This window comes from Cervus canadensis, chromosome 6, assembly GCF_019320065.1.
Source record: "Cervus canadensis isolate Bull #8, Minnesota chromosome 6, ASM1932006v1, whole genome shotgun sequence".
Taxonomy (NCBI): Eukaryota; Metazoa; Chordata; class Mammalia; order Artiodactyla; family Cervidae; genus Cervus; species Cervus canadensis.
In genome coordinates, this window is record NC_057391.1 from 55,064,713 (window position 1) to 55,136,801 (window position 72,089).

General features: G+C 41.6%; 1 pseudogene; it reads left to right on the forward strand.

The window, feature by feature from the left end:
• Positions 1-15,953: 15,953 nt before the first annotated feature.
• LOC122443609 lies at positions 15,954-39,486 on the forward strand (annotated as a pseudogene).
• The last annotated feature ends 32,603 nt before the right edge of the window (positions 39,487-72,089 follow it).

A 72,089-nucleotide genomic window follows, 5' to 3' on the forward strand; every position in this document is an offset into this window, starting at 1 on the left:
ATCCAGTGGATTTTGGCAATTTGATCTCTGGTTCCTCTGACTTTTCTAAATTGAGCTTGTACATCTGGAAGTTCTCAGTTCATGTACTGTGCAAGCCTAGCTTGAAGGATTTTGAGCATAATCTTGCTACTATGTGAAATGAATGCAATTGTATGGCAGTTTGAACATTCTTTGGCAATGTCTTTCTTTGGGAATGGAATGAAAACTGACCCTTTCCAGTCACTGGCCACTGATGAGTTTTCTGAATTTGCTAGCATATTGAGCACAGCACTTTAACAGCATTATCTTTTAAGATTTTAAATAGCTCAGCTGGAATTCCATCACCTTCATTAACTTTGTTCATAGTAATGCTTCCATATGGCCCACTTGACTTCACAGTCCAGGATGTCTGGCTCCAGGTGAGTGACCACATTATTGTGGTAATCTGGCTCATTAAGATTTTTTTTTTACAGCTCTTCTGTGTAGCCTTGCCACCTCTTCCTAATCTCTTCTACTTCTGTAGGTCCATACCATCTCTGTCCTTTATTGTGCAAATCATCCCCAAACTCACCACCATTATTATTTATTATGCTCATGGATTCTGGGGTTTAGGAATTTAGACAGAGTACATCAAGAATGGCTTGCCTCTGCTCCATGATGTTGTTGGTGGTAGCTGGAAAACTTGAAGTCCAAAGGCTGGAATCTTCTGAAGGCTCCTTTACTCACATACATCACATACATCTGCCACTGGGAGCCTCAGATCCCATACATGTGGCCAGTTGGGCTTCCTTACAGGATGGTGGCTGCCTGGATTAAGTACCGTACTTCTCACTTTGTTCTTACTAAGTAGCTTGTAGGGAGATAGTATGAGACTAAATAAAAACTCTGTATCTCAATCATAACTTTTCACTACTTTTAGCATCTACTGATGATTTTTGCCTACAGCAATTCATGTAGTATTCTTGGAAACTCTATTTTTAAATACCAGTTTACTTCACAGACAACTACATTTCTTCAAGAAGTTCAAAATCCAAACAGACTACAGGTTAAATCGCAGAGACATAGAATCCCTCTTGCTCACAAAACTTCGTCATTGATAAAGCCTCTTGTTTTTCTAGTTTGACAATCTTTGTCAATCCAATAGGCTACCAAAAATGATACCTCATTATACATTTAATTATACTTCTATTATTATACACTGAAGTTGAGCATCTTTTCATGTTTGAACCATTTTTATTTCCTTTTTGATAACTGCTCATATCACTTTTCCATTTCATGTTTACTTGCAGGACGCTTTTTATATATGGGCTTCCCTGATAGCTCCGTTGGTAAAGAATTCACCTGCAATGCAGGAGACCCCAGTTCGATAGCTGGATCAGGAAGATCCGCTGGAGAAGGAATAGGTTACCCACTCTAGTAATCTTGGGCTTCTGTTGTGGCTCAGGTAATAAAGAATCTGCCTGCAAAAACACTCTCCGACATAAATCACAGCAAGATCCTCTATGACCCACCTCCCAGAATATTGGAAAGAAAAGCAAAAATAAACAAATGGGACCTAATAAAACTTAAAAGCTTTTGCACTACAAAGGAAACTATAAGTAAGGTGAAAAGACAGCCCTCAGATTGGGAGAAAATAATAGCAAATGAAGAAACAGACAAAGGATTAATCTCGAAAATATACAAGCAACTCCTGCAGCTCAATTCCAGAAAAATAAATGACCCAATCAAAAAATGGGCCAAAGAACTAAACAGACATTTCTCCAAAGAAGACATACAGATGGCTAACAAACACATGAAAAGATGCTCAACATCACTCATTATTAGAGAAATGCAAATCAAAACCACAATGAGGTACCATTACACACCAGTCAGGATGGCTGCTATCCAAAAGTCTACAAGCAATAAATGCTGGAGAGGGTCTGGAGAAAAGGGAACCCTCTTACACTGTTGGTGGGAATGCAAACTAGTACAGCCACTATGGAAAACAGTGTGGAGATTTCTTAAAAAACTGGAAATAGAACTGCCATATGACCCAGCAATCCCACTTCTGGGCATACACACTGAGGAAACCAGATCTGAAAGAGACACGTGCACCCCAATGTTCATCGCAGCACTGTTTATAATAGCCAGGACATGGAAGCAACCTAGATGCCCATCAGCAGATGAATGGATAAGGAAGCCGTGGTACATATACACCATGGAATATTACTCAGCCGTTAAAAAGAATTCATTTGAATCAGTTCTAATGAGATGGATGAAACTGGAGCCCATTATACAGAGTGAAGTAAGCCAGAAAGATAAAGAACATTACAGCATACTAACACATATATATGGAATTTAGAAAGATGGTAACGATAACCCTATATGCAAAACAGAAAAAGAGACACAGAAGTACAGAAGAGACTTTTGAACTCTGTGGGAGAAGGTGAGGGTGGGATGTTTCGAAAGAACAGCATGTATATTATCTATGGTGAAACAGATCACCAGCCCAGGTGGGATGCATGAGACAAGTGCTCGGGCCTGGTGCACTGGGAAGACCCAGAGGAATCGGGTGGAGAGGGAGGTGGGAGGGGGGATCGGGATGGGGAATATGTGTAAATCTATGGCTGATTCATATCAATGTATGACAAAACCCACTGAAATGTTGTGAAGTAATTAGCCTCCAACTAATAAAAAAAAAAAAAAAAGAATCTGCCTGCAATGTGGGAGACCTGGGTTTGATCCCTGGGTTGGGAAGATCCCCTGGAGAAGGGAAAGGCTACCCACTCCAGTATTCTGGCCTGAAGAATTCCATGAACTGTACAGTCCATGGGGTTGCAAAGAGTCAGTCACAACTGAGTGACTTTCACTCACCTTTATATATGCAGAAGTAATTATTGTATAAAGAAATATATTACGGAAGATAGCTCTTTATCAGTTACACAGGTGGCAAGCATTTTTCTCAGCTTTGTATTTGCCCTTTTTCTTTTAATTTTGCTTGAAAATTCTTTCTCATGCACGCTTGTTTTTGTTATTTCTATGTAGTGGAACTTACTAATTTGTATGTGGTTTTTTAAAAGATTATTTCACATTCTGCTATTATTAGTCAAATCATTCATATTTTCACATATTACATTTATTATTTTATTCTTTATGAAGTTTTCTTTTTTTGTCTATCTGGAATTTGTCGTTAAAAGTGAGTTAGAGATGCAATTTTTCTTTTCATATAATGATGTATTTAATAGTTGTCTGAACATCATTTAATGAATAATTTACCTTTTCCCTACCTGATACAACTTTTATAATGTAATAAATTCCAGCATGTATTTGCCTTACTTTTTAGTCTATATTAGTGACACAGTCATGTTTTAATTCTCATAGCTTTATAATATTATAATATTTGGTTTGACCAGTATGTTTTCATTATAATTTTTCTAAGAATATGCCTCTTTTTCATGTGAACTTAGATTCAGGTTATATGCAGAAAAATGTGACTTTAATCATATAAATAGATATACATCAAAAACACACTTAGAATGCTATGTTAAGCCACACCAAAGAGGATACCATAAAAGTGTTGAGCAGTGGAAAGGTCTGATACGTTTGAACTTCTATGGATTTGAAAATACTTTGCTACTGATACAGCTATATGAAAGATGTAAAGTCTCCCTAAATTAATCTAGAAATATATTACTTTCATGATAACATTTATTTGGGGAATATTTTATCTGCTTCTCACTATTGTAAATGAATTATTTTTTCCCACCCTATCTTCTAATTACAGCTTCTACATAGTTAAGTTTTTATAAGTACTTCAAGAGTTTATAAGTTCCATAAGTTTATATCACTTAATGGAAGAGAATATTCTTTCAACATCAGTCACCAACACGCTTAGTAGGAAATGAATCTAGGGCTCCACACAAAAGCAAAAGACCACTTTTTGTCCTCTTCCTATCCATTCTTCAAACAACCTCGTGAGGGAGATGTTATGATAACTCTAATTTTTCAAGAAATATAAAATCAGCACAGTTGTATGGCTTTCTTGACCTCTACAAAGTCAATGCTTCTGCTCAGCCAGCTTCAACAACTTTCTCTGTGTCTCCAGCCAGTTCATCAAGTGACCCCTATCCCAAGGCTTTGTCCCTGCTGTTTGTGGAAACCTATATAGGAAGAAAAGGAAAAAAAGTAGTTCCTTTCAAGTCTTAGAAGAGGCAGAGATAAACTTCATAAAATCCTAGAAAAGAAGCTGAGACAGATGGACAGAACTCAGGGAAAGAGCCACCTAGAACTCCTAGACGAATGAGTTCCTCAGGAAAGTCAAGCAGGATAGTGGATAATGCCTGGTTAGAGAAGAATGGTCATTACATTTGTTTGTATGTTTATTCTGAATGGTTTTACAATCCTTAAATACATCTTTGGTAAATTTTAAACTGTTGTGTATAATGAAGCTTGGAGTGGTGTTTTATAAAGAGAAATTTGTTTTTATGGAGCTGAAATACCATGAAGCTAATTTTGTAGTTTATCAAAAAGCAACTGTTCTGCAGGGAGTCCCTTGGACAGCAAGGAGATCAGGATCACTCCCAAAGGAAATCAACCCTGACTATTCATTGGAAGGACTGATGCTTAAGCTGAAGCTCCAATACTTTGGCCACCTGACGTGAAGAGCTAACTCATTGGAAAAGACCCTGATGCTGGGGAAGATTGAGGGCAGGAGGAAAAGCGGATGACAGAGGATGAGATGGTAGAATGGCATCGCTGACTCAATGGATGTGAGTCTGAGCAAACTCCAGAAGATGGTGAAGAACAGGGAAGCCTGGTGTGCTGTAGTCCACGGGGTCACAAAGAGTTGGACATGACTGAGGGACTCAAGAACAACTGCAGGGAGGCAAGTGAGTCTCTCTTGTGACTTAGCAAACATTTCTGAATGGGACACAGAAAAGGAAGCTTCCATTTGACAGCCACTGAGAGGATAGAGAAGTCTAGACAGGAAACCCAGAGTTGTCATTTCTGAATGGAAAAATCTTGAAAAATGACTCAAAGTATTTAAAGTGAAGCATCACGAATGGAACAGGAGCTCTGACCTGACATATGTACTACCATGCTTCTATTCTGCTATACAATATAATTTTCACATTTTCTCTTACCCAGAGTCCTGCTTTGTTGACTTAAGCATTCACATTCAGTGTATGGACCACATGAGCTGACTATAACTCAACGTTCAAACCTGACTGACTTGACTCTTCCACCTTCAAAACTGCTTTCTCCTGTGGCACGAGCTCTCCTTGTTCTCCAGATGCTACAGCCTGTCATCCGAGGCTATGATTTCTACATTCAAACTATTTTTAAATTAACCCTTCCCTCCTACTGCAACATCCCGATCCTGGCCTTTATCCTTGAATTCTGGATTCTCTCATGTATTTGACACATTTTGACTGGGCACTGACCGCTGGTATATTCAGCCACACACTGGGCAGGGGGTAGAGACACGAGGCAGCAGCACCCGCGGACTGGGGAGAGGGCTTATTCACAGAGGGTTTCAGGTGAAACCCTGCAAGTCAAGTCGAGAAGGATGAGAAGCTTCCCTGCTGGGCTTCTTGACACGAACTCTTTCTAATTCAATCCACCATAACTTCTCTTCAGCCTGACTGCTCTCTTTCATTCTTGGGTCAAAGTTTTCAAGTTCCCTCCTTCATCCAGGCAGCTCATCCACCGAATCTGTCTCGCTCTGTGCTCAGAGATACAGATGGGGTGAGATCCAGTCCCTGGCTTTAAGGACTTCAGAAGGAGAAAGACCCACAGACCCACAAGTACAGAGCTGCCTGAGGCAGGGATAACAGGTGCTCTAGGGACCCAGAGAGGGCATAAGGAGTGCTGCTAGGCACTGGAAAGAGCTGGACTGGGGTGGGGCGGGGGGAGGGAGCATTTCCAAGCAAACGTGACATTCACACTGACCCTGAAAGATGAGGAGGTTATCAGCTGGACATGGGGGAAGGCTAGGCAGAGAGCATCCCAGGCAAAGGGAGCTACAAATGGAAACACACAGAACAAACGGAGAGGTCTGTAACTGCAGTCCCTCTCCATGGTGGGAGAGGAGGTGCACAGTTAGTGGGGTAATGACCCAGATTCTGACCACCTCAGAATGGTCGTGATGGTCATATGTTCCCTCCACCAGGTAGATTTATCATTCCTGAGGATGCCTGAGGCAATAACAACTAATAATGAGGTTTCAAATGAATGAAATCCCATGCAGCCACTTCTGACTCATTTCACACGCCACTGCACTGATATGGCTGGGCTTGTATGGGGCTCAGCAGTCACTGAGAATCAGGCTCTGGGATCAAGGCTCATAGTCACAAGTCACAGTGTGGACTGAGGTGGTGTACGTACTAGACTGAGGCATCGGTGACCCCAGCGGCGGCAGTGCTGTCATCTGACAGCTCAGATGAGTTTTCCTCTAGGATTTGCTCTCAGTTGAAGAGAACAGCCTCATTCAAAGTCATGACCCCTTCCCACAGATAACCCACATCCAGTAATAGAGGCAGGGAACAAGCCTGGGCCTCCTACCTTTATACAGAACAACTTGAAGGGACCATTCCAGCTCCAGGGCCTCCCGTGGGATTGGCTGACCTCTGTCACATCTGCATGGCACTTCAACTCCCTCTTCCCACCCTGCTGTCTTCATACCACCATAGGTGTTCATCCCAAGAGTACTCCCAATGCACACACATCCCTGCCCGGGAGTCTGCTTTCCAGAGAACCTGACCACAACAGATACCCTAGGTGACTTGGTCCCAATTCAAACAAACCAGATGGTATTAAAATAGATTCAGAACGACTGTACCAATCTGAAGGAAGTTGGTCAGCCATGGAAAGCCTGGAGAGGTTCACCCAAGCTCTATGCTTGGAAAAGGAGCCTTGTTAAGGCCTCACCAGCTCTGTTCCACCTGGAAGGATGCTTCCCTCCTGGGGACAGAGGCTTGCTGAGATCTGGTGCCGTTAAATGAACCCACATCCTGTAATTAAATCCTCTCTCTCCATTCTCATGCTCAGCAATAGATACTGTGATTCTCATCTGCCTTTCTGTGTACCTGCAGAGACAGTGCCTGAATGTGCAGTCCATCTGGCAGTTACAATTTCTTACTGTCATCAGCACTTTGACCTTCAGGCTTGGAGCTTGTCTCCACAAACTCCATCAGCCTGGGTGGATTTATTGGTGCTGAGACAGTGAGGGAGACATATGTGCAAGCCCATAAAGCAGAGCTTAAAACTGGGATGATGATCAGTTCACCATGGCAAAGACCTTCTGGGGGTGTCTCAGTGGACAGAAAATCCACTGCTTCTTATGATATGTCAGCTAGACTTTCAAATGTCTATAGACTTAGTTCAGAGGTAACATAGAAACAGTTCTGCTTTCCCAATGTAGCCCCTTCTCAGACCAAACTCACTAGGAAACAGACCTCTTTTACCTCAGATGTCAGGGGAGCTGACTGATGGGAGGCTGAAGAGATTTTTCACAAGCAAAGGAAAAGAAATGAGAATTTCTCAAGGAATGAAAAATGACTAAGGCCCTCCTGTAAGGACATGTAGTTGGTATATTAAAGCAAGATTTGTATAAGTAATTTTCTTGGAACAAAGGAGATAGTTTCACTGGTAACTGCTTTCTGAGTTCACTTTGAAATCTCAACAGTAAACTGATTGATGCTGATAAAAGTAAAAATTCAATTTTTAAGGAAACACCAGAAAAATGTAAACATAAAGCTTTTTCTCTTTGGCCCCTTTTCTCCTGTGTAGTGTGCACTGTGCATCTGTATTTGTATTAACCAAACCACCCCTCAATGGCAGAAATACCTGCTTAGCCAGAAAGATCAATTTTTCTCCTTCTGACACCAATCAGGTAGCTCCTTAGAAGATAACATTCTTTCTTAGCCCTATAATGGACACAAAGACCCATGACTCACCAGGTAGATGTAGACATCTTTGGTGATCTTTATATACAATGCCAACATATAATTTCCCTTAATCATAGTGTTTGGTGCAGGTCAGACTGGTCAGATAACCTTTGGAGATAATGGACCAAACCTAATGGAAATTCTTAGTTTAAATAATTATTTATGATTTCACCAACGTTATTAGCTATATTACTTGTATCTGCCTATTTCCAAGATTGGGCTTCCCGGGTTGCGCGAGAGGTAAAGAATCCAACTGCCAATGCAAGAGATGTAAGAGACTTGGCTTGGATCCCTGGGTCAGGAAGATCCCCTGGAGGAGGGCATGGCAACCCACTCAAGTATTGTTGCCTGAAGAATCCCATGGACAGAGAAGCCTGGTGGGCTACAGTTCATGGGGTCACAATGAGTTGGACACAACTAAAGTGACTGTGCACACATGTATTTACAAGATTATTGTTCCTGGTATTACTAGATGTGTATCTGAGCCTCAGAGAAAATGAATGATGATTAGGCAACCTGAAACTATTATCAAATATATAGTCTTATAAGATCAACCATCTTAACAATGTAACTCTGGATATGGGAAGAAGCAACAAGAGGAAACTATCTCCTGGACCATAACAGGCTAGTAAAACAGGCAGTCCAAAGGCCTACTCCAGTAACAAGTAATAATAAAATCCACCCTTGACATGGGAATAAAGCTTCCTGGCACCTTGGAACAAACTGGTCATGAAATGCCTACCAAACTTGGTTGAAATAAAGACCAAAAGAGACCTCTTTTCAAGGGTCTCTTGACCATCCTTGATGAGGGTGAGGGGTTCAGAGCAGAAATCATGAACTGTCACTGCCGAAAGGACCGTGGAGATGAGACAACACTTCCGTTCTACAGATAAGTGACCCGAGGACCAGAGAAAGGCTGCAGAGAGTTGGGAGAAGAACCAATGCCTACTGTAGACAAGTCCCCCAAATACCAGTCTTGGCTCAGAACCTGAGTGGGAACCTGCTGCCAGCTCTACTTCCTTCTCTACAACACTGGGAGGTAAGCAGAGAAGAAAGGCAAGATGGCTTGATGGAAGGGACTTCTGACCAGACAGACTGGCCAGATCTGCTGCTTTCCAGCTGTGCAAATGTTGCTGTCATGGAAACAGAATCTCAGTTTCCCCACCTAAAAAATGAGGAGAGAATGTACCCTACAGGTTGGATGAAGTGAGATGAGGTGCCTAAGAGGCTCAGAGATCCTGCCATTACAGCATGTGCTCAATCAAGGTTGTGTCCTGCCCACCCTCCCTCTCTCCCTCTGCATCAGGAGCCCCAGCTGGGACCACAGGCAGATTTGGAAACTAATCATGGACGACGTGAGGTGGTACATCCCAGCAGCTAGTTGCATCTCCTGAAAAACATTAATCTGAAGACCTTCTGAGAAGAGACTTTAACTATGTACACAGCTGAGGTTGTGGCTCACAGGCAAACTGGGGTTCAGTGGGAAGGGATAGGGAGAAGCAGAGGGATCCTCATTTTGGATCAGCAAAGGCCTGGGGTCACATCAGATACACCCAGGATGTCCAGAAATCTTTGAGGGAAGAGGGAAACATAAAATAGCTGCTGAGCTATTTTAATAGCTGAGCTTTTTAAAAAGCTATTTTAAATAGCTGCCCCCCACCCCCACCCCGTGTGCCAGCAGGGATGTGAATCAGTAGCAAGATCCATGTGTTCCCATCAATGGGCTCTCCTGGTCTCCTCAGGCTGCTGAGGACTGCAGTTGACTCACACCCCACATAATACCAGGAAGAAGTCTACAGGGGCCCCTAAGGGTGGGCAACTCCAAGAAGAGCCCATTGGCTATTTCTGTCACCAAAGCCGCTCCTTTCCATTCTTATTTCTCACACACTCTCCTCCATGTACCTTTCAACCCTCCTGTCTGCGCTCCTCTGACTCTCGCTTAAAGGCCATGGCTGATTTATGTCAATGTATGGCAAAAAACACAATATTGTAAAGTAATTAGCCTCCAATTAAAATTAATTAATTAATTAGTTTAAAAAAGGAAAAAAAAAAAGCCAACTTGTACCCAAGGAAGCCTTCTCCCACCTCAATGCCCCTCCTGGAGGAAGCTCTTCTCACCTCATCAGCTGGAACCTTGTACACATTTGTGGTCCTTTATACTGGCCTGGATCTCTGTCCCATAGCAGACTCTGACTCGGGCTGGGACCCAAGCCTGTGTCCCCAGACACTGTGAGCCTCCTGGTGCAAGAAACACTGAACTAGTCACCTCTGTACCCTCCCCAGTGCCTGACACAGTGTTGGTGTCTTTAAAATGCCAATAAAATGGAATAATTGGGTAGCTGTCTCAACATTCAGAAAACTAAGATCATGGCATCTTGTCCCATCACTTCATGTCAAATAGATGGGGAAACAGTGGAAACAGTGACAGACTTTATTTTGGGGGCTCCAAAATCACTGTAGATGGTGACTGCAGCCATGAAATTAAAAGACACTTGCTCCTTGGAAGAAAAGTTATGAACAACCTAAACAGCTTATTAAAAAGCAGAGACATTACTTTGCCAACAAAGGTGCATCTAGTCAAGGCTATGGTCTTTCCAGTAGTCATGTATGGATATGAGAGTTAGACTATAAGGAAAGCTGAGTGCTGAAGAATTGATGCTTTTGAACTGTGGTATTGGAGAAGACTCTTGAGAGTTCCTTGGACAACAAGGAGATCCATCCAGTCCATCCTAAAGGAAATCAGTCCTGAACATGCTTTGGAAGGATGGATGCTGAAGCTGAAACTCCAATACTTTGTCCAAGTGATGTGAAGAGCTGACTCATTTGAAAAGACCCTGATACTGGGAAAGATTGAAGGCAGGAGGAGAAGGGGACAACAGAGGATGAGATGGTTGGATGGCATCACCAACTCAGTGGGCATGAGTTTGAGTAAACTCTGAGTTGGTGATAGACAGTGAGGCCTGGCGTGCTGCAGGCCATGAGGTCGCGAAGAGTTGGACATGACTGAGTGAATGAACTGAACTGAGCTGACTGTCTAATTACTGCACACATTGCAAGTCTTACCCTCTACATTTCAGTCCCAGAAGCCCACAGTACCCCTTCCCAACCCTGTGACCACCCACACCAACCAGCACACGCACACTGCTGACCCTTCACTGGTTTAAGGTATTTCACTATCTTTGCTGTTTTCCTGATGGCCATGGGTCACATACCACAACCTCCCAGCACTTCTCTGGGATAATCCATCCTTGCAATCCACCCACCTGTAGCTATTCCACAGCGCTAGCTGCACCCGGCACCAACCCTCAAGACCTCTTTGCTTCTTCCTCATGTCCTCAGGTGCTGGAGCTCCCCAAGGCTCCCCGTTCTAAGCAACCCTTCCTACCCAGAAGCACGTGTCTCTGAACCTGTGTGTCCACCTTGTCACTCTTTGCAGTGCCAGGGGCTCTGACTGTGGACACTCCTGTTAGAGTGCCCACAGAGGACGGGGGCACACTTGAAACCACGCACACAGGGATGAGCGCTGGGTTCTGGAACGCAGACAGTTCTGCAGATAGAAGAGGTGAGGACTTGGGGACTTATTTGTACAGTTCTAGTTCTCTAAAGTTACAGGTAGGTGTTCTAAAGCCAATGTGGCAAATAGGAAGGGTGTCCATGGTTGGCAAAATATTCTGCGTGTGTGTGTACACATATATCATAATTCAAGATTTTTGAAAAGAACAAATTTGAGGATATGAGCACAACATACTTTTCACTCACACTTTGTACAACATCCCTGCCTGAATCCTGCACATTCTTGCCTTCTTCCCAGTGGCCCTCGGGCTGCTTAGGGCTGCCAGTCCTGGAGCCCACAGTGAAATTAGCAAGGGGAATGCCTACAGAAGCCATACACCGTCCTTCAATCTCATAGGATGGACGGTGTAGCCAAGTAGACCCAGAATCACTTTCTTCCACAGGCACACCAAAATTACGACTATTTACAAGCAACTACTGATGAGAAAGATCTGAAGACTAGCAGAAAGGACCTTCTACAACTAAAGATATACAGAAGGAACCACAAGACAGGTAGGAGGGACAGGAGACATGGTTAAGATTCCTACACACTGGGTGGGCAATCTGCTAATGAGAGGATGATTATCATTGCTGAGGTGCTCCCCTGTGAGTCAGGGATCTGAACCCACACTGGATTCCTCAGCCAGTCATTCTGTACAAGGAAGAGGAGCCCCATGGACGTTTGTAGGTTTTTAACGGCTAAAATCAAATGTATCTATCCATTTAACTTTTATTGAAATATATATTCATTTATAATGTTGTTAGTTTCAGGTGTAAAGCACAGTCATTCAGTTACAGTTTTACAAATAAATATACATACATACTTTTTAAGATTCCTTTCAATTATAGGTTATTATATGATATTGAGTATAACTCCCTGGGCTTTAAAGTAGGTCCTTGTTGGTCATCTATTTTACATATAATAATGTACACATTTTAATTCCAAACTCCCCTTTGGGATCCCTCCTCTGCTTTCCCCTCTGAAAACCATAAGTTTGTTTTGTATGTCTGTCATCCTGCTTCTGTTTTGTAAATAAGTTCATCTGTATCTTTTTTTTTTCAATTCCACATATAAAAGCAATATCACATGGTATTTGTCTTTGTCTGGTTTACTTAACTTAGTATGATAATGTCTGGGTTCATCCATGTTGCTACAAATGTCATTATTTCATTCTTTTTATGGCTGAGGAATATTGAGTATATATACCATATCTTCTTTATCCACACTTCTTCATGCATACTTCCATGTCTTGGCTATTCTAAATAGTGCTGCTATGAACACTGGGGTGCATGTATATTTTTAAATAAGTTTCCTCTGGACATAAGCCCCAGAAATGGTCCTACTGGATGATATGGTACCCCTGTTTTTAGTTTTTTAAGGAATCTCCATACTGCTTTCCACAATGGCTGCACCAATTTACATTCCCACCAAAAGCATTGTAAGAGGGTTTCTTTTTCTTCACACCCTCTCCATCATCTATCATTTGCAGACTTCTTTGTGATAGCCACTCTGACTGGAGTGAGGTGATACCTCATTGTAGTTTTGATTTGCATTTCTCTAATAATTAGCAATATTGAGAATTTTTTTCATGTGCCTATTGGCTATCTGTGCATCTCTTCGGAGAAATGTCTATTTAGATCTTCTGCCCATTTTTTGATTGGGTGGTTGGTTTTTTTAAATTGAGCGGCATGAGCTATTTGCATATTTTAGAAATTATTCTGTCAGTCACATGATTTGCAAATATTACCCTCATTCCATAAATGGTTTTTTGTTTTGTTTTTGGTTTCCTTTGCTGTGTAAAAACTTTTTAAGTTCAGTTAGGTCCCATTTGTATATTTTTGTTTTTATTTCCACTACTCTAGGAGACAGATCCAAAAATATATTGATGCAATTTATGTCATAGAGTATTCTGCCTGTATTTTCCTCTAGGAGTTTTAAAGTATCCAATCTTATGTTCAGGTCTTTAACCCATTTTGAGTTTGTTTTTTTAAGTGGTGTTAGAGAATGTTATAATTTCATTCTTTTACATGTAGCCGTCTAGTTTTCCCAGCACCACTCTTTAAGGAGACTGTCTTTTCTCCATCATATATTCTTGCTTCTTTTATTGTAGATGAAGTGAGCATAAGTGCATGGGTGTATTTCTGGATTCTCAGCCCTGCAGGACATTTGGCTTTAAGGCCAGTAGGGCTACTTTTGGGAGAGCCAGAGGTCTGTGGCAAATAGAGAATCCAGTTCTAAAGGGTGGACATAAAATCTCACAATCTAAGACCTGCCCTCTGTAGTTGAAATAAAAAAAAAAAAAAAGAAAAAGAAAGAAAAAAAAAAAAAATCTCACAATCTCACAGACCAAAGATAGACGCAGTCATTTGAAAGGAGTCTAGGTCAGACCCACTTGCTAACCTTGGAGAGCCTCCCAGAGACACAGGAAGCAACTGAAACTCAGCCTAGGGACTTCGATGCTGGCAGCAGTCATTAATGAGAGCACATCCTACCAAGAAACACTGGTGCTGGTAATCACCATTGTGAAATTCTCTGCCTAGATGATCAGTGCAGGGACCTGCCCTCGCCCACTTGTGAGTCTGCCCGAGTCACAGGAAGTCCCAGTTCACCCAGTATCCCCTGGGTGGGGATACTGCCCCACTGTCCTGCTGCTGAAGGACACCCTGTGCACCCAGCAGCCCAGGAACTGGCCCTCCCTACCAACAGGCCAGCAAAGCCCCAGCAAAGCCCCAGACCTCCAGGATTCTGAAGCTAGTCATCAGACCCAGACCACCCACCAGAAGGCCTACATTAGCCCTAAATCTGGCCTTACCCACAAGGGGTTAGGCCCTAGCCCTTGCAGGCTGACACAAATTCTGGGTGTCAAACTAGGGCCCTGCTGCCAGAGACCCTGGGACCCAGCTCTACCCAGTAGGGGGCCAGCACTAGTCTTGAGAAGCCCTCCTCTGCCTTGGCACTGCCCACCAGCAGGCTAACACCTAAGGACCTAAGGAAATCTAAGAACCTTCCAACCAGAGACACAGATCCACTCAACCGGTGGGCCACCCCTAGACCTGGGGTCTGGCCTTACTCATCAGTAGGTGGACACTAGCCCTGGGAAAACCACGGCCCCACAGCTAGCTGTGTTAGGATCTGGTGCACTCCAGTGGGCTGTCACCAGCTCTGGGTCACCCCAGACTCCACAGTCACCCAATTCCAAGTGAGGAATTGGCCCTGCCCACCAGTAGGGGGACATTAGGCCTAGCACTTCTGAGCTATGGTCCCACCCATCAACAGGCTGGCCCAGCTCTAGGAGTCCTGGACCCACAAGCAGCTACCCCAGGACCAAGCTCTGTCACCATCAGACCAGCATTAGCCCAAGGCCCCCCTTTCCTGAGGCTTCAAAGCCACTTCATGACCTGGACCTGCCCACCTACAGATGGCAGTCTGATGAAGTCGCTCAGTCGTGTCTGACTCTTTGCAACCCCATGGACTATAGCCTACCAGGCTTCTCCGTCCATAGGATTTTCCAGGCAAGAGTACTGGAGTGGGTTGCCATTTCCTTCTCCAGGGATGCACAAGGCAGGGTGCATCTGACCTTGGTGCAGCCACATCAATCACCACGCCCACAGTGATCAGCCTGCCACAACAGAGAGACTCACGCAGCCAACATAGAGGGCACCCCTAAAGTATATTGCTCAGGTGACCAGAGGGCAGTGTACTGCTGGGCCCGCAGGACATTTCCTCATAAGGAAGTCTCCAAGATTAGAAACAAAATCAATGTACAAAATCAATTACATAGGAATAAAAACAGTGAATTAGGCAAAATGAGGCTATAGAGAAATCTGTTCCAAATCAAATAATAAAATAAATCCCCCAACAAATAATTAAGTGGAAATAAGCAATCTACATGCTGAAGAGTTTGAGGTAATGATCATAAAAATGAGGAGTCAGAAGAAAAATGAAGAGTGAGAAATTAAAAGTTCTCATTACTGTAAAAAGCTTACTCTTTGGGGAAAGTAATTTTCAGCAGGAAGGGGGTGAGGGAATGCTTTAAAAAAAAAAAAGTTGCCTCCCGGGAAAAGATTGCCTAAACAAAATGCTGATGAAGTCATAGAATGACTCCATCTCTGGAATAAGTTACATTTTCATGTACTTCAGTAAGAAATTTGGCTCTTAATTAAGAATTCAGTCACTCTACCTACTCAAGGGCAAGATGATAAGGTTCTATCAGAACAAGCATCTAAAAGAACATGATACTTTGCAAAGGTCAGAAATGTCACACTTCAAACCAAAAGCTCTGTCTCTTGGGATTGGTTGTTCTGACTTGAAATCACAAATTTGTCTTGTCTAAATGTCCCATCACATTATCAAACAAAGCACCCATCTCTATAGTACTGCATTCTCTGAAGCAACAGAAGTCCTGGATGTACCTTTGGGGGATTCTCTAATTTTCCTGCCTCTTGATTTCTACAGGACTTTAAATTGCTTCCCCTGAGATCAAGGACCACAGGATGGTTTTGTAAGTGCTGAACCCAATGCATTATGATGTCACCGGCATGGTGGCCGAAGGTGTGACTGTTGTCAGCATTGCAATGCTGCTGATCACTGGCTATCTTCTGTTGGTTTGGAACTATAAAAACTCAACCTCAATACCAGATAATACAGCCGTTTAGTTCTATATCTAAGGAGAATATTTTCTTGGGGTTTTGGTCCATGAGGGTAAAACAATTTTGAATGGCAAAGAGTAAATCTGAGGGTATGGTTGAAGCCACAATATACTAGCAAATGAACTCAGGTGAGTTTTTTATAACAATCATCACATGTATGTGCATGTTATGTACATGTTAAATGAAAGCATTAAAAATACCTTAGATAATGTCTTCTAGTTTGCATTTTATTTTGGTAAAATATACTTGGTAGAAGTATCCTTTAAAGTAAGTTTAAGATGGAATAAAACAAGGTAAAATTCCAGGATTGCCTTTGCTCTTTTGATTCAAATTCATTCCAGCTTTGCTCTGAAGGTGAAAACGCCTCTGGAATGCCTCTTGTCCTGTCTCCCTCCCACTTTGCTCATCCTTGTCTCTACTCTCTCCCATGTTGAACTGATTCCTTCCCCTCATCCCACCCTTTATTTTCTTTTATTCTTGGGTGTGGTGGTGATGGTGGGGCCACCATAAGGGCTAGATAGGCCCTGGACAGTGGAAGAAAAATGGCGACCTCTGTGGATCCTTTGAAAATCACACCCAGAAAGAATCTTCAACAAGCTCTGTGGATTAATTGGCAGATGAATGGTTAAGAAAGCTGTGGTACATACGCTCAATGGAATATTACTCAGCCATGAAAGAGAATGCATTTGAATCAGTTCTAATGAAGTAGATGAAACTGGAGCCTATTATACAGAGTGAAGTAAGTCAGGAAGAAAAACACCAATACAGTATACTAACGCATATATATGGAATTTAGAAAGATGGAAATGATGACCCTATATGCAAAACAGCAAAAGAGACACCGATGTAAAGAACAGTCTTTTGGATTCTGTGGGAGAGAAGGCAAGAGTGGGATGATTTGAGAGAGTAGTGTTGAAACATGTATATCATCATATGTGAAGTGGATCGCCTGTCTAGGTTTGATGCATGACACAGGGTGCTCAGGGCTGGTGCACTGGGATGACCCTGGGGGATGGGATGGGGAGGGAGGGAGGAGGGGGGTTCAGGATGGGGAACACATGTGCACTCGTGGCTGATTCATGTCGATGTATGACAAAAACCACTACAATATTGTAAAGTAATTGGCCTCCAATTAAAATAAATTAAAAATTTTTTAAAAAGTATAATATAATTACCTAGATAATTCTAATAGAAACCCCACCACTCTACACTATCAGATTAACAGAATTCTCAGAAATATCAGACTGTTTGGCAGTTTTCAGGGAGAATTCCTCATAGCAGGCATGTGTACCCAGTCCAATAAAAAATTCTATATGAGTCAGTCAACTGTTTATAGTGTTATTAGAACAATAACAAGATTAAGACTCCTTGACCTAAGACTCCCAAACTTGTTTTTGTTATATAGACATTAACAAAGACTTTCCATTTTAAGGGCAAAAAGAAAACCCTGACAGTCTTTTCCACATTAATTCAGCTACTTCAAAGTTAAGTAATAAATCTTGTTTGTCAGATTTGGACTTTGACATCCAATTTAAATAATTCACACAAAGACTTATCTAAATTACCATCATTGTACTCTTTTGTCTCAGAGAGTTAAGTAAGTTTTGGCCCCAAGACTAATTCACTGACAGAATGGAACTAAGGAGTAAGATATAGAAATGTTATAACTTTACAATAGAACTCTAAAATCTTTCCAACACGCTTTTGATTAACTTTTCACTATCACCCCTGAAATCAAGCTACCAGGTTTATTCTCCGATATAAGCAACAACAAATCCCCTGGCTGCTCACCAGATTCACGCTCTTTACAATTCTGTCATCATCTACATCAGCAAGGGTATGAGGGCCACTGCTCTTCAGAAAAACCATGTCACCAGACTCAGACTCTGGTCGAGACACTGATCAGACCCACTACCTCATTACTCAATGCTTCGTTTTATTTTGTCTAATGAGGTTTGACTTAAGATTCTCTTCTTAAACCAAACCTTTCTGGGGGAAAAAAAACAACAACAGAAATGGATGCCTTTTGTTTGGACATTGCCTTTGCAGACCACATTTCTCACAGTTAAAAAGATGACACCAAAATCACAAATTAATTCAAACCTACCCTTCCATTAACTGGTGCTTTCAAATCCAAAGTTTTCAGACAAAACTCGGCAACCAGACAAATCTGTCAACTTGTCACTTGTCCTCATTTTCATTCCTATTCTCAGAGGGACTGACTGACTTGTATCTGACACCACTGATACCCTTTAACACAGCAAGAATATAGTAGACATCTATTCCGGTCCATTCAGACTGAAATTATTAAGATCAAAAGGAAGTGGTAAGGTACAGAATCTGGACTACTTTTAATTCACAGAGCTATGAAGAGCCTCATGTTAACTTGTGTTGTTGTTTTAATTATTTTGTGTGTGTGACTCACCTACATACACCAGAAGATGTAAAAGGACATTTGGATTTATAGGAACAAGAACAGCAGTATCTTAAGCAATTGCTCTTTTGAGTGGTACTGAAATACTCATTGTGATCTGATGTCTTTCGTAGGTCCTGGCTACTTTCTGGGAATTGGGCCCCTCATTTCCCACGGCAGGTTCCTCTGGATGGGGATCGGCAGTGCCTGCAATTACCACAAGATGTGTGGAGAATTCATGAGAGTCTGGGTACATGGAGAGGAAACCCTCATTATTAGCAAGTAAGCCTGTTGATAATTGGGGATATATTTAAAAATCAAGGCTGGGGTTTTTTCATATTAAAAAACAAACTCATTTTGATATTTTGATGTCTATTGCTAAAGATATCTTTTTATTACTTAAGTCAAGGATGACACCTGCAGCTCAAGAACTAAAGCAGTGCTTCTCACCCTGGCTTCTATTCAAAACCCCACAGCCCTGGCTATAAACCCAACTCTTACAGTCTCCAGTGGGGAGGGAACCCAGTCATCAGAGGATTTTAGAGGATCCCAAGTGATTGCAACATGCTGCAAAGCTGGAGGGAAGAGAGAAGGTAAGAAGCTTCCAGGACAGAGGGCTTTTCCCTTCAGTATGGGGAAATACTGAAGCAGGTTGTAGTGGATTTGTTAATTTTCTCCCCCTGAAGTCTAGGTCAGGTGGTGGAGGTACAAGACGAGACCTGGAGGGAAGAAGGAAGCACCTGAGAAAGGATCAGGTGATCAGGACAGAAACTGCTCACAGACACTAGATACTCAGATCCCCAGATAAATGCCCAGGAACCTCACAGGCAATTCCTGAAATAGGATCCTGGTCACAGCACGTGGCATCTGACCAGTCTGCACCTTTCAGGAAAGTGACCTTACTGACCCCAACACTGTCAGCTGCTTACTTCGCCCTGAGGACACAGACAACAGCCATCTGCCCTGCCCTGGCTCCATCCCTCCTCTCCCAGCTCTCCCCCTGTCCTGTCCTCACAGGCTTTTCTCTGGTTGGATCTCTGTGTTCTCTATAATTGCCTCTGAGCTGCTCAGATTTTGTTGTTAAGGGCTGAGCTCCCCGCAGGAATAGGACGTGTTTGTCCCCATCTCCTTCCCTCGCCGCTCTTCAGATCCTCCCAGAACTTCCTGTACCTCTTGAAGAGACCCCACTGGACCCCAGAAAGCTTTTTCTTTGAATAATATGCCAGGTCTTTTCTCTTCTGAAAGTTTGACATCTGTCGTCATTACAACTGTGCTGAGATTATGGCCCAACTTTTAGATCAGCTAGCTCTGAAGTGGTGGGGGATGCAGAGCTGTGGGTGGGGGAGATGTCAGGCACCAGTGCTGCTGGGCTTCTGCCTGAGCAGCTGGGGGCGGCGGGGGGAGGGCATCTGATCATCTGCAGGTAAAGTGCGCACCATTCCCCAGGCAGGGGTGCTGTAAATAATGAGGGGCCACAGACACTTCATGCCATTAGTATATATTGGTGTTTGCAAGAATATCATAAAGAAGAATGTGGGTAGCATCAATAAGGGAGTAGCACTTAATACACTAACTGGGGTCAAACTGACCCATCTGCTACCAATTTAAATACTAACTATCATTATAGTATTTATATACCTATTTTAATAGTGTATAAATTTATCCCCATGTTGTGGGATTTTTATGGTAAAACTCAGATAGTTCCAGGCAAACCAGGATGGTAGCCCACACTATTATCAGGTAGATATGTGCTGTATAGAAGATGAGGTGGGTGTAACTTCTTTCAGATGGGGAAAAATCAGGATTCCATTTCAGATATGTTGACTTGACTTGCCTAGCACCACTGAATGGAATATTAAGAAGGAAGTTCTGACCATCCAGACCTTCCTCTGTAGTCAGAAACTAGCAAAGGAGCTGAGGAGGAGAGCCAAACAGAAAAGGGAAAACCAGGAGACAGTGGTGGTCTGAAGGCCAGGTGAGGAACGCATGTCAGGGAGGATGGAACTGGCAAGTATCCAGATAGTGCCACATGACTAGACAGATGTGAGCATTGCATTTAGCACCAGGGAGGTTAAGGGTGACCTTGACAAGGGGAGTTTCAGTGGAGTTCTGGGGGCAAAATGTGACCACTGTGGAGAATGGGGAGAGAAGAATTAGAGGTGGGAGATACAAACTCTTCAAAGAGTTTGCCCTAAAGGAGGCAGAGGAATAGAATAAGGCTGAAAGGGGTATTTGGTCCAAGTCTTTCTGTTTGCTGAGATACAAGATACTATGATATGTGTGCTTTGGTGGGAATGATGAGTCACAGAGGAAAACCATTGATGCAGCAGAAAGAAGGAGTGTGCTAGGTGAGATGACAAAGGAGTGACATGTGGAATTGGCCTTGAATAGGGACATGGAAGTTCATCCCCAGTAAAATGGGATGAACTAACAGAGAGCTTAGTTCATTCCTAACCCAGGGATTGAACCCACACCTCCTGTGGCTCCTACATTGGCAGGCCGGAGACTTTACCACTTTACATTGGCAAGTCCTTTACCACTGATCACCTAGGAAGCCCATATCCACGTGCATCAATAGCCTTTTCTCCAGCCCCATTCAGCTGCCATATGCAAGCACAGACTTAACTAAGAGTTGGCTTTAACAAGGGTTGAGTTTTTACAAGGCAACCAGGACAAATTAAGCAGAGGCTCAAGGGAGTTGAGGATGCATGAAAGGGAGAGACTTTACTTACAGACAAGAGATACTTTTCTAACTTTCTAATAAGAAAAGTTCAAATGAACAGGAAAGTTTGAAGAACAATTGCCCTACTTTTTGCCCCCTGACCTTGACCTTCTGAAGAGACATGTCAGTTGTCTTACAGGATGTCCCACATTCCATATTTCTTTTAATGTTTCATTATGATGTCACTGAACATACTCTTCTATTCCTGGTATTGCTTATAAACTGAACACCAGGTCTATTAGGCTCAACTCAATTCAGGCTAACTTGTAAGAATACTTTCCTGTTTAATCCTATACACTTCATATTGCATCACATCAAGAGACTGGGGAAGGTGGTCTCATATTGAGAGGGTAAAGGCAGGAAGGCCAGGGGACTCCAAACGGAGGAAAGAGGCTGCAAGTGCCAGACATTTTTATCTCTCTTAAGCGGCAGGAGGAAACAAACCAGCGATATTTTTTCTTCTCTATACAAATTTAAAAGGAGGTTTCTCTTAAAATGCTGTGTTGCCATGACACCTGGTTTCACCTGAAGCTAACTACTCTCAAACCTTGAGTTAACCAATACATTTCTTTTTCTTATGGAAATATTGTCTTAAGCTATGACTCTATCTTCATGTTGGTTCTGCCAAATGGCCCAACCTACTTACTCAGGTATTGTTCCCCTAATCTATGTAAACGAAACTATTTGTTGGTAATCTGCCCTTCTACAAGATTCAAGTCAATCGTTTTATGGCCAGGGATGAATTATCTGGTGCCATTCTAAGTTTTATGACATTCCTTTCTTTTCATTAACAGATTGTGAGTGACTATATAACAATAATGTATCCTGCCTGAGGACAATCTTTGGATTAAACCTTCTGGCCAACTCTGTTATCTTAAAATGTAAATTATGGGAGTAGGTCTGGTGAGGTCTTTACAACCGCCAGACATTCTTTGGATTCACTGGAGAGTATATAACTCCATTGCTAATATTAGCAAAGGGGTACTCTTTTGCCCCCTTCTGATGCGTATGTCAGAAGCTTTCTCTATCTCCTTTATACTTTAATAAAACTTTATTACACAAAAGCTCTGAGCGATCCAGCCTCGTCTCTGGCCCCGGATTGAATTCGTCTCCTCTGGAGGCCAAGAATCCCGCGTCTTATCGTTCAGCAACAACCTTTCAATATTATGGATACTAAATTTGATCAGCTTAGGGTGGTTGCAGTCAGGTCTCTCTGTTAATATTCACTTTCTCTTGCAGTGACCTCAGTATGAGAACTGAGTAAGAATATTAGAGGGCAAAGGAAAGGGAAAACGTGATAGGATTGATGGAGTGTGAGTGACAGCACAGAACAGGCCTACAGGAAGCAAGTGCTTTTGAATGTTTGGTACCAGTTATTCCATTGATTGTCTCCCCATATTTCTCGTACTCATCAATCTTGAACCTCACCACAGGTCTGTGAGTTCTTTAAACTCAGAAATGAGGGTGGCTTCTCTTTACCACCAACACTCACTTCCTGGTTATTTTTTATTTTGAAGAGACAATAGGTTTGCCATCTTTGGAGATGGCTTTTGACTTCAGTCATGTTTCAAGAAGGATAATGACTCCAGGGACCGGGCATCTTACACTGTTCACTATCCATTCTGAGCTTGTGGATTCTCTGATCTCTCCTCAGTCAGTCAGTGTAATATCTCCCTCACCTGCTGCTACAGGCTGGCCCAGCTGAGGGAAGGAGGTCTTTACAGTTCTCCTGAATGTCAGGAGAGCTCTGGGCTGGTGTCCTTAGCTCCTCACCAACATTCCCTTCATCATTTTCCTGATCTATCCAGCCTATTTATTTTAAACCCTAAAGAAGTGTATGTCATTTCTGTCTTGCCTACTTTGTTCTTTGCCAAGTCAGAGCCTGACTCAGATCTGTCTCTAACTGAGATATTGGCGCCCCCTGGTGGACAATTGATTTAACCATTAGCTCTTTATTAGCTAACACTAAGTTGGGTTGAAGTTTTTGTTTTTAATTTATTTATTTTTAATTGGCTTCCCTTGTAGCTCAGTTGGTAAAAAAAAATCTGCCTGCAATGCAGGAGACCTTGGTTCAATTCCTGGCTTGGGAAAATCCCCTGGAGAAAGAAATGGCAACCCACTCCAGAGTTCTTGCCTGGAGAATTCCATGGACAGAGGAACCTGGCAGGCTACAGTCCATAGGGTCACAAGAGTCAGACATGACTTAGCAACTAAACAACAACAAATTTTTAATTGGAGGATAATTGTTTTACATTACTGTGTCAGTTTCTGCCATCCATCAACAAGAATCAGTCATGGATATAAATACGTCCCCTCCCTCTTGACACTCCCTCCAACTTCACCCCATCCCATCCCTCTAGGTTGTCACAGAACACTGGTTTTGGCTCCCTGTGGGTTGAAGTTTTTAACTGGGCAGAGTTCATCAAAACATTTGGACACACCAATGCGTTTTATGATATATCCAAAAGCTCTAAATGTCAGAGCAGAGTAATAGCATTCTGTTTGTCCTCTAAGAACTTAAAATTTGTTGATCCTAGTTTGTGCAGTAAGAGTATACAAATGACTTACTTGCTGTTTTGATTATAGAGTAAGGGGGGGAATGGTAAAAATAGCTAGAATTCTGAACTCTATCAATTAATAAGAAGTTCAGTCCTTTCTATGGCATGATGTCTGTACATAGTGCAAAATTTTATCTGTGTGTCAAATCGTATTAATTGCCTGGAATACAAATAGAAGTATCTGGATTCGTGTCAGTATTAAATATATGATGGAAAAAATAAAGCTACCCTACATTTTATACTAAAGAGAACTATCCTCTTATCCTTTATCCTCTCAATTGTAAATTATTTAAATGATTGACTTTTCTTGCCAATGCCATACCCTAACTTATAAGCAGTCTTAATAAAAAAATCTCGACAAAGTAAGGCTCTCTGTAGAAGAATTCTGTACCGTTGTCCTATGAAGACAATATTCTCTGCACACGAGGAGGCCCCAGTATGTCTTCAGCTAGGAATTTACAACATTCTATAATGCTCCTTGCTTATTGTGCCCAAATTAGACTGGGATTAGGAGTAGGAAATAAGTCCTGGAGAAGGAGATGGGTGGGGAAGGGTTGCCTCCACCTTCCTAGTTGCTCTGAAACCCAGTTCAGGGCTAAAGAGTTAGGCATGTGAGTGAGGATAGAAGGCACAATAGTGGAAGAAGAACTGGGAAGTTCAAGGAAGCCTGGGCTATTGGCAAAGTCCCACGGATGCCACATCAAGGGCTATCTAATGGCTCAATATATCCTATGTCTTGGGAGAACTCTGTGACCCTGAAGACCTTGGTGATTCATGATGAATGTAGAGCTCCGGGAGAGCAACTGTCACCACCACACAGAGGCTTCCAGGCCTACCCAAGTCAGCCAAACTCAGGGCAGAGGTACCTAGGTATATCCTTCAGTCCCAGAATGATACCCCTGGAAGGGCCAGACCTGATTACAGACTCTGAGGAATGGGTGGTACAAGGCAGAACTGCTGCTTCCAGACTGAAGTCATGAGACTTCAATTATTCCAGCATCTCCCAATTCTGAGGCTCCCTTATGCAGGGAGGTGGGGTTTGGGGGGTGGGGGTGGGGAGCAAGGAGAAGGGCACTGTCTGGAGTGGGGCTGCATCAGGGCTGGAGGCTCCTGGAAACATGGTGGTGTGGAGGGTGCATTTTCTTTCAGGCTTGCAGCTTTGACCACATTAGTGGATAATATTTTAGAGACTTGCTATTAGAGAAGGGCAAATAACAAATAACTCTATGTGTGCGTTGTCTGTTGATCTTTAGTAATGCTCAAACAAAGAGCTAGTAGGTAGAAATGTTTCAACCAGAGAAGGAGGTTCTTTTGCTAACACAAAGAAGGAGGTGCTCATTTAATTTAATCTGAATACTAGAAATTATGCACCGAATTTAGATCAACAGACATTTTCTACGAGAGACACCAGGTCAGCAAACTCATCACACTGAGTTCTCCTGACCCTTAACAAGTAACCCCAAGGTTTGCTCTCTCTGTAGGTCCTCGAGTGTGTTCCGTGTAATGAAGCACAATCATTATACATCTCAATTTGGCAGCAAACTTGGCTTGCAGTTCATTGGCATGCATGAGAAAGGCATCGTATTTAACAATAATCCAGTTATCTGGAAAGCTGTCAGAACTTAATTTATGAAAGGTATTCAGGTGTCTGGCTAAATTCTGCTCTTTTGTCTATGAATATGCCTTATGAAATCATTAACTTCTGCTGCTTCACAGTTTTGAAATAGTCAGAGCTAGGGTTCATTATGGGTTTCCCAGGTGGTGCTAGTAGTGTAAAGAACCCACCTGACAATGCAGGAGACGCAGGTTCAATCCCTGGGTCAGGAAGATGCCCTGGAAGAGGGCATGGCAACCCGCTCCAGTATTCTTGCCTAGAGAATCCCCATGGACAGAGGAGCCTGGAGAGCCACAGGGTCACAGAGTTGGACCTGACTGAAGCGACTGAGCACAGCACAGCATTCATTACACACATACTCTGTAACAGGCGCTGTTCTAAACACTGAATACCTTAATCCCACAGCGACTCCATGTGGTAAATATCACCTACATTTTGCAAATGAGAAAACTGAGGCATAAAGAGGTTAAGTACCATGCTCAATTTCCACCATTAATAAAAGGTAGCACAGAAGAAAACCTCAGAGCCGACATATTTAACCACTTCAATTTGGTTCTTCCTGTTTCTACATCCACCTTATGGATGTGACAAAGAATTGGCTCGCTGTACACTTAATGTCACTTCAATTAAGAATTTAGTGTGTCAGCCATATAGTTGATTTAACAGAGCAACATGTTTGCTGAACCACTGGCTGACATCCCAGATGTTTTAACAGAAGGCAATTTGCAAATAACAGAGAATTTTAGAACTGAGAAGTGGTGCATTATCTCTTCCAGCCTGCGAATTTCATACTTAAGTAAATACATTTCTAGAAAGCTTGTGACTTTCCCCCAGGCAACACAGCCAGATATGGAAGAGCAGAAACTAGATTCCAAATATCCTTATTTAGTGATTTATCTCTTTACTATACCCTGCTGAAATTGAAGTCTTTGCCTTCAAACTACACATTCCTTATCTTACAGTTTTATGAGTCAAAATTCAGATGTGGGTCAGTTCAGTTCAGTCATTCAGTCGTGTCCAACTCTTTGCAACCCCATGGACTGCAGCAGCCAGGCTTCCCTGTCCATCACCAACTCCTGGAGTTTGCCCAAACTCATGCCCATCAAGTCGGTGATGCCATCCAACCATTTCATCCTCTGATGTCCCCTTCTCCTTCTGCCCTCAATCTTCCCCAGGATCAGGGTCTTTTCCAATGAGTCGGCTCTTCACATCAGGTGGCCAAAGTATTGGAGCCTCAGCTTCAGCATCAGTCCTTCCAATGAATATTCAGGATTGATTTCCTTTAGGATTAACTGGTTGGATCTCCCTGCTGTCCAAGGGACTCTCAAGAGTCTTCTCCAACACCACAGTTCAAAAGCTTCAATTCTTTGGCACTCAGTTTTCTTTATGGCCCAACTCTCACATCCATACATGACTATTTAAAAAAATATAGCTTTGACTATACAGACCTTTGTCAGTAGAGTAATGTCTCTGCTTTTTAATATGCTGTCTAGGTTTGTCATAGCTTTCCTTCCTAGGGGCAAGCATCTTTTAATTTCATGGCTGCAGCCACCATCTGCAGTGATTTTGAAACCCAAGAAAATAAAGTCTGTTACTGTTTCCATTGTTTCTCCATCTATTTACCATGAAGTGATGGGACTGTATGCCATGATCTTAGTTTATTGAATATTAAGTTTTAAGCCAGCTTTTTCTCTCTCCTCTTTCACTTTCATCAAGAGGCTCTTTAGTTCCTCTTCACTTTCTGCCATAAGGGTGGTGTTATCTGCATATTTGAGGTTATTGATATTCTCCTGGCAATATTGATTCCAGCTTGTGCTTCATCCAGCCTGGTATTTTGCATGATGTACTCTGCATAGAAGTTAAATAAGCAGGGTGACAATATACAGCCTTGAGGTCCTCTTTTCCCAATTTGGAACCAGTTTGTTGTTCCATGTCTGGTTCTGACTGTCGTTTCTTGACCTGTGTACAGATTTCTCAGGAGGCAGGTAAGGTAGTCTGATATTCCCATCTCTTTCCCATTTTCCACAGTTTGTTGTGATCCACACAATCAAAGGCTTTAGCATAGTCAATGAAGCAGAAGTAGATGTTTTTCTGGAACTCTCTTATTTTTTCTACGATCCAGTGGATGTTGGCAATTTGATCTCTGGTTCCTCTGGCTTTTTAAATCCAGATTGAACATCTGAAAGTTCTTGGTTCATGCACTGTTGAAGCCTAGCTTGGAGAATTTTGAGCATTACTTTGCTAGCGTGTGAGATGAGTGCAATTGTGCGATAGTTTGAACATTCTTTGGCATGGCCTTTCTTTGGGATTCACGATGTGGGTCTCATGGGGCAAAAATCAAGACACTGACAAGGTTGTGCTCTTTCTGGAGGATCTAGGGAGAAAGTGTTTTTTTTACTTTTCCAGCTTCTAGAGTCTGTCCATTCTGTTTATATGTTTGAAATGTGGTTTATACATTTGAAATGAGGTTTCAAGCTCTTGAATGTAGAGGCAAATCAGACATCAGCCTGGGACTGATATTCAAGGCCAACATTTTCATGCATAGGATTTATTCATGAAGGAATAATTTTTTTTTTTTTTTTTGGTCCCACTTGCCGATGTGACAGTCACCCAGGAAACAGCATTCCCACCTTCCATATCTCCAAGTCACTCCTAGTCAGAAAGTACACTGCCAACCCAAGCTTCCTTTTTATATATGGGTGAGTGAAAATGTTTAGAATCTTCGACCACTCACCAGGTCTCTTTTCTTCTTCAGAGTGTGCCTTAAAGGGCTTCTGCAGCACAGCTGATTTATTTTATTTGAGGACTTTGACTTTACAATACAATTGAATGAAAAATACAGAAAAAAAAGAGAGATTACTCCTAAAGAAACCTTATAGCAACCTTGAACAAAAGAGAAAGCAGGACTTTAAGAGTTAAGTCTAATGTTAGACCACATACCATCAAAATTACTAACTGCTCAGATGGTCAGGAGCCAAGCAAGGGAAGAGATCAGAGCCATTTCACTCTACCTGGTTTCATTCATCCTTTCATCCACTCATTCCAAGGGCCAGCATGTTCTGTGGACATGAATTTTAAAGCTAATAGGTTATTACTGCACTTAAAGTGTTTTCAGTTCTGTGAGGAAGATGGCTCAAACAAAAACTTTTTTTTTTGAAGTTTTGACATTGAGTACATTGGATGTAGTTTGAGGAAAAACCAAAATTAAGAGAAAGGTATATTTGGTCATTTATAAGACTGTGCATGTGTGTGTGCTGTCCGACTCTGTGCAACCCTATGGACACAGCCTGTCAGGCTCCTTGGTCCATGGGCTTCTCCAGGCAAGAATACTGGAATGGGTTAGCAGACCCTTCTCCAGAGGATCTTCCAGACCCAGGGACTGAAGCTGCATCTCCTCCACTAGCAGGCGGGTTCTTTACCACTAGCGCTGCCTGGGAAGACTAACACTTTACAAATATGAACTACAATTAAACAGGAAGCACCTTAGGTATAAAAGTAAGATCCAAATTGAATAGTCCTGTATCAATATTCTGCCACCCACTGAAACATAAAATATCACCCTGGTGAAAATCCAAACCTTCTTTAGGGAGAAATGTATATAATAAATATAGAAAATCACTGGTTTGTAACTTATGACCACCAGTACTAAAGATTTCATTTGCAGTCTTTCAAATGATGTGTCATAGGTAGAATACAAGTTTAATTTTGTGTCATTTGTTCTAAAAATATTCATTTTTCATTCATCCATTCGTCTATTTTTAATAATAAACATGATACTTGATATTGGACAATTAGTAGAATATAGAAGAAAATTTAAAGATGAAAATTTCAACTCATTTAATAAAAGTCTGTGGTCAGTTAAGCTCCAAACATAAAAAGTCAAAATTGCCTGATTGCTTGTGTGCCCGAGTTGGAGGAAGCTCACTCTGATGTTGTCCCCTTCAGCTTTGTCCGTCCCTGGCCTGGTGCTCATGGTGACCATCTGTGCTGATTCATCACCAAGCATCCGGACAGGTTGGAGGAGGTCCACACTGACCTGGGCTATGTGGACGTATTAACCCTCATGTGGCGCATCATGCTGGACACCTCTAACATGCTCTTCCTGGGGATCCCCTTGGATGGTACTGAAATTTTCATTCTCATGACTTGACATTCAGTTCTTTACTAAACGGGGCATGAGAAGGATAATGAACTCAAGGAAAGATACACTCTTCTGTACACTGTTCTTCTTTAAATCTTTCTAAGTATTCCTAAAGTGTTTTCCTGGTATGTCTGCCTTCCTCACTTATAAGATCATAAAAATCCATAGTGCGGGCCATTTTCTATTTCTTTTGTATCTCTCCTCATTGCTCTAGGAAATAGGATGATTCTACTCAAACACGTCTATTAAGTTTCTAACCTGAAACTTAATAGATATGATCATTTCATTTGGTCATAAATATATCTAATCACCAAACCTATGTATTTAATCATTACCCACCTTTTGGCCATTCTTTTGGCCAAAATATAGATATACACACACACACACATATATATGTATATATACACATACATACACAAATAAACATTCTATCTCTCCATACACGCACACACACACATGTGCACGTGCACACAGGTACACACACACATATATATATTTACACACACACAACACATAAATGGACAAACACACCTCTCCCTCAAAGTCACTAAGCATGAAAAGTTTGACTCTATCTATATGATGATAAGGGTACTGCTGCTGCTGCTGGAAATGATGATGATAACTATCATTAACTTTAGTATCTACTATGTGAAAGCAGTATAAAAAGCTGCTTCACATAAAGTTTGTGATTTAACATTTATAACAACACTGGAAAGATATTTCACTTAAGAAGATGCTTTCCTCACTACACTACAGAAAAAAATCATTAAACACACATATGCAACTCTAACCAACAAAAGAACAAATATCAATCATGTGGATTCATTCCATTCTTCTGTTGTCAGCTTAATGTAATTTCTCCTGATTTGATTTCTAACAGTGTTCACTGATTCATACATTCTTTCAACTAATATTTATTGATTGCCTATTTTATGGCAGGCTTAGGTTCTGGGGTTAGAGTAGTGAACTAGATAAAGTCCTTGCCTTCAAAGAGTTTACATCCCAGTGGACATATGGACAGTAAACAAGTAACTATCTAGTAATATTTTAGGCAAAAATAACTGCCTTGGAAAAAAAGTAGGGTGTAGGGCTATAAAGTGAATGGGGGTGGTTGGAGAGAGACCAAGGCTACTGTGGAGAGAGAAGGTGGTCAGAAAGGCCTCTGACCCTCTGATTTGGAATGGACATCTGAAAAAAACCCCAGATAAAGTGTGGCCCTGAACCCACTGCAGATCTGAGGGAATAACATCACAGGCATAAGAACAAGGCATGATTTTCACACTCACCCACACCAGCTGAGCTATCACACCTACTCCCTGATCAACTACATTTGGACAAGCAAACAAGTGATAAACCCTCCCTTTTTATTCTCCACTCTCCTCGCCTCCTCTCCCCTGCTCTTTAATTATTCATTACAAGAGTCACAGGACCCCTGTCTGACTGACATCAGGATGGGAGCCCCATACGCTCTGAGGACTTTAGTCACAGCCTCTTGCCTGGATCCCCTTTCATATAGGGGGGAGTCCTATATGAAAGTCCTGTTTGCCTTTTCTTGCCACACACATCTCTCCTAAGGATTGACAGGTACCTATTTTAGAAGTCCCTTCTTCTTGGTTCCCCACTAGCCTTGATCCATAGAGGGTTAAAGTAAAGTGCAATGTACAGCTCTCTTTTAACTTATGGATGCAGACTGTGTGGCTAAGAACCTGTATAATCCATACAGAGTTATATGTATTTCCCCCTGCTCACTAGGTCCTTGTTAAACTCTCAATGGGCCTGAGGGACCCAGCGCACCAACAGGAAAGGACAAGGCCCTGGGGTCAGATAGGACTGGGCTCCAGCCTAGGGGCTGCCAGCCACACTGGCTGTATGGTGTTGGGCAAACTTCTTCATTTCTATGAACCACAGATTCTGCATCTGCTTATGTCTCTTCCCTTCCCGTGTATATAATCTGAAAAAATAAGTAGTTATCTTTCCCCTGGGATTCAATTTAATTAAAAAACATGCATTAAAGAGCTGACTGCACAAGACACAGGACAAGGCATTGAAGATTCCAAGATGAATTCTACACACTGGACCGAAATATAAACAACACAATGCGAATTTTGCCATGCCAGTTGCCAGAATTGAGGCCATAACAGTTTTAATTACTTCTTATTTCCCATGGTCTGGAAAACAGAAGGTGTTGAAGGCTCAGTCTAGGAGAAGGATATGAAATTCTAAGCTGTGTCTCTAACACAAACTTGAAAACTGTAAACATCTCTGATTAACAAGTAGGATAAATTAGTGTTGATTTGTTTGGTGACATTCATGTGGCTGAAACACCCACTGCAAGCAGAACCTTGTCCTACTTAGAGTCCAAGATGCTAGGAGAGTCTACAGGGATCTTCTCTCATCAGCATATCCTTCTTGGACTCATATTTTTGCTCACATGCTCTGATCTTTCTCTGTTTTTCCAGAATGCACCATTGTGGTTAAAATCCAGGCAGAGCCTGCATGGCAGGCTCTCCTTCTCAAACCAGACATCTTCTTTAAGCTTTCTTGGCTATGCAGGAAGCATGAGAAGTCTGTGTAAGTATCACATTTTGAATAATTATTGATGAGACTGATTGGTGTTGGGTCTTAGCTATTGATGGAGTCTTTGTAAGTTTACTTGTCTCCAAAACCACAGGGATTTGTTGATTAAGATGCTGGTGAAGCACTTCTTATAGCGCTTCAGGCCCCTGTGACCGGACCACAGAGGAAAAGGCAGCCTTTGGCCCAGGGGTGCTTTTCACCTCAGAGGTTGAAAGCCCCATCTCTGGACCTAGAACACTGAAGTGTGTTTTGAGTTGAAGAGAAGGGTTGGCTGAACCTATCATTATTATTTGTCAGAATTCTCTATGCATGTCTGAAGAAATGAAAACCAAATCATTTTGTTGTTGTGCTGCTTCTGAATGAATTTTACTTAATTCAACTTGTAGGAAATGACAGTAGTCACAAAATTTTTTCATGATGAATTTTTATAAGATGTCTTGTTTATTTATGTATCTTATATTTGGAGGGATCCTAAAATTGTCATTATTGGGTTTGCTTTGGTCTCAGATTACCCTAGCAGAAGACTGTACAGATGCCTAATGGCCTATTGGATAGTCATTGGGTTTTTAGATATGAGAAGCCAGCCACTAGATGAGCCACAACCAGAGGAAAGCCCAGGGGATCTAGAAGTAGACAGACCTGGTTTCTATCCTATCTCTACTGCTTGGTAACCAAATGGTCTTGGGAAGTTCTTTGAAACAAAGTATAGCCTACTTTCCATGGTGGTATATAGGTTAATTAGATCCTCTATACAGGGTAATTAACTCAGAGCATGTCACATAGTAGGCAGTAAACAGGTTATCTCTCTCCATCCCTCTGTTCATATCTTCCCCAGATGTCCAGAGTATCTTAAATTCTCCAGTGCCTTAAGTTCCCAAACTTGGTTGAAAAGCTAACTTCATCATGTTTGCACATTTTGAAATTCAGTAATATTAGTGTCCAGGAAGTCAGTTTCATGTTGCTCTTACGTGTTCTCAAGTGGTCAATGAGTATCAGGTGGATGATTTGGACACATGGTCCTTTAAACACTTCTCTTTCTTTTAACCAGAGCTTACTGTGACTTGAATCAAGGTGGTCAGTGATTCATCTCTTCACTGTGGTCAGATTGTGTGGTGGTCTGAAAAATCATATTGAACCACAGCTACATTACTTTAGCTTCACTATGGTCAGCAGGCCCATAGAAACTTACTGCATGAAAATGTATAACAGCTTTCTTTGTCTTCTTTGAAATTAGCTCAGCAACATTCCCTCTCTCTATAAATTTGCCAATGGTTAGTGAACTAGGTAATATCTTCTCTGATCTAAAGCACTAAAGACCTAGAGAAATCTTTTAATCTCCACCCGCCCCATGCCTTTGCAATAACACCAATACTTTTACTGTTGGGGCATAATTGACACATAACATTATGTTACTTTCAGGTGTACAGCATGATTCAATACATGAATATACTGAGAATGTTCATCACAATCTAGTAAACATCTTTCACCAAAGATAGTTAGAAAATTTTTTCCTTGAATGAGCACTTTTAAGATTTACTCTCTTAACAACTTTTAAATATGCAAACAGCATGTTAACTGTAATCACCGTGCTGTATATTACATCCCCATGACCTATCAATCATATAACTGAAAGGAAGTTTGTACATTTGACCCCCTCCACCCATTTCACACCCAAACTACAGGCAGCATCCATGGCAATCACCAATCTCTTCTTTTAACAAAGACCTTGGGATTTGGGCTTTTTAAAAAATATCCAATATATAAGTGAGATCATAAAGTATCTGTCTTAATCATGCCAAAATTTTTAAAAAATATATATTTATGGATAGGATTCTGGGACATCTACTTCCATCCCTAGATATTCAATCTTATATTTTTCCCTCTTTGAATCTCCAGTATTACAAAAGTATCATTTTGTACTTTTTATTTTCTTAAGTGTAAGGTTTTTTCAGTCTCAGAATACATTGAAGGTGTTTGTGGCCTACACTAGGAACCTAGACACAATTATCTTGTACAAAATACATTCAGAGTTCCAATAGATGCGTTCTTTTAAGTTTGTAAGTCAGAGAGTTTGTATTTTCTGAAAACTATCACTAAACTCAATTCTCCTAGTTTTTAATGACAAACAAGTTCTAATACATACATTTAATTAGGAGCAACTTTTAACCTGAATAGGAGGAATCCCAATGGATATTCATAGGCCCCTGATTCTGGCAAAGGGAGGAAGCAGATACTTAGAAATGGATTCAACTCTATCAAGACATTCTCTATGAATTCAAAGTCTAAGGGCATTTCAGTACATCCCAGGCTATTTGGGGACCACTGCTTGGGTAAGTAATGTTATGAACATTCTAGACCACCACTGAGTGAATATAGGAGACACTCAACAAATATTTGCTGAACAAATGGCTGGGTAGATGAATAAATGAATGTGAATATATCCCTGCTATATATTTGGAATGACGTGTAAGTGTGTGCCTGTAATCATACAGACATACACAATAGTAAACGTCCTTATTTGGAATGACACATTAAATTACTCTCCTGAAGAATATCTCTCAACGTTTAAACATCTTCCCTGAGAAACCAAAAAAAAAAGAAGAAGAAGAAAACCTTAAAAATAGCAGGAATATTAAAGAATATTCCCTTACTTCTGCTAAACTGGAGTAAACATAGAGGCTATTTAGGTCAATTGAGTATTTAAATGTGTAGGCAAATGTGTCAACAAGAATTTGAAAGAAAGATTTATTGTACATTTAACCTAATACAGAATAGTATTCCCTGAAACTAGGAAACAATACAATTATACATGAATGCATATACTTAAAGACAAGAATAGCAGAATAGAGATGTCAAGATGGCCTTAATGTTCATCCAGTCTGATCTCTTCACTTTAAAAGAGACATACATCTCAGAGACTAAAAGTAGGTTATGTGGAAGGACAACAACCTGGACCAGAACCTTGACTCTTCTCCAAGGTGTTTTACCATTCACCACACTCTCAAAATGCAGAAACCTATTGATGTAACTAGTCATTCATTCAACAACTATTTTGTCAGTGTTACTGTGAGGCAGAAACTTCAAGGCATGAGATAAATATCAAGAGGAATAATTCCTGTGTAGAAGAGGAACCTCAAGTTTAATCATCTTTGGGGTTATGCAGATAAAAGTGGCCTAAGTGGATATGAGATAAAGAAAATGGAAGTGCCCATGGAAGACTGGGGTGTGCATGATCCTACCAATGGCATTCACTAGCTTTGGGATTTGATGTTTAATTTAAGCACAGTGCTGGCCCAATCAAATATCAGAAAACATAATTGGATTTAGCGTTTTGGTACCAGTTTTCAACCCTTAACTACAGATTACAATCTTGATTTTACTACCAGTGCTGAGATATATTGGTTAACTCTGGTTCCTTAACTTGATATAACATATATAATTTAAGGATATTTGCAAAGAATTAAGTATAAACTCAGTTATTCATGAACACTAATGGTTTCAGTTAAGCAAATTTTAAATGGCAATATTCATAGGCCCCTGATTCTGGCAAAGGGAGGAAGCAGATACTTAGAAATGGATTCAACTCTATCAAGATATTCTCTATGAATTCAAAGTCTAAGGGCATTTCAGTACATCCCAGGCTATTTGGGGACCACTGCTTAGGTAAGTGTGGTCATATCTGTGTACAAGTAGGTAATATTTCCCGTGATTTTTCAAGCAAAGATTTGAAAGATGAAATGGAAATTCTGATAGGAAAAAAAAAAGGCACAGTATTTTCATAGCAGAGAAACTGGAAGACTGTATGGATTTCGCCACTGAGTTGATTCTGTCTGAGGTACAGACCTGCACTAACCATAATCCCTCACAACATATGTGTGTTACTATTTCTGTACAGGCGTCTAACAATTCCCTATTAAGTGTTGCATGTTTTTGCTCTTGAGTATCTGTTCCAGTACCTATCTGGTCCAATCCAATAGGCTACTATTAGACAATCAGGTAAGACTTTAAGTCTGAAACATCTGTGTCTGCACAACACAAAATATGAAAACCAAGAAGTCCAAAGACACTAAACACACAGAAATCTTTGGTTAAACTGTTCAGCTTTAGACTGAAGGTTATTAATGCAAAAGTCTATCATCAATCCAAATGATGCATAATTCCTACGATTTCATTTTATTGAGGTGATTGATCCTTGAATGCCACTTCGCTTCCTGTTCTGACCTTTCTTTCACTTTCCCAATATGTCTCCCCCTTTCCATTGTTCAGACACATGGAGAACTGACCAGAGAGAATGTAAACCAGTGCATACTGGAAATGTTAATCACAGTACCAGACACTATGTCTGTCTCTGTGTTCTTCATGCTGTTTCTCATTGCAAAGCATCCCCAGGTTGAAGAGGCAGTAATGAAGGAAATCCAGACTGTTGTTGGTAAGAATTTATCAAACAGACAAGAGAGATTAGAAATCAATTCCTTCTGAATATCAGTTTCTATCTCCTAATACTCTTATGGCAAAACCTTTCTAGAACCCACCCAGAGAATAATGAAGCAAGTCATTGTGTCATAACTACATCATGCCAAACAGGTATCAGTGTTTTTCTGATATAAAAAAATACATGCTGGTTGGAAAGAAATCAAATAACGGAGAGATTTATAAAGCAGAATGTAATATCCCTTGATCCCTCCTACTCTTATCTACAGTCTTGTTCCCATTCCCTAAGGAGAGTCACTATTGAGGGGCTGGGTTGGTAGAGTTCTCTGATCAAGTGAGACCTCTCCTGAATAGAGTAGTTGTACAAAAGCAGAGTTGCCTCGGGACCCTGGGTTGATTTTCATTCTGCAGAGGTGATATCCCATTTGAGAATGCTTTAAAGTTTTGCCAATTCTGAGGATAAATTGAGCCTCTCTGACTGGTATGGAGCCAAACAATCTGAGACCGTGGAGGTGTCCACCAATTCCCAGCTCACCTGGGACTGATCTGAGGACCCCCTTTTGTGTGGTGGAGAGACAGGGTTTTTGCCACTCTGTCACACCAGGTTGTCCTGGATGAGATGGGGAGGAGGGACAATCAGAGATATTTTCTGACAGATGACTGCACAGGATCCAGAAAAGAACGTTTCCTTGAACATGATTAAAGTCACCATCCCTCTTTGACTAAAGAATTAACGTCTTCTAGAACTGAAAATAGGGGACAAAGCTCAAGAACCACAGAGGTAGCTGATAAATGTTTGAAGCAGACTGGGTAGGTCTACATGATGCTTCAGAGAGGAGTTTCTCTATAGAGCTCCTCAGCCATTCAACTTCAGCCAGTGGCTGCCATGTGGAGATGTGGGTCCAGTGTTACCTGGCCTTATTTTTCTGCAAGTCCAGATGTCTCAATGACACCCCTCAGATGTTAAGATAATCGACTTCAAATTTGACTTTTCATAAGACTTTGTGGACCAAACATAGCATATTAATATATTAGAATTATATATACAAATTTTTTCAAACTGACCTATAGCAACACTGAAATTAGCATGACCTCCTTTATCCTTTTTGTCTGCTTCCACAGGTGAAAGAAAAATAAAGAGTGATGATATTCAAAAGCTAACTGTGGTAGAAAACTTTATTAATGAGAGCATGAGATACCAGCCCATCGTGGACCTAGTCATGTGCAAAGCCTTAGAGGGTGACGTCATCGATGGCTACCCAGTGAAAAAGGGGACTAACATTATCCTGAATCTTGGAAGAATGCAAAGACTCGAGTTTTTCCCAAAGCCTAATGAATTTACTCTTGAAAACTTTGCCAAGAATGTAAGAGTCCTTTCTTAAAACTGAGTGTGCCACCCTTGAAAGCATCAACTGTTAAATCACCTCTGTATTTGTGTTTGTACATTTCCTTCTATTTACTCATCCCTTCCAGCATCACCAGGAGAGAACATATTTCCCCCAGCTAGAACATGCCCATCAGTTCTGTCCTCAAGCCAAGGAGGCTGGCTCTCCAGCTCTTGGAAATGTCTTCATGGAAGGCACATGAGAGATCAAAGTGTGAACAATTCAGGCCCTAAATTTGCCTAAAATGAGGTGAAGTTTGTTTAACCAACCCACTTTTCCATTTAAACTTATCACTTTGTCATCATGTAGATTCAGCTGTAGATTCATCTATGATGATTAGATGGAAATCAAATGAGAAGAAATGATTTGGTTTCTGCAGTCTGCCTTTGATTCACCAAATGGCCCCACAAGTACTAGTCTCTATTCTAAACAGGACTTGGTGATTAGAACTCCCACCTTGTTCTTAATTGAGGTGTACTGGAGATTCTGCCTCTGTTATGTCAAATTCTAGGCAATGATTCTTTTTGAACCTGAATTATCCATATAGTTCATTGCATACCCCAGTTTTCAATTTCCATATGGGAAGAGATATGATCTTAGTTAAACCAGTTCTCTAATTCACTGTACTTGCATATAAGCAACCCATACCATGTTGCCAACTGGTCGAAAATAACTTAGTATCCTTCAAGTGCCAGACAATATGTAAGCCCAAATGGAGACAAGACAGAGAGGTGTGTCCCTTTAAATATTTGTATAACAAAAAATATTTAGATTCTTGGCATTAATAGGACAGGAATCCACACTTTTGCCTAAATTTGTCTTTGTCATCAGGTTATATGGCCTGGGACAACAACAGTCTTTGCCTCAGTGACTGGCAGAACAGCAGTAAAGATGTGGCCTTCCCACAGAGCTAGCTGAGTACTTTACATGAAAATGTAGCTGGGAATTATTGAGGTTGTGTCTGTATCACAAAGGGTGAATCAAACTGGATGGAGAAAGAGTCTTATCTGAGTCATAGTCATTCCTGTCTGTGAGGAAGCAGTATGGCCAAATCACTAAAACCGAGCATTCTGACTGACTGTGTTTTCAGGGTGAATCAAATGGAGATGCATGACTCTAGGCTTTACTACACCCACTCCAGTGTTCTTGCCTGGAGAATCCCAGGGACGGTGGAGCCTGGTGGGCTCCCACTTATGGGGTCACACAGAGTTAGACAAACTGAAGCGACTTAGCAGCAGCAGCAGCAGCCTTTACTACTCTGGCTAATTGTCTGATCTCTTTCCCAGGTTCCTTACAGGTACTTTCAGCCATTTGGCTTTGGGCCCCGGGCCTGTGTGGGAAAGTACATCGCCAAGGTGATGATGAAGGTCATCCTGGTCACCCTTCTGAGACGCTTCCACGTGCAGACTTTGCAAGGTCAGTGTGTTGAGAAGATGCAGAAGAAAAATGACTTATCCTTGCATCCAGACGAGACTAGCAACCGGTTGGAAATGATTTTCATCCCAAGAAATTCAGACAAGTGCCTTGAGCGCTAAAGAAGTTTGGTCAGTCCCTGCCCCAGAGCACTGCTCAACAGTATTACACATGGGAACCACCCATCTTTGCCAGGTGGTCCTCCTCACATGAACAACCATGGCCTGTGCCATTTTATAGGCTTACCTCCTGTGGGTTGTCAGCTAGCCAGGAGACATGGTTCATCTGACCAGATCCAAACCAGACACCAGACTGCAAGAGAAAATAGAGGCCAAGAGTTTGTACAGGAAACTGCAAGCCTAAAGACCTAATTCCACAAAACATGCTTTGGAAAAAACAAATCACCAGCAAAACTCAGCCCAGCTCCTTACTGTCCTACACTGAACTGGGAGCTTTTTAACATCTGGGGCAGAAGCACTCAATTTGATTACAAAGGCCTGGCCAACATCTGCATACCTCAGATCAAACATATCTCCCAGTGTGAATAAAATGGTTTTCATTTGCTTTTTGGTGGCGTGGGGATTACAACATCCATACTCTTGGAGAAATGCTTACAAACTCAGCATTTGACTTTTCCTACGAACTACATTCAATTAACTCTTGTTTATCCACATGTGATTTATCTGCTGCAAAATTTAAATGAAAGACTGTCCTTTTCTGATTGCTCAGTTTAAGCCTCAGCCATATCACATATGTCCTATAAGAAAAAAATTCATGTGATGTGCTTCAAATTCAAATAAAATTTCTTTTGTCATGTCTGCATTGTTTCTTAGCTCCAGGAATACATTAACCAGGAACTTTAGGTAGTGGTACCCATTAACTCTTATCACAGCTTCTGTGATTTTCAGGGAGCGGAAGTCTCTAGTCTATATGTAAAGCTACAACCCAGTGAGTTCTCACTTCTAAGGAGTGCTCCTCATGTACCAATATCCTTCTCCCTTAACATTTCTACCCTCTTTCTTTCCAGGACCCCAAAAGCAAAGAGCAACATTTCAGCAGAGAGTGTGGCCAGGTTAGAACTCCTGCAATCACATTGTATCCTAACTCAGATGTAACAGTTACCTTAGAGATTTAAAGGTTATGTAGTTTATCTAATCACTACATGTAGCCAGGAATAAAATGCACACCTCAGAATTAGCTCTTGAGAGAAAATCAAATAGATGAGTGAATACTCCAAATACCAGTGTCCTTGTATTATATCATCAACCTGAATGTATGTACTGAAGGCCATTAAAAATTGAAAAATTAAATTCATTTACAAAGTTGTAAATGTTAGCCATTGAGTCAACCTGAATATTCTTTCATTATGCTATTTGTCAGAGCTCTTTTCTCTCTTTTGGAATCCTGGCCCATCCTCCATACTTTGTTTTTTGGCTGTGTATCACATCATGTGGAATCCTACCATCCTCCATTCTTACTCTTAGATCAGTACTAAATCAACACTCTGGCTCATTCCCAACTGGCCCAGAATCCAGGTAAAAGGGAGAGATATCACAACTAGTCAGAGATGGCAGTAGAAAAGAAGGAAATATTAACACTTTGTTGTACATCTGAATCTAACACATGTTGTGAATCAACTATACTTCAAAAAATAAAACGTAGGAAATACTTCAACTTGGAACTATCTGGATCATCTACATGGCCTAAACATATGTGGAGAAAGGCCTGTGTACCTGGATATGTCTGTAGTCAAGTCTAGACAAGCATCCAAATAACCCAGATCTCCAAAGGAAAGGCCAGGATTTTAACACTTAATGTTCCACCATAATTCACTAGATGATTACAAATGCAGTTTACTGTGATTAGAGCTCTACAGTAGAGAAAAACAGACTTTGGATCAGTATACTATACCCATCCAAATCCCTTGAAATCTACTGTATTTAATGTGTCTATATGGAGCCAAGACCATCATCTATACAGTCAAACTGAAATGCAGGAGGATATAATGTATATAGATGATGCAGATATAAAAATATGCACAGGAAAAATATACACCGGGTGGGGTGGGGACCAGAGGAGGACAGGAAGAGGAAGTGCTGGTTTCCAGGCACTTCCTTAGAAGAGCTCCTTAGCAAGTTTGATGCATTTGCATAGAGAGTTCTAAGCAAACTCTCCCAGAATCAAATTATCTGGGTAATTATTCAACCTGAAGCTCTCTTTTTCTTGTATTGACAAGTCCCATATGTTTACACAAGCTTGACCTAAGGAATTTGCAAGGTCATTTACTTTTCAGTGGGCTGATGAACATGTATATGAAAATCCTCTTTTCAGAGTTTTGCTTCATTGCTAAATATTTAATTGTGACTCTGAATGTGCTATGATTCTGCTTTCACCAACTCTCAAAGGAACTGGGATGTACACATTATTAGTGAAATGCATACATATAAAGGGTATATCATTTTCAAACTATGAGGAAAATAGTAGTGTCCTATCTTTGGAAGTTCCAGACAACTCCTGCCCTCATTGACATGTTACTCTTCCCTCTCCCAAGTGGAAAATCATCTCATTCAGAAAGGCCCCACATAATGGGAAGTGCCAACTGGAAGCTGTCACTTTTTATTTCTAAGCAGCACCTCTCCCAGCTCCCCGTGCTAATATTCCACAGAAGTGTGTGGCACTGGCCCATTGGAAAGAACACTGGCTGGAGCCTCCTCAGTCTCCTGGATTACTGTGTCTCTTGGACTGAATTTCTCACCAGTACTTGCAGAGAGACTGGCTAAATTAAAGCTTGTCAAACTGACATAAAAGGAACTGGTGTCCTTTCAGCTGGGTTTATCAAAGTTTTAAGCTCTTAAATTATGAGACATGGAAGCTGAGCCTGCAGCCCAGGTGATTTTTAAAGTTCCTGTCAGCTACAAATCTATAAATAAAGAAGTGATGATGCCTTGAATCTGGGCTCAGCATTTTCTTAGATATATGCTTTGGGGGCTTCCCTGGTAGCTCAGACAGTAAAGAATCTGCCTGCAATGCTCGAGGCTCAGGTTCAATTCCTGGGTCAGGAAGATCCCTTGGAGAAATGAATGGCTACCCATGCCAGTATTCTTGCCTGGGAAATTAAAAAAAAAAAAAAAATCCCATGGACAGAGGAGTCTGGCAGGCTACAGTGCATGGGATTGCAAAGAGTCTGACACAACTGAGCAACTAGCACTTCTAACTAATCTATGCTTTGGTCAAATGTTTATTCTCTCATACCTCAGTTTTCTCATCAATAAATCCCTCAGAAGGGTGATGTGGCGATTACAGATTAAGGTCTGGAGAAAATGTTTTTTAGATAGACGAACAGCAAATAAGAAGGCCTTGGTGGGGGAATGAAGCTTGGTGTGTTTGGGGGCTCACAGGTGGTAGAGCTGTAGTGTCATGATCAGAAGGGAGCATGAAACAAGGTGAAATTGATGAGGTAGGTAGATGGTATGGAATTGTTCCTCCAAAATTCATGTGTTGAAGCTCTAAACGTCAATGTGACTATTTGGAGACAGGTTATTTACAGAAGTAATTAAGGTTAAGTGAGATCATAAGGCTGGAAAGAATAGGACATAACAGGTTAAGCATCCTTCTAAGACAAGTCAGTAGAGAGCGCTTTAGTCACCTGAGGATGCAGTTGGAAGGCAGCTGTCTGCAAGCCAAGAAGAGATTCCTCACCAAAAACTGAAATGGCCGGACTTCTATCTAAGACTTCTAGTCTCCATAACCATAAGAAAATTCATTTCTGTGTTCTTATTACTACACAGGCTGTAGTATTTGCTTGTGGCAGATTGAGCTAAGACAGCAGACCATACTGGGCCACAAGGGCCACAGTAGGAAGCTGAGTTTTAAGAGAGTTGTGCTGAGTCCAGGGCTTCACAGCTCACATAAGTCAGCTGTTCCAGTTTCAGGAATTTTGTGAGCTGTTAACTGTCAAGTTCAATAATAATAGGAATATTTGTAGCAAGGAAATTAGCAAATACTATAAATCAAGGCTCTTCTCTCTCTTCCCAAAACCCCCTTCCAAGAGAACCAGTTGGCAACTATTCAGAACACTAATGAGGTATGTGCAATTTAAGTTCAATCATTTGTCACTGGAGGGTTTAAGCAGGATGATGAGTTGACCTAATTTATATTTTGAAATAATCACACTGGCCACTGTCTGGAGAATGGTTCCTGAGGCACAAGAGTATAGGCCAGGGGATTCTAGAAGAAAGACTTGAATCCAGATCTTCTGACCCAAAAGGCCAGTGATCACTTTACTGTCACAACTGAGCACACCTTTAGTACTCCCTTCCTAAGCCTATAGAACCTTATAGAAAATATGCTTCTTTAATCTTTCGTTCAGGCACCCAATTCCCTAAAACTTAAATCAGAAACCAGCTCTCCTCTTCACCCCAAATTACCATCAGGATCAGGCTTTATAGATGAGATCCTCAAATGAATCAGTCTCAAAGACCCTCAGGGAAGCAGAGCCTAGGGAGGACAGTGGCCATATGGCCCCCACCCCAGTGCCAAATAGGAGTAGAGAGTGACCAGGGAACGAGACGTGACCAACAACTCTGTAGCTCGATTTCTAGGGGAGTCAGCCAACTCATTCATGTCAAGATGTGGTTGGATTAAAGAAACTAAACAGTGCCATGGCACCTTCATTCCCTGAGTGCTGGCTGCGTGTGACAGCAGACCCAGCTGGCCTGGGTTTGAATTCCCGCCCCACCACATGACCTCACAGCATGACCCTGGGTGCCTGGTACCTCAGTTTCCACATTTCTAAAATAGGGGTGGTGATAGGTTTGACTATCTTAAACTTGGATCCACATCCCACACAGAGTTAGTAGCAGATAAGGGTTTGCTTCTGCTATATCTGTGTACCAGACCCTTTAATCTTCACCTCCATTGTAAGACATGGACTCAGGGAAGAAGGGATGTCAATGAGGCCACATGCCCAGGAAATGCAGAGGTAGATCTGAACCTCAGGCTTGTCTGGTTCCAAAAGCTCAATATCTAAAGCTTCCTGATGAAAAGAGGGAAAACTCTCTCCAAGAAACCAGGAAATAGAGAAGATGACCCAAGGAAAATCATTCAAGTGCAAAGAAAAATGTAAGACTTTGGAATAAGCAAAGGAGATTACCAGATAGCCTTTTAATGGGATGGTGGGGTCTTCTCTGATTTTATGGGGGCTCTGTGCCTTTCAATGCCTTTGAGTTACTTTACAACTCTGAAAATTAAAGGGATAGCAGTACAAAGATATCCCATTAAATCTACTACTGTGGGTAAGAATTCCATAGAAGAAATGGAATAGCCCTAATAGTCAACACAAGAGTTCAAAATGCAGTGCTTGGGTGCAATCTCTAAAATGACAGAAGGATCTCGGTTCGTTTCCAAGCAAACCATTCAATATCACAGTAATCCAAGTCTATGCCCCAACTACTAATGCCAAAGAAGCTGAAGCTCAACTGTTCTATGAAGACCTACAAGACTTTCTAGAACTAACACCAAAAAAAAGATTTCCTTTTCATCATAGGAGACTGGAATGCAAAAGTAGGAAGTCAAGAGATACCTGGAATAATAGGCAAGTTTGACCTTGGAGTACAAACTGAAGCATGCCAAAGGCTAACAGAGTTTTGCCAAGAGAATGGATTGGTCATACCAAACACCCTCTTCCAACAACACAAGAGAAGACTCTACACTTGGATATCACCAGATGGTCAATACCAAAATCAGGTTGATTATAAATTCTTTGCAGTTGGAGACGGAGAAGCTCTATACAGTCAGCAAAAACAAGACTGGGAAGTGACTGTGCCTCAGATCATGAACTTGTTATTACCAAATTCAGACTTAAATTGAAGAAAGTAGGGGAAACCATTAGACCATTCAGTTCAGTCGCTCAGTCATGTCCAATTCTTTGACCCCATGAACCGCAGCATGCCAGGCCTCCCTGTCCATCACCAACTCCCAGAGTCCACCCAAACGCATGTCCATTGAGTCAGTGATGCTATCCAACCATCTCATCTTCTGTCGTCCCCTTCTCCTCCTGCCCTCAATCTTTCCCAGAATCACGGTCTTTTCAAATGAGTCAGCTCTTTGCATCAGGTGGCCAAAGTATTGGAGTTTCAGCTTCAAAATCAGTCCTACCAATGAACACCCAGGACTGATCTCCTTTAGGATGGACTGGTTGGATCTCCTTGCAGTCCAAGGGACTCTCAAGAGTCTTCTCTAACATCACAGTTCAAAAGCATTAATTCTTCAGCACTCAGCTTTCTTTATAGTCCAACTCTCACATCCATATATGACCACTGGAAAAACCATAGCCTTGACTAGACGGACCTTTGTTGACAAAGTAATGTCTTTGCTTTTTAATATGCTATCTAGGTTGGTAATAACTTTTCTTCCATTCAGGTATGACCTAAATCAGATCCCTTACAATTATACAGTGGAAGTGAGACATAGATTCAAGGGATTAGATCTGATAGAGTGCCCGATAAACTATGGCCAGAGGTTCATGACATTGTACAGGAAACAGGGAGCAAGATTATCCCCAAGAAAAAGAAATGCGACAAAAGCAAAATGGCTGTCTGAGGAGGCCTTACAAATAGTTGTGAAAAGAAGAGAAGTGAAAAGCAAAGGAGAAAAGGAAAGATATACCCATTTGAATGCAGAGTTCCAGAGAAAAGCAAGGAGAGATAAGAAAGCCTTCCTCAGCGATCAATGCAAAGAAATAGAGGAAAACAATAGAACGGGAAGGACTAGAGATCTCTTCAAGAAAATTAGAGATACTAAGGGAACATTTCATGCAAAGATGGGCTCAATAAAGGACAGAAATGGTATGGACCTAACAGAAGCAGAAGATATTAAGAAGAGGTGGCAAGAATACACAGAAGAACTAAACAAAAAAGGTCTAAATGACCCGGATAACAAAGATGGTGTGATCACTCACCTAGAGCCAGACATCCTGCAGTGCTAAATCAAGTGGACCTTAGGAAGCATTACTAAGAGCAAAACTAGTGATAGAATTTCAGCTGAGCTGTTTCAAATCCTAAAAGATGATGCTGTTAAAGTTCTGCACTCATTATGCCAGCAAATTTGGAAAACTCAGCAGTGGCCACAGGACTGGAAAAGGTCAGTTTTCATTCTAATCCCAAAGAAGGGCAAGGCCAAAGAATGTTCAAACTATAACACAACTGCACTCATTACACATGCTAGCAAGGTAATGCTCAAAATCCTTCAAGTTAGGCTTCAGTAGTATGTGAACCAAGAACTTCCAGATGTACAAGCTGAATTTATAAAAGGCAGAGGAAACAGAGATCAAATTGCCAACATGTGCTGGATCATAGAAAAAGCAAGGGAATTCCAGGAAAACAGCTATTTCTACTTCATTGACTATGTTAAAGCCTTTGACTGTGTGGATCACAACAAACTGTGGAAAATTCTTAAAGAGATGGTGAAACCAGATCACCTTACCTGCCTCCTGAGAAACCTGTATGCAGGTCAAAAAGCAACAATCAGAACTGGACATGGAACAACAAACTGGTTCAAAATTGATAGAAGAGGACATCAAGGCTGTATATTGTCACCCTGCTTATTTAACTTTTATGCAGAGTACATCCAGCAAAATGTCAGGCTGGGTGAAGCTCAAGCTAGAATCAAGATTGCCAGGAGAATATCAATAACCTTAAATATGCAGATGACACCACCCTAATGGCAGAAAGCAAAGAGGAACTAAAAAGTCTCTCGATCAAGGTGAAAGAGGAGAGTGAAAAAGCTGGCTTAAAACTCAATATTCAAAAAACAAAAATCATGGTATCCATGGCAAATGGATGGGGAAAAAATGGAAACAGTGACAGACTTTATTTTCTTGGGCTCCAAAATCACTTGGATGGTGACTACAGCCATGAAATTAAAAGACATTTGCTCCTTGAAGAAAAGCAATGGTTTTTCCTGTAGTCATGTACGGATGTGAGAGTTGGACTATAAAGAAAGCTGAGCACCAAAGAGTTGATGCTTTTAAACTGTGGTGTTGGAGAAGACTCTTGAGAGTCCCTTGGACTGCAAGGAGGTCCAACCAGTCCATCCTAAAGGAAACCAGTCCTGAATATTCATTGGAAGGACTGATGCTGAAGCTGAAACTCCAATACTTTGGCCACCTGATGCAAAGAACTGACTCATTTGAAAAGACCCTGGTCCTGGGAAAGAATGAAGGCAGAAAGAGAAGGGGACATCAGAGGATGAGATGGCTGGATGTCATTACCGACTCAGTGGAGATGATTTTGAGTAAACTCCAGGAGTTGGTGATGGACAGGGAGGCCTGGCATGCTGCAGTCCATGGGGTTGCAAAGAGTCAGACACGACTGAGTGACTGAACTGAACTGAACTGAATTTGAGAGTCTTTTGGACAGCAAGGCGATCAAACCAATCAGTCCTAAAGGAAATCAACCCTGAATATTCATTAGAAGGACTGAAGCTCCAATATTTTTGCCAGCTGATGTGAACAGCCAACTCATTGGAAAAGACTCGGATGCTGAGAAAGATTGAGGGCAGGGGGAGAAGGGGGCGACTGAGGATGAGATGGTTGGATGGCATCACTGACTCAATGGACATGAGTTTGAGCAAACTCCAGGAGTTGGTGATGGACAAGGAAGCCTGGTGTGCTACAGTCCATGTGGTCAAAAAGAGTCAGACACAACTGAGCGGCTGAACAACAACAAATACAAAAAATTCTTCTCCAAAGACAAGAAAATTCTGGAACTCCCTAAAAATAATAATAAATCAAGTTTCAAGTCCATATATAAACTTACTTCAACATTCCTTTACCCCATAGAAAATTGTCATCTTTTGACTTCTCCTTTGAACCAGTATAATATCATCTCAGTGTTCTCACCCAATCAGTGAGTTAGATAAAAATCTTTGACAAGTGTTCATTTTATGTTTTTGTGAGAATTATGATTTTACTTCTTTAAAAAATCCTCTAACACAGAGAAGAGGACAGGTTCAGAATTGTGCCCTAGGGTCTCCTGAAGAAGAAAAAGGTCTACTCTCTGCCATAAATACAGTATTTTATTGGACACCAGCAGACCATCTTTGGATTCAACCATATATGTTTTTACTTTATGAAAGTCTGTATTTTTTTAAATGGCATAAAGTTCAGCTTATGGCCACATCTCTTTTAAATATTTTCTAGATGTTGTCCTTACAAATTATTTTTATATGGTGCTACAATTCCAATCAAAGTTGTCCACAGTCTGAGAAACATCTACCCTGGATGAGTATATTATTAAATATATCAGTGATTATGTTGAGGCTTTCCTTTGGAAAACAACTTGTATATTAACAGCTAGAGTGTGTTTCCTGAGCTATTATGCTCCTTTGTTGCTATTGTTGTTCAGTTGCTCAGTTGTGTCCTATTCTTTGCGACCCCATGGACTGCAACATGCCAGGGATTATGCTCCTAAAATCTCTTAATCAAGAACAAAGAATAAAAAAGTTAGATATGGGTATTAGCACTGGATTGTGGCCCCAGATGAAATGCCCAGAAATATGAACAGTGGTTGTCTTGAAACAAATTGAAATACTCTGACTGAAGAATCAGGAATGAGGAGGTGAAGAAGTTATTGACCCTGCATCAAAGTGCAGAGGGTTGGCTCAGCTCACTTGGACATTCCAACAGAAGCCCTGACTGAGGCTGTCGTTCAGTCGCTAAGTCGTGTCCAAGCCTTTGGCCACTCCATGGTCTGCCACACACCAGGCCTTCCTGTCCTTCACTATCTCCTGGAGTTTGCCAAAGACTGCCTGAGTATAAAACAGCAAATTAAATTATTTGGCAACCAAGTTATCCTCAGAGGTCTTGGATAGACTTGGAAAATGTATACATTTTTCCAATTATTTGTTCCACATAATTTTCAAGTGATTCTCTTACTTTTTCCTGAACTAATATAGCCAGAGGGTGACCCTAAAATTATACTGTAGTTTATGTTCTTCTAGAAGATTCCATTTGAATTATTTCCCTGAACCTCAAGTTATTTGACAATATAATGAAAATGTTTATTAATGTCTGTCAAAACCAAGGGTTTGCACTAACTACAGGTCTTCCACCCTTCAGGGGGCTGATTATTTCCTCCCAGGGTGCTGGATGTGGCACCTAGATTATACCTGTATTGTGGTTACTCGTTTATAAAACGTGGCTGGTATCTATGAATTTGCTGCTTTACAATGACAAAATAGGTGCCCCTGGTGCTGTATTGAGTAAGGTTCCCACCTGAGGCTCATCTACAGATGTTGGGACCAGTGATGCTCCATCCTGTGCTGCAGGTCCTGGCTCCTCGAATCCCTTACCACAGGGCAGTCACATTTGTGTGAAATGTCTCTCTTACTTATGACTTCAGTGATTTTGCCAGATGCAATGTTGAGCTGAGTAGGAGTATGATTTAGTGTAGCCCAAGGGTCTACACTGAGAGGAAGAGACAAGAACGCCAGGCAACTGTGCCAAGGACAACAGGGATGTGTGGGCACTTCCTCTGTGACAAAAAATGAGCCCCATCAGAGCATCAAAAGTTCTTGCCAAATGTTGTCCAGGCGACTTAGTGAACAAAGCCACAAGCCCGCATGCCTTTATAACTCCCCTGAGACACCATCACCAAGTAGTTATGATTACATTGCACTACACTTGCTGTTGTTGCTCAGTCATGTCCGAGTCTTTGCAACCCCATGGACTGTGGCTCATCAGGCTCCTCTGGCCATGAGATTTCCCAGGCAAGAACACTAGAGTGGGTTGCCATTTCCTTCTCCAAAGGATCTTTCTGATCAAAGAATCAAAACCTCATCTCTTGCATTACAGGTGGATTCTTTACCACTGAGCCACCTGGCACTAGTTCCCCTTTATCCTGAGGAAATGATGCACCATCCCTACTGGATGCCTGAAAATTTGGATAGTACTAAACCCTAAATGTGCAATGCTCTTTCCTATATATAATACACATACATGTGGTAAAGATTAATTTATAAATTAGGCACAGAGATTAACAATGATTAATAATAAAATAGAAAAATTATAATATTCTGTAATAAGAGTTGTGTGAATGTGGTCTGTTTGTCTATCTCAAAGTATGTTGTACAGATTTAATGTCTTTTCCATCTTAACTAAGCACCTACCACATTGTGGCCATGTGAGTGACAGAGCGCTTGGTAAATACCACATTGTGCAAAGGTCTGTTATTACATCAGACTCCATCTTCAGTGACAAACAAATTCCCATATAAGCTCTTGGTTTCTGCTGCTTCTCTCTTTCTACATCCTGAGTCGGGTCTTTCAGAGGCTAGAAAGCAGGTCAGCCTGAATGCCAAGAAATACAACCCAGTTTACTTTCTGAGCCATGCGATTCCAAGTCTCAGTTTCTGTGGGCCTGGAGACCTCATACAAAGGTTCTGAGGTCGTGTTCAGGATCAGGAAGAATAGGTGGCATCTGGTAAAGTCGTCCCACCACAGGAGGTCAGCAGCTCAGAGACAGCAAACGGGAGGGTGGGAACGAGGTTTGGAGTAAGAAACTGAGGGCTGAGAAAGGAACCTGATGAAGGGACATCTTTAACGGGATTTACAGGTGCCTGATTTTGCAAAAGGGGAAACAGATCCAGAGAAGGTACTTGCTGTTCTGGTAGGTGGCCCTCCTGGAACTAGAACCCAGGTTGCCCAACTTCTCTTCCAATGCTTTTAAAATAGGTCTTTAGCTCCTCCATGCTGCCTCCATCCTAGTCAAGCGACCACACAGAATAGATCTGCCAGGACAGCAAGCAATTTCAACAGTCTTTACTAAGACATTTCGTTTTGTCAGAGCACAGGTCCATGTTGGAGGTTTGGGTAATACACCACCCTCTCAATCGGCAGAAGAGCCAAGAGGTGGACCCAGGCCTCATTCTCCTTGAAGATGCTCCTGCAACAAGCTGGGAGAAAGCCCTGCTATCCCCACATCTGCCACTAGGGAGCAAACACAGAGAAGGTTTATCAGCTGTGCAGTCCAGCCGCTGCCAGCAGAGGGGAGGGCCGCCTGCCTTGGTTTCCGGCCAGGGACCAGAAGTAAAAAGCCAGTAAGGAAATGATTAAATTGGCCTGAGGGGAAAGGGGATGAAGTGGAAACAGTAGTAATCAAAACAGCTGTGAGAAAGACAGGACTCGTGCTCTGGGGCAAAAAGAGAAATATGGGTGAAAATAAAGATGCTTCCCAGGGCAGCTCCCAGTGAGAGCAGAGAAGAAAAAGGAGAGGAGGTGGTGGAGGTGAGCCCTAAAAAGGATAGATTAGGGGAGAAGTGCTGTGTATCCATTTCAGGGATGAAGGAGGACAGGGAAGACAACTAGAAATAGGTTTCCCATCAAGGAATAAAGGAGAGCAGGGAGTAGAAATCACTGCCCAGGAGGGGAGAAAATTACCCAATTACCTGAAGGGAAACGTTCCTGGGGTCACTGGTTGCTAAGCTGATCTCAGGTCCCCCTGTGATTGTCAGGTGGCCTTGGTCCTGATGTTCACACACCTCCATGAACCAGAATGGGTATAAGGAACTAGTGAACACATGTGTTAAAACATGTGTTTTAATAGTTAAGCAGTGCTCAGCACACATCAAGGGGGCTGCAGATGGGCCAGCACACTTGACCTGAAAGAAGAAAAGGAAAAAAGAAAACATGCTGATTGTAGCAATGGAGAAGTAGACTATGCAGCTGTTAAGAAAATATCTTGGCCAAACAATTCACAACTTTTCTTTTAAAAGCTAAGTAGACGCCACAAAATATGTACCTCCATGTGCCAAAAGGTATGTGCTGGAACCATAAACTACCAAAATGTCTATCAATCAGAAAATGGAAAAAAGATTGTATTTTCACACAGCAATGAGAATGAACAAACTGCAGCTATATACAATACAAATGAATCTCATAAACAGAATATTGAGCAGAAGAAGCTAGACACAAAAGAATGCAGACTATATGACTGCTTTTACATAAGGATCAAAGGCAGGTTGCACTATGGTGTTACCAGTTCGGGTGGTAGTCACCCCTGGGGTACAGACTGGCACACTGCACCAGCTAGTTTCTGGGGTGCCTGTCATGTTCTGTTTCTTGATTGGCTGCTTACAAGCATATACATTCGCTTCGTGAAAATTCATTGAACTGTGCATATTTCTACAAGTTTTATGTAAGGTTTCAATACAAAGTAAAAACAACAACACAAGCAGTTATGAGGGTCTTGACACTGGGTCCCAGGAAGGGCAGTGGGACATATGGCACCCACCCCAGTGCCAAACAGGGGTAGAGAGCGACCAAGGAGTGAGGCATGACCACCAATTCCACAGCTGGCTTTATAGGGTAACTGGCAACTCACTCACGTCAGGATGTGGTTAGATTAAAGAAACTAAGCCGTTCTGTGGCACCTTCACTTCCTGAGTGCTGGCTGAGTGTGACAGCACAGCCCGCCGGCCTGGGTGTGAATTCCCGCTCCACCACATGACCCCACAGCACGACTCTGGGTCAGTCTCTTAAATACCCAGGGTCTCAGTTTCCACGTCTCTAAAATAGGAGGAGTGATAGGTGTGACAACATTAAATTTGGATCCACATCCCACACAGAGTAAGTTGCTGGTAATGGTTTGTTTCTGTTTACATCTGTGTGCCAGGCACTTTAATCCTCATATCCATACATGGACTCAGGGAAGAAGTGATCTCAGTGAGGCCACATGCCCAGGAAATATAGAATAGAGATCTTAATCCCAGGTTTGCCTAGCTTTCCTGACAAAGAGGGAAAACTCTCTCCTAGAAACCAAGAAATGGAAAAGATAAACAAGAAAGGCATTCAAGGGTGAGGAAACATGTTAGACTTTGGAACAAGCAAAAAAGATTACTGCCTTCCAGTGGGATGCTGGAATCATCTCATTATCTGATGCTATGAGAGCTCTGTGCCCTCCATTGCCTTTTGAGCTATTTTGTTATTGTTTAGTTGCTCAGTTGTGTCTGACTCTTTGCAACCCCTGGGGGACTATAGCCCCCCCAGGCTCCTCTGTCCATGAGATTTTCCAGGCAAGAATACTGGAGTGGGTTGCCATGCCCTTCTCCAGGGTACCTTCCCAACCCAAGGATCAAACATCTCCACGTCTCCTGCATTATAGGTGGATTCTTTACCACTGAGCCACCTGAGAAGCCCCTCTGAAAATTGTAAATAAGGGATAGCAAAGACAAGTAAATAAATTCTGGAGCCCCCTAAGAACAATAATAAAGTAAGATCCAAATCCATAAAAAAAATTATGTCAACATTCCTTTATACCATACAAACTTGTGGTCTTTTGACTTCTCCTTTGAAACAGTTATATCTTACCAGTGCCTCATTCAATTAGTGAGTTAAATAAAATCTTTGACATGTGTTCATTTTATGTTTGCATGAGAAGCATGATTTCACTCTTTCAACACGTGGGAAGAAGACAGGTTCAGATCTGTGACCCTGGGGCTTCCTGAGGAAGGTCTAGCCTTTGCTCTACTGAAATCTGCTGGCAGGAGCCCAGGTGGCCCACATGCTGCAGGCATGAGGCCAAAGGCCCAGGTTTGGCCTGTTCTCTGCTTCCTGCACAGGACTGGCAAGGACTGTGAAGGCTGGCTGGACCTTAGAAGGAACTCTGGCCAACCTGAAAGCAATTAACCATGAGTAGGGAAGGATGCTACAATAGCAAAGCCAGGGCTCTGGGCACCCAGTCTGCCTACTGTTTCAGGGGGCTGCAAAAAAGAGGGAAAAAAAAAGAGTCTAAGCCAGCAATATTAAGACTAGATCTTTTTTTTTTTCCATTTATTTTTATTAGTTGAAGGCTAATTACTTTACAATATTGTAGTGGTTTTTGCCATACATTGACATGAATCAGCCATGGATTTACATGTGTTCCCCATCCCTATCCCCCCTCCCACCTCCCTCCCCATCCCATCCCTCTGGGTCTTCCCAGTGCACCAGCCCTGAGCACTTGTCTCATGCATCCAACCTGGACTGGTGATCTGTTTCACCCTTGATAATATACTTGTTTCAATGCTACTCTCTCAGAACATCCCACCCTCGCCTTCTCCCACAGAGTCCCAAAGTCTGTTCTGTACATCTGTGTCTCTTTTTCTGTTTTGCATGTAGGGTTATCGTTACCATCTTTCTAAATTCCATATATATGTGCTAATAAACTGTATTGGTGTTTTTCTTTCTGACTTACTTCACCCTGTGTAATAAGCTCCAGTTTCATCCACCTCATTAGAACTGATTCAAATGCATTCTTTTTAATAGCTGAGCAATATTCCATTGTGTATATGTACCACAGCTTTCTTATCCATTCGTCTGCTGATGGACATCTAGGTTGTTGTAAACAGTGCTGCGATGAACATTGGGATACATGTGTCTCTTTCAATTCTGGTTTCCTCAGTGTGTATGCCCAGCAGTGGGATTGCTGGGTTGTATGGCAGTCCTATTTCCAGTTTTTTAAGGAATCTCCACACTGTTCTCCATAGTGGCTGTACTAGTTTGCATTCCCACCAACAGTGTAAGAGGGTTCCCTTTTCTCCAGCACCCTCTCCAGCATTCATTGTTTGTAGACTTTTTGATAGCAGCCATTCTGACTGGCGTGAGATGGTACCTCACTGTGGTTTTGATTTGCATTTCTCTGATAATGAGTGATGTTGAGCATCTTTTCATGTGCTTGTTAGCCATCTGTATGTCTTCTTTGGAGAAATGTCTGTTTAGTTCTTTGGCCCATTTTTTTTTATTGGGTCCTTTATCTTTGTGGAATTGAGCTGCATGAGCTGCTTGTATATTTTTGAGATTAATTCTTTTTCAGCTGCTTCATTTGCTATTATTTTCTCCCAGTCTGAGGGCTGTCGTTTCACCTTACTTATAGTTTCCTTTGTTGTGCAAAAGCTTTTAAGATTCATTAGGTCCCATTTGTTTATTTTTGCTTTTATCTCCAATATTCTGGGAGGTGGGTGATAGAGGATCCTGCTGTGATTTATGTCAGAGAGTGTTTTACCTATGTTTTCCTCTAGGAGTTTTATAGTTTCTGGTCTTATGTTTAGATCTTTAATCCATTTTGAGTTTATTTTTGTGTATGGTGTCAGAAAGTGTTTTAGTTTCATTCTTTTACAAGTGGTTGACCAGTTTTCCCAGCACCAGTTGTTAAAGAGATTTTCTTTTCTCCCTTGTATATTCTTGCCTCCTTTGTCAAAGATAAGGTGTCCATAGGTGTGTGGATTTATCTCTGGACTTTCTATTTTGTTCCATTGATATATATTTCTGTCTTTGTGCCAATACCAAACTGTCTTGATGACTGTAGCTTTGTAGTGTAGTCTGAAGTCAGACAGGTTGGTTCCTCCAGTTCCATTCTTCTTTCTCAAGATCAGTTTGGCTATTCAAGGTTTTTTGTATTTTCATACAAATTGTGAAATTATTTGTTCTAGTTCTGTGAAAAATACCATTATAGCTTGATAGGGATTGCATTGAATCTGTAGATTGCTTTGGGTAATATACTCATTTTTACTATATTGATTTTTCTGATCTATGAACATGGTACATTTCTCCATCTATTTGTGTCCTCTTTGATTTCTTTCATCAGTGTTTTATAGTTTTCTATATATAGGTCTTTTGTTTCTTTAGGTAGATTTATTCCTAAGTATTTTATTCTTTTCATTGCAATGATGAATGGGACTGTTTCCTTAATTGCTCGTTCTATTTTCTCATTGTTAGTATATAGGAATGCAAGGGATTTCTGTGTGTTAATTTTGTGTCCTGCAACTTTACTATATTCATTGATTAGCTCTAGTAATTTTCTGTTGGTTTCTTTAGGGTTTCCTATGTGATCATGTCATCTGCAAACAGAGTTTCACTTCTTCTTTTCCAATCTGGATTCCTTTTATTTCTTTTTCTTCTCTGATTGCTGTGGCTAAAACTTCCAAAACTATGTTGAATAGTAGTGGTGAGAATGGACACCCTTGTCTTGTTCCTGACTTTAGGGGAAATGCTTTCAATTTTTCACCATTGAGGATAATGTTTGCTGCTGTGGGTTTATCATACATGGCTTTTATTATGTTGAGGTATGTTCATTCTGTGCCTGCTTTCTGGAGGGTTTTAATCATAAATGGATGTTGAATTTTGTCACAGGCTTTCTCTGCATCTATTGAGATAATCATATGGTTTTTAATCTTTCAATTTGTTAATGTTGTGTATCACATTTATTGATTTGTGGCTTTTGAAGAATCCTTGCATCCCTGGATAAAGCCCAATTGGTCATGATATATGATCTTTTTAATATGTTGTTGGATTCTGTTGGTAGAATTTTGTTGAGGATCTTTTCATCTATTTTTATCAGTGATATTGGCCTGTAGTTTTCTTTTTTTATAGCATCTTTGTCTGGTTTTGGTTTTAGGGTGATGGTGGCTTCATAGATTGAGTTTGGCAGTTTACCTTCCTCTGCAATTTTCTGGAAGAGTTTGAGTAGGATAGGCATTAGCTCTTCTCTAAATTTTTGGTAGAATTCACCTGTGAAGCCATCTGGTCCTGGACTTTTGTTCGTTGGAAGATTTTTTATTACAGTTTTGATTTCCATGCTTGTGATGGGTCTGTTAAGATCTTCTATTTCTTCCTGGTTCAGTTTTGGAAGGTTATACTTTTCTAAGAATTCGTCCATTTCTTCCAAGTTGTCCATTTTATTGTCATATAGTTGCTGATAGTAGTCTGTTATGATCCTTTTGTATTTCAGTGTAGTCTGTTGTGATTTCTCCACTTTCATTTCTAATTTTGTTGATTTGATTCTTCTCCCCTTTTTTCTTGATGAGTCTGGTTAATGGTTTGTCTGTTTTATTTATCTTCTCAAAGAACCAGCTTTTAGTTTTGCTGATTTTTGCTATAGTCTCCTTTGTTTCTTTTTCATTTATTTCTGCCCTAATTTTTATGATTTCTTTCCTTATATAAACCCTGGGGTTCTTCATTTCTTCTCTCTAGTTGCTTTAGGTGTAAAGTTAGGTTATTTATTTGATTTTTCCCTTCTTTCTTGAGGTAAGGTTGTATTGCCATGAACCTTTCCCTTAGCACTGCTTTTACTCAATCCCATAGGTTTTGGGTTGTTGTATTTTCATTTGTTTCTATACATATTTTGATTTCTTCTGTGACTTGTTGGTTAATCAAAGTGTGTTGTTTAGCCTCCATATGTTTGTATTTTTAATAGATTTTTCCTGTAGTTGACATCTAATCTTACTGCACTGTGATCAGAAAAGATGCTTGAAATGATTTCAGTTCTTTTAAATTTACCAAGGCTAGATTTATGGCCCAGAATGTGATCTATCCTGGAGAATGTTCCGTGTGCACTTGAGAAAAAGGTGAAATTGATTGTTTTGGGGTGAAATGTCCTATAGATATCAATTAGGTCTAACTGGTCCATTCTATCATTTAAAGTTTGTGTTTCCTTGCTAATTTTCTGTTTGGTTGATCTATCCACAGGTGTGAGTGGGGTGTTAAAGTCTCCCACTATTATTGTGTTACTGTTAATTTCCCCTTTCATACATGTTTGCATTTGTCTTACATATTGTGGTGCTCCTATGTTGGATGCGTATATATTTATAATTGTTATATCTTCTTGGATTGATCCTTTCATCATTATGTAGTGTCCTTCTTTGTCTCTTTTCATGGCCTTTATTTCAAAGTCCATTTTATCTGATACGAGTATTGCTACTCCTGCTTTCTTTTGTTCTCCATTTGCATGAAATATCTTTTTCCAGCCCTTTACTTTCAATCTGTATGTGTCCCTTGTTTTGAGGTGGGTCTCTTGTAGGCAGCATATATAGGGGTCTTGTTTCCATTCAGCCAGTCTTTGTCTTTTGGTTGGGGCATTCAACCCATTTACATTTAAAGTAATTATTGATAAGTATGATTCTGTTACCATTTACTCTGTTGTTTTGGATTTGAGTTCATAAACCTTTTCTGTGTTTCCTGTCTAAAGAAGATCCTTTAGCATTTGTTGAAGAGCTGGTTTGGTGGTGCTGATTTCTCTCAGCTTTTGCTTGTCTATAAAGCTTTTGATTTCTCCTTCATATTTGAATGAGATCCTTGCTGGGTATAGTAATCTGGGATATAGGTTTTTCTCTTTCATCACTTTCATCACTGCCATTCCCTTCTGGCCTGAAGAATTTCTATTGAAAGATCAGCTGTTATCCTTATGGGAATCCCTTTGTGTGTTATTTGTTGGTTTTCCGTTGCTGCTTTTAATATTTGCTCTTTGTGTTTGATCTTCATTAATTTGATTAATATGTGTCTTGGGGTGTTTCACCTTGGGTTTATCCTGTTTGGGACTCTCTGGGTTTCTTGGACTTGGGTGACTATTTCCTCCCCCATTTTAGGGAAGTTTTCAGCTATTATCTCCTCAAGTATTTTCTCATGCCCTTTCTTTTTGTCTTCTGGTACTCCTATGATTCAAATGTTGGGGCATTTAATATTGTCCCAGAGGTCTCTGAGGTTGTCCTAATTTCTTTTAATTCTTTTTTCCTCTCTGCTTCATTTATTTCCACCATTCTATCTTCCACCTCACTTATCCTATCTGCTGCCTCAGTTATTCTATTGTTGGTTCCCTCCAAAGTGCTTTTGATCTCAGTTATTGCATTATTCATTACTGATTCTTTTTTATTTCTTCTAGGGCCTTGCTAAACATTTCTTGCATCTTCTCAATTCTTGTCTCTAGTCTATTTATCTGTAACTCCATTTTGTTTTCAAGATTTTGGATCATCTTTACTATTATTATTCTGAATTCTTCTTCAGGTAAACTCCCTATCTCTTCCTCTTTTGTTTGGTTTGGTGAGCATTTATCATGCTCCTTTACCTGTTGAATATTTCCTTGCCTTTTCATTTTGTTTAGATCGCTGTGTTTGGGGTGGCCTTTCTGTAAGCTGGAAGTTTGTGGTTCCTCTTTATTTGGAGGTTCCTCCCTGTGGGTGGGGTTAGACTAGTGGCTTGTCAAGGTTTCCTGGTTAGGGAAGCTTGCGTCTGTGTTCTGGTCGGTGGAGCTAGAACTGTTCTCTCTGGAGTGCAATGAAGTGTCCAGTAGTGAGTTTTGGGGTGTCTGTGGGCTTGTTGTGACTTTGGGACGCCTATATTTTAATGCTTAGGACTGTGTTCCTGTGTTGCTGGAGAATTAGCATGGTATATCTGGATCTGGAACTTGTTGGCTCTTGGGTAGAGCTTGGTTTCAGTGTAGATATGGAGGCTTTTGGATGAGCTCTTGTTGATTAATAGTCCCTGGAGTCAGGAATTTTCTGGTGTTCCCAAGTTTTGGATTTAAGCCTCCTGCCTCTGGCTTTCAGTCTTATTTTTACAGTAGTCTCAAGACCTCTCTATCCATACAGTACGGGTGATAAAACATCTAGGTTAAAGGTGAAAAGATTCTCCACAGTGAGGGACACCGAGAGAGGTTCACAGAGTTACATGGAAAAGAGAAGAGGGAGGAGGGAGATAGAGATGACCAGGAGGACAAGAGGGGGAACCAAAAGGGGAGAGACCAGTCTAGCCAATAATCAGCTCCCTAAGTGTTCTCCACAGCCTGGAACACCCAGAGAGATTCACAGAGTTAAATAGAGAGTAGAAGGGGGAGGAAGGAGGTAGAGGTGACCTGGGGGAGAAAAGGGAGAGTCAAAAGGGGAGAGAGCAATCAAGCCAGTAATCACCCCCCTAAGTAAAAATGGGTACTGAAGATTAGATTCTTAAAGGTACAAAATTGATAACAAATACCAAAAAGCAAAGATTAAAAATCTATAGTAGAGGTTAGACTCTCAAAAATGTAATCTTAAAAATACAAAACAAAATCAATCACAAAAATTATTAAAAAATATATATGAAATTTGCTTTCAGATAGGGTCTCTTTTTTTTTTTGCAAGGTAATAGTAGGTTATAAAAATGAAAATTAAAGGAGTAATAAAGAACTTAAAAATAAAATTGAAAAATTAAAAAATGATAATAATATAGCTAGGAATTTCTCTGGAGCTGTTGAGGGCAGTGTGGGGTCAGTTCAGTTTCAGATAGTTCCTTGTTCCAGCTTATACTTCTTCTCAGGGTCTATAGGCCCCTTTCAATGCTTAGTCAATGTTAACTACAGGATTTTAATCTGTTGTATCTGTCACTTCCAGAGTGGTTCCCTCTTCTTTATTTTGGCTTCCTCTGTTTGCAAGTCTCTTCATGGTCTAATTTTCCCCCTGACTCAAGGGGGCGAAGGTGGTCACTTATTTAGGCTTACTCGTTCAGTAGTATTGTGGGTAGGGAGGAACACTGCAAGCAAATATCACTGGTGTGTGTGGGGAGTGCTCACGGTGTATGGACCACACTGGGCTTGCCCCAGCTCACAAGCTGTGTGTGCTTTCCCAGGCTACACTGCTCAGGCTCCAGGTTGCTCTGCAAGGGTGCTGTCCAAAGCGGGCCCTGCGTTGTGTGCACTTCCCAGGTCTAAGCTGCTCAGGTTCAGGTTCTCGGGTACTCCACAAAGGCACAGACTCAGTTGGGCATGTGTTTTGTGCCCTTCCCAGGTCTGAGCAGCTCAGGCAACCAGGTGCTTGTCAAGTGCACTGTCCCAGGTGGACCATGCATCTTAATCACCTCCCCAGTCCTGGCCCCTTGGTTTCCTGGGTGTGCCGTGTGTCTCCTCTGGGGAACTGATCTCAGGCTGCAACCCTCCTGGCAGATGTCAACCATCCAGGATCCCAGGGAGACTTGGTTAGCAACTGGGAGCCTGCTCACAGTTTGGTGGAGGATGCCCTCTCTTGCCTGGAGAATCCCAGGGACGGAGGAGCCTGGTAGGCTGCCGTCTGTGGGGTCGCACAGAGTCGGACACGACTGAAGCGACTTAGCAGCAGCAGCAGCCATCTCTGGGGCTGAGATTGCCCCTTGCCTTCTGGCTCTGGCTGTCACCGCCTGCCTCTCTGCCTCCAGTGTGGGGAGGGGGCCAGTCTGCAGCTGGCTAGCTCTCCTTTGTTATTTGCGCAATCCTTTGTTCTGTGAGTGGGCCAGGCTGTGCCTTAGGTTAGAGCTTTTCGCAGGAAAGTTCTCTCTCTCTTTTCTCTCTCTGGCTATCCCACAGTTTGGGTTGCTATCTCAGATTGTCCTCATCTGCTCCCTCAGATTGTCCTCAGGGCATTCAGGCCTGGTCCTTACCCTAAGCATGCAACCCACACCTCCCTGGCCAGCCCCTGCTCAGTGGTGGTGGACCCAAGGGTCTAGGCTACTTCTCTGTTGGAAGTTATGGTTAGGTGCTTTTTCTGTGGGTTTTTTTCTTCTTCCAGTTATGTTGCCCTTTGAGATTCCAAAACTCCCCACAGATCCACTGGTGAGAGGGTTTTCTGCTGCTTGGAAACTTCTCCTTCACGACTCCCTCCCCAGGGAAGGCCTCCATCCCTAACTCTTTTGTCTCTCTTTTTGTCTTTTATATTTTGTCCTACCTCCTTTCAGAGAGAATGGGCTGCCTTTCTGGGTGCCTGGTGTCCTCTGCTAGTGTTCAGGAGTTGTTCTGTGGAAGCTGCTCAACATTCAAATGATCTTTTAATAGATTTGTGGGGGAGAAAGTGGTCTCCCTGTCCTAGTCCTCTTCCATCTTAGGTCCAGCTCCCCAACAAAGGTTTTTGGGGTTGGGACTCTCAGGAAGATCCTTAAAGGATGGTCTCACAGTCTTCTAAAGACTCCTAAATCCTGTTGTATCAAGATGTATCCAGAATCTGAGTACCTCTCACCATGTCCACTAACCACTCTGTTCCAATCATTTTTCATCTGAAATTGGATACTGAATTTGGCTACTATTGAATTGGCTCCTAAGTCATCTCCCTGTTTCTCCCTCGTCACACTACATTTTATCATCCATGAAGTGGCCAGAGTGGTTCTTTTCAAATACGTTGGATCATTTGTAACTGGTCTGCTCAGAACCTCTCCCATTTCCCTGAGCGTGAAAGGCTGTATATAATCTGCACCTCCTGCCCCTCTACAGCTTTGTCTTTGATATACTTGTCCTCTGTGCACTCTCATCCAGCCACATGGCCTCCTGTTGTTCCTCAAATATGCCAAGTACCTTCTTACCATGAGTCTTTGCATTGCTTTCCTGCTCATCCAGAATGTTCTTCCCCTGGATAGCTGCATGGCTTATTACGTCACTTAACTTCAGGTTTTACACAGATGCCCTCTGACTGAGGTCTTCTCTGACCATATTAAGTATATCTGCATCATTGTGCGTGCTTGCATGCTCAGTCACTTCAGTTGTGTCCAACTCTTTGCAACCCATGGACTATAGCCCTCCAGGCTCCTCTGTCCATGGGATTTCCCAGGCAAGAATACTGCAGTGGATTGCCACTTCCTTCTCCAGAGGATCTTCCCGACCCAGGGATCAAACTCGCATCTCTTAGGTCTCTTGCATTGGCAGGCAGGTTCTTTACCACTAGCGCCACCTGGGAAGTCCATATGCATCCCCCCCATACCATTTCCCTAATTATCCAAATTCATTCTCTCTTCTTTGATTTACTTTATGAAACTTATTCCTGTCTAACCTTACTTATATTTCACTTATTAACTGCCCCCACTGGAATTTTAGCTCTGTGTGAATAGGGAATTTTGCCTCTTTTAGTCAGTCTGAAACTGCCTGACACAAAATAGATTCACAATAAATAATTTGTTTAGTGGATAAATTATCCGACCTCGCCTTAGCAGTCCTACATTTTCAACTTCTGACTAGACAGCACCACCTGGAGGTCCTGCTAGCACCTCAAACCCACCAGTCTAGATGCAGACCCTCACAACCTAGGTCCTCCCAGGGTGCTCTGTGATTGAACACTCACTCAATGAGAGTGATTGTCTTAGTGCTGAGTGAAATCCAAGCTTTACTTCACTTTCCAACAGAAAGGGCAGATAACTCTTCCCACCTCATGAGGTTGTCTTTTTTTGTTTGTTTTGCTTATTCTTTTTTTGTGACTTTTAAAATATTTTTTTATTGGGGTATATCCAATTAACAATGTTGTGGATAGTTTCAGGTGAACAGTGAAGGGACTCAGCCATACATATATTCGTTCTCCGCCAAACCTCCCTCCCACCCAGGCTGGCACATAACACTGAGCAGAGTTCCATGTGCTATACAGTAGGTCTGTGTTGGTTATCCATTTTAAATATAGTAATGTGTACATGACCTTCCCAAGTGCTTAACTATCTGTTCCCCCTCAGCAACCATAAGTTTGTTTTCTAAGTCTGTGAGTCTCTTTCTGTTTTGTAAGTATGAGGTTGTCTTGAAAGGAAAAAATGCTAAGCCCTAGGGATTATGTCTGGCAGAAAGCAAATGCCAGTCATTACTATTCCCACCCTGAGCTACTTTTTCCTCTTAAAAGAATATTTTAATTCACCTTTGTACATGAGTTTAAAAACTGTGAAATAATTACTTTTCTTTGATAAATTAACAAGAACTTGACTTGCTTTTAGACTGAGTTGTATTTCACCTGGAGCTTCCCTGGTGGCTCAGTGGTAAAGAATCCACTGGCTGATTCAAGAGACACAGGTTCAACCCCTGGGTTGGGAAGATCCCCTGGAGGAGGCCAATCTAATATTCTTGTCTGAGAAATCCCATGGACAGAGGAACCTTGTGAGGGTCTTATCCATGGGGTCACAAAAGAGTGTAACATGACTTAGCAACTAAACAACAACTTGGGGAAATAAAACTCAAGAGAAATGGGCAGAGAACTCTAGGAATTAAACTCCAGCCCTTCAAGATCTAGTGCTACAAAGACAGAAATATAGATCAATGGAACAAAATAGAAAGTCCAGAGATAAATCCACACACCTATGGACACCTTATCTTTGACAAAGGAGGCAAGAATATACAAGGGAGAAAAGAAAATCTCTTTAACAACTGGTGCTGGGAAAACTGGTCAACCACTTGTAAAAGAATGAAACTAGAACACCTTCTGACACCATACACAAAAATAAACTCAAAATGGATTAAAGATCTAAACGTAAGACGAGAAACTATAAAACTCCTAGAGGAGAACACAGGCAAAACATTCTCCGACATAAATCACAGCAAGATCCTCTATCACCCACCTCCCAGAATATTGGAAATAAAAGCAAAAATAAACAAATGGGACCTAATGAATCTTAAAAGCTTTTGCACAACAAAGGAAACTATAAGTAAGGTGAAACGACAGCCCTCAGACTGGGAGAAAATAATAGCAAATGAAGCAGCTGAAAAAGAATTAATCTCAAAAATATACAAGCAGCTCATGCAGCTCAATTCCACAAAGATAAAGGATCCAATAAAAAAAAAATGGGCCAAAGAACTAAACAGACATTTCTCCAAAGAAGACATACAGATGGCTAACAAGCACATGAAAAGATGCTCAACATCACTCATTATCAGAGAAATGCAATCAAAACCACAGTGAGGTACCATCTCACGCCAGTCAGAATGGCTGCTATCAAAAAGTCTACAAACAATGAATGCTGGAGAGGGTGCTGGAGAAAAGGGAACCCTCTTACACTGTTGGTGGGAATGCAAACTAGTACAGCCACTATGGAGAACAGTGTGGAGATTCCTTAAAAAACTGGAAATAGGACTGCCATACGACCCAGCAATCCCACTGCTGGGCATACACACTGAGGAAACCAGAATTGAAAGAGACACATGTATCCCAATGTTCATCGCAGCACTGTTTACAACAACCTAGATGTCCATCGGCAGACGAATGGATACGAAAGCTGTGGTACATATACACAATGGAATATTGCTCAGCTATTAAAAAGAATGCATTTGAATCAGTTCTAATGAGGTGGATGAAACTGGAGCTTATTACACAGAGTGAAGTAAGTCAGAAAGAAAAACACCAATACAGTTTATTAGCACATATATATGGAATTTAGAAAGATGGTAATGATGACCTTATATTCAAGACAGCAAAAGAGACACAGGTGTAAAGAACAGACTATTGGACTCTGTGGGAGAAGGCAAGGGTGGGATGATTTGAGAGAATAGCATTGAAACATATATATTACCATATGTGAAATAGATCGCCAGTCCAGGTTTGAAGCATGAGACAGGGTGCTCAGGGCTGGTGCACTAGGATGACCCTGAGGGATGGGATGGGGAGGGAGGTGGGAGGGGGGTTCAGGATGGGGGACATGTATATACCAGTGTCTGATTCATGTTGATGTATGGCAAAAGCCACTACAATATTGTAAAGTAATTAGCCTACAATTAAAATAAATAAATAAATTTAAATTAAAAAAAACTTTCTTGGAAAGCCCTCTCTTGGTGTCTCCGGGATGACAGATCCCATAACTCTTGAAAAGAAACCTTCCTGGCCTCTGCCAAGTGCCAGGTCACTGTACCAACTTTTCCTCTCCCCTGTGGATTCTGGGCCCCTCTCTAACATGTAGAGGGCTTCAGATACTGAGTAGCACAAGTTCCTCTCATTCTCTTCAGATTTCCCTCATGATCGACACAAATGCCACCAGGAATGATGCTTAAGTTCTTATTACTGCATTAAAAACCACCCTAAAACTTAGTGACATAAAATATTATCATGCTCTTGGATTCTGTGGGTCAGTGACTCAGATGGGGTAACACGAAAATGGCTTGTCTCTGCTCCATTGTGTCTAGATCCTTGGTGGGAAAAACTCAATGATGAGTGGGGCTGGAATCATCTGGAGGTATCCTCACACTCTGGCTGTTGGTGCTGGCAATGGCTGGGACTCCACCTGGCTGTTGACCAGAACATCTACATAGGGCCTGTCCCTGTGTGGCATGGCTTGGGTTTCCACATCTTGGTGGCAAGCTACAGTGGTGTGTGTTTATACATAAGACTTAGACCTGCAGCAGCCAACTTATTAAAAAGGGATATACACCAAAACAAGATCAGCACACTGAATACGGCAAAGCATGGGGGTGGGGGCGGTGCGGGGGGGTGAAAGAATCAGAACTATTGAATTTAGCCCAGAGCACACTATCTCAACGGCTTCCCAAGTGGTGCAAGTGGTAAAGAACCTGCCTGCCAATGCAGGAGATGTAAGAGACTCGGGTTCAATCCCTAGGTTGGGAAGATCCCCTAGAGGTAGACATGGCAACCCACTCCAGTATTCTTGCCTAGAGAATTCCATGGACAAAGGAGCCCAGCAGGCTACAGTCTATTTAGGGTCACAAAGAGGTGGACATGACTAAAGCAATTTAGCACACACACATGCATGCAATCTACCTCAAACTCCTTGTTCAGTAAAATAAAATAAATTTTCTGTGGGTTTGAACAAGTTTGAACTGAGTTTTTCTGTTACTGCAGCCAAAGGCAGTATAACTGATACAGGCCCTCTAATCTGCCCCTTGCCAACGTCTGCTGGATCATCAAAAAAGCAAGAGAGTTCCAGAAAAACATCTATTTCTGCTTTATTGACTATGCCAAAGCCTCTGACTGTGTAGATCACAACAAACTGTGGAAAATTCTGAAAGAGATGGGAATATCGGACCACCTGACCTACCTCTTGAGAAATCTGTATGCAGGTCAGGAAGCAAGAGTTAGAAAGGATACAGAACAACAGACTGGTTCCAAATCAGAACAGAAGTACGTCAAGGCTGTATATTGTCATCTCGCTTATTTAACTTTGATGCAGAGTACATCATGAGAAATGCTGGACTGGATGAAGCACAAGCTTCTTGATTCATCCAGGAATCAAGATTGCTGGGAGAAAAATCAATAACTGCAGATATGCAGATGACACCACCATTATGACAGAAAGAGAAGAAGAACTAAAGAGCTTCTTGATGAAAGTGAAAGAGGAGAGTGAACAAGTTGGGTTAAAGCTCAACATTCAGAAAACTAAGATCATGGCATCTGGTCCCATCACTTCATGGCAAATAGATGGGGAAACAGTGGCTGACTTTATTTTTGGGGGCTCCAAAATCACTGCAGATGGTGACTGCAGCCATGAAATTAAAAGATGCTTACTCCTTGGAAGGAAAGTTATGACCAATCTAGACAGAATATTAAAAAGCAGAGGCATTACTTTGCCAAGAAAGGTCCATCTAGTCAAAGGTATGGTTTTTCCAGTAGTCACATATGTATGTGAGAGTTGGACTATAAAGAAAGCTGAGCACCAAAGAGTTGATGATTTTGAACTGTGGTGTTGGAGAAGACACTTGAGAGTCCCTTGGACTGCAAGGAGGTCCAACCAGTCCATCCTAAAGGAGATCAGTCCTGAGTGTTCCTTGGAAGGACAGATGTTGAAGCTGAAACTCCAATACTTTGGCCACTTGATGCAAAAAGCTGACTCATTTGAAAAGACCCTGACACTGGGAAAGATTGAGGGCAGGGGGAGAAGGGGACGACAGAGGATGAGGTGGTTATATGGCATCACCCACTCAATGGACATGAGTTTGGGTAAACTCTGGGAGTTGGTGATAGACAGGGAAGCCTGCTGTGCTGTGGTCCATGGGGTTGCAAAGAGTCATACACAACTGAGTGACTGAACTGATCTGAACTGAATCTGCCCCTTCTCTGGTGGGCTATATACTCCTGGGGAGGAAACAAGGGATAAAATAACCACGAGTGACAATTGACATCCTGCCCTTAGCAAAATGTTGTTTCCCATATAGCAGCTGGGGCCCAAGGCCCTGTGGCCATTTCTGCCATGGGCCTTTGAGCCATAATGCTTGACACCTTTATCAGGAAAGGCAAGGAACAAATTCTTTTTGATTATCAAGAAAGTATATCCAGTCAGAGAAAGGAATATAGTTCTGATGCAGGAGTAATGATGGAAGTAAACACAAAATACCATGAAGGTGAGAAAAACCCTGCAGATGTGGTTCTATCAGTCTGATTCTGAGAGAGTCACTTGCCTTCAACCATGAGTGAGATGAGAGCAGACACTATCAGCACTCCATACATACCGCATGGATCTGTCAGTTCGTTGCAGCCAACCTCAAGCTGCCAGTATGCCTGTACCTGGACCTTTTCTCCAGAACTGTGAGCAGGCCCTCAGCTCACATGCAAAGAAGTTCCAGAAGTGCAGGGAACCACCCCAAAGAGTGAAAAAGCTAGCTTAAAATTCAATATTTAAAAAACTAAGATCATGGCATTTGGTCCCATCACTTCATGGCAAATAAATGGGGGAAAAAATGGAAACAATGACAGGTTTTATTTTCTTGGGGTCCAAAATCACTGCAGATGGTGACTGCAGCCATGAAATTTAAAAATGCTTGTTCCATGAAATTTATTTATTTATTTTTTTTGTTCCATGAAATTTTAAACAGCTATGACAAATCTAGACAGTGTATTAAAAAGCAGAGACATCACTTTGCCAACAAAGATCTATATAGTAAAAGCTATGGTTATTCCAGTAGTCGTGCATGGATGTGAGAGTTGGACCACAAGAGCTCTCTCATTGTAACTGGAAGCATTCTGAGAGATGTGTTCAACACTTTTCCAGAGCTCCCCTCAGGACTGAGCTCTATTCACCTGCTGGGATCATTTCAGTTCAGTCACTCAGTTGTGTCCAACTCTGTGACCACATGGAGTGCAGCATGCCAGGCCTCCCTGTCCATCACCAACTCCCGGAGTTTACTCAAACTCATGTCCATTGAGTCAGCAATGCCATACAACCATTTCAACCTCTGTTGTCCCCTTCTCCCACCTTCAACCTTTCCCAGCATCAGGATCTTTTCAAATGAGTAAATTCTTCACATCAGGTGGCCAAAGTATTGGAGTTTCAGCTTCAGCATCAGTCCTTCCAATGAATATTCAGGACTGGTTTCCTTTAGGATGGACTGGTTGGATCTCCTTGCTGTCCAAGGGACTCTCAAGAGTCTTCTCCAACACCACAGTTCAAAAGCATCAACTCTTTGGTGCTCAGCTTTCTTTATAGTCCAACTCTCACATCCATACGTGACTACTGGAAAAACCATAGCTTTAACTAGATAGACCTTTGTTGGCAAAGTAATGTCTCTGCTTTTTAACATGCTGTCTAGGTTGGTCATAACTTTTCTTCCAAGAAGCAAGCATCTTTTAATTTCATGGCTGCAGTCACCATCTGCAGTGATTCTGGAGCCCAAAAAAATAAAGTCTGTCACTGTTTCCACTATTTCCCCATCTATTTGCCATGAAGTGATGGGACCAGATGCCATGGTCTTAGTTTTCTGAATGTTGAGTTTTAAGCCAATTTTTTCACTCTCTTCTTTCACTTTCATCAAAACACTCTTTAGTTCCTCTTTGCTTTCTGCCATAAGGGTGGTGGCATCTACCTATCTGCGGTTATTGATATTTCTCCCAGCAATCTTGATTTTAGCTTGTGCTTCACCCAGTCCAGTATTTCTCATGATGTACTCTGCATATAAGTTAAATAAGCAGGGTGACAATATTCAGCCTTGATGTACTCCTTTCCCGATAAAGAACCAGTCTGTTGTTCCATGTCCAGTTCTAACTGTTGCTTCCTGACCTGCATACAGGTTTCTCAGGAGGCAGGTCAGGTGGACTGGTATTCCCATCTCTTTCAGAATTTTCCACAGTTTGTTGTGATCCACACAGTCAAAGCCTTTGGCATAGACAATAAAGCAGAAGTAGATATTTCTCTGGAACTCTCTTGCTTTTTCGATGATCCAAGGGATATTGACAATTTAATCTCTAGTTCCTCTGCCTTTTCTAAATCCAGCTTGAACATCTGGAAGTTCATGGTTCACATACTGTTGAAACCTGGCTTGGAGAATTTTGAGCATTACTTTGCTAGCGTGTGAGATGAGTGCAATTGTGCAGTAGTTCAAGCATTCTTTGGCATTGCCTTTCTTGGGGATTGGAATGAAAACTGACCTTTTCCAGTCCTGTGGCCACTGCCGAGTTTTCCAAATTTGCTGGCATACTGAATGCAGTACTTTCACAGCATCATCTTTTAGGATTTTAAATAGCTCAACTGGAATTACATCACCTCCACTAGCTTTGTTTGTAGTGATGCTTCCTAAGGTCCACTTGACTTTGCATCCCAGGATGTCTAGCTCCAGGTGAGTGATCACACCATTGTGATTATCTGGGTCATGAAGATCTTTTTTGTATAGTTCTTCAGTGTATTCTTGCCACCTCTTCTTAATATCTTCTGCTTCTGTTAGGTCCATGCCATTTCTGTCCTTTATTGTGCCCATCTTTTCATGTAATGTTCCCTTGGTATCTGTAATTTTCTTGAAGAGATCTCTAGTCTTTCCCATTCTATTCTTTTCCTCTATTTCTTTGCACTGATCATTGAGGAAGGCTTTCTTATCTTTCCTTGCTATTCTTTGGAACTCTTTGGCATTCAAATGGGTATATCTTTCCTTTTCTCCTTTGTTTTTCACTTCTCTTCTTTTCACAGCTATTTGTAAGGCCTCCTCCAACAACCATTTTGCCTTTTTGCATTTCTTTTTCTTGGGGATGGTCTTGATCTCTGCCTCTTGTACAATGTCATGAACCTCCATCCATAGTTCTTCAGGCATTCTGTATATCAGATCTAATCCCTTCAATCTATTTCTCACTTCCACTGTATAATCATAAGGGATGTGATTTAGGTCATACCTGAATGGTCTAGTCATTTTTCCTACTTTCTTCAATTTAAGTCTGAATTTGGCAATAAGGAGTTCATGATCTGAGCCACAGTCAGCTCCCAGTCTTGTTTTTTTGCTGACTATATAGAGTTTCTCCATCTCTGGTTGCAAAGGATCCTATTGGGATAGCTGGTGTTTAATGCACCCTTCGTTGACTGCTTTCCTTCCCTGTATCACTTTCCTACTGGAGTTTGTGGCCCTTCCCAAATCAGTTAACTTGTACTCAAATCTTTGTCTCAGCATCTGCTTTTGGGTGGAGGGCCCAAATTAAGGCAGTGATCATAGGGGAGTGGACGGGGTATGTACTAAAGCAGGTGAGCGGGGAAATCCCTGAGGGATGAAATGACAATCTAGCTACTGTTTTGTCTCTATTGGGACATATTGGAGGAATGAAACCCAGGCTTTTGGGAACTGCCAACTAGAAGATGAGACTCCAAAGTTTTCAAGGCCCACAGTTGATCTTAAGTGCCCAGTTGTTGAGGCCTTCCGTTCAAATGGGTGTCAGGACACTATTCACGTGGTCTGACAAGATTCCAATCCTGGCAGCACTGTTGGGTGATGTTTCATTCTGACAGTCCATTCATCCCCTTGCCCCTGCCCCCATCTTTCTACAGCTGAGGAAACTCTCAGCAGTGATTAGCATCAAAAATGGATCTCCTTTTGTTCTTATCCATTCAATGTGTTTATTTTCAAGATTGCATTTGTGAAAAGCATTTAAACAGCACCATTTAGAAGAAAACAAAAGTCACCAGATGGAAAAATAGAATAAAAGACATGCACACACACAAAATTCTCCAAGCAATATAGGCAGGGCAGCAGGAGTTACTGTGGCCCTGCTGTTGGAATAATGCAGCTGTGTTGGAAAAGCTGCCTGCTCTTGACAGCCTAGAATTTTCAAAAGAGAACTGAACAGAGGTCAACAGAATTCCATGCTATAATTTGCTTCTTGAGAAAGTTTGGCAAACCTTCCTTTCCTTGCCTCTGGTAAAGACAGAAGAACAGTTGCTAGGATGACCATCTATATTGAACTATAAAGTACAGACAACTTTTTTTTGGAATAATGCCTTCAGCTTGGCCCATATCTAATTTTGAGAGGCCAACTACAAAGCCAGATGGACA